The sequence below is a fragment of the Henckelia pumila genome, chromosome 4 (genome assembly GCF_033568475.1).
Source record: "Henckelia pumila isolate YLH828 chromosome 4, ASM3356847v2, whole genome shotgun sequence".
Classification (NCBI taxonomy): domain Eukaryota; kingdom Viridiplantae; phylum Streptophyta; class Magnoliopsida; order Lamiales; family Gesneriaceae; genus Henckelia; species Henckelia pumila.
Genome location: NC_133123.1, coordinates 644201 through 713548, shown reverse-complemented (window position 1 = coordinate 713548; position 69348 = coordinate 644201). Strand labels below are relative to the sequence as shown.

The 69348-nt window shown below is 34.8% G+C and overlaps 13 protein-coding genes, 1 non-coding gene and 2 pseudogenes across 18 annotated transcripts in view; 6 read left to right on the top strand and 10 right to left on the bottom strand.

Annotated features, from left to right (window-relative positions):
- Positions 1-416, bottom strand: part of LOC140867604 (senescence-specific cysteine protease SAG39-like) — a 1120-nt gene extending 704 nt beyond the window's left edge. The window contains exon 1 of the mRNA XM_073272666.1: positions 1-416. This exon is cut by the window's left edge and continues 20 nt beyond it. Coding sequence (XP_073128767.1) covers positions 1-416 — 416 coding nt within the window.
- Positions 417-6195: 5779 nt separating this feature from the next.
- On the bottom strand, positions 6196-6959 carry LOC140867600 (vignain-like). Its single transcript, XM_073272665.1, has 2 exons — positions 6884-6959; positions 6196-6785 (listed from the first exon to the last, which is right to left on the bottom strand). The coding sequence occupies exons 1-2, from the start codon at positions 6957-6959 to the stop codon at positions 6196-6198; spliced, it is 666 nt and encodes a 221-aa protein (XP_073128766.1).
- A 10713-nt stretch (positions 6960-17672) lies between these two features.
- Positions 17673-20279, bottom strand: LOC140866767 (uncharacterized). Its single transcript, XM_073271812.1, has 6 exons — positions 20153-20279; positions 19681-19806; positions 19103-19397; positions 18887-19006; positions 18108-18217; positions 17673-18006 (listed from the first exon to the last, which is right to left on the bottom strand). Exons 2-6 carry the CDS (start codon positions 19771-19773, stop codon positions 17824-17826), a joined length of 801 nt encoding a protein of 266 aa, XP_073127913.1. The 5' UTR covers positions 19774-19806; positions 20153-20279; the 3' UTR covers positions 17673-17823.
- A 2145-nt stretch (positions 20280-22424) lies between these two features.
- Positions 22425-26338, bottom strand: LOC140860258 (UBP1-associated protein 2C-like). 2 transcript variants are annotated; one of them, XM_073263194.1, is made up of 2 exons: positions 25071-26338; positions 22425-22856 (listed from the first exon to the last, which is right to left on the bottom strand). In XM_073263194.1, the coding sequence occupies exon 1, from the start codon at positions 26275-26277 to the stop codon at positions 25072-25074; it is 1206 nt and encodes a 401-aa protein (XP_073119295.1). In that variant the 5' UTR covers positions 26278-26338; the 3' UTR covers positions 22425-22856; position 25071. The 2 variants fall into 2 exon arrangements, with proteins under 2 accessions (XP_073119295.1, XP_073119294.1); XM_073263193.1 differs by lacking the exon at positions 22425-22856 and adding an exon at positions 22863-24146.
- Positions 26339-26726: 388 nt separating this feature from the next.
- Positions 26727-28267, bottom strand: LOC140867163 (U-box domain-containing protein 45-like). The gene is made up of 2 exons (XM_073272239.1): positions 27800-28267; positions 26727-27700 (listed from the first exon to the last, which is right to left on the bottom strand). Exons 1-2 carry the CDS (start codon positions 28111-28113, stop codon positions 26842-26844), a joined length of 1173 nt encoding a protein of 390 aa, XP_073128340.1. The 5' UTR covers positions 28114-28267; the 3' UTR covers positions 26727-26841.
- Positions 28268-29109: 842 nt separating this feature from the next.
- On the bottom strand, positions 29110-29180 carry TRNAG-GCC (transfer RNA glycine (anticodon GCC)). The gene has a single exon. It is a non-coding gene; the product is annotated as a tRNA-Gly (tRNA).
- A 90-nt stretch (positions 29181-29270) lies between these two features.
- LOC140866251 (transcription factor bHLH30-like) lies at positions 29271-32016 on the bottom strand. The gene is made up of 2 exons (XM_073271198.1): positions 31457-32016; positions 29271-29913 (listed from the first exon to the last, which is right to left on the bottom strand). The coding sequence occupies exons 1-2, from the start codon at positions 31658-31660 to the stop codon at positions 29464-29466; spliced, it is 654 nt and encodes a 217-aa protein (XP_073127299.1). The 5' UTR covers positions 31661-32016; the 3' UTR covers positions 29271-29463.
- Positions 32017-34345: 2329 nt separating this feature from the next.
- On the top strand, positions 34346-35881 carry LOC140866750 (probable inactive dual specificity protein phosphatase-like At4g18593). 2 transcript variants are annotated; one of them, XM_073271785.1, is made up of 3 exons: positions 34346-34468; positions 35269-35506; positions 35604-35881. In XM_073271785.1, exons 2-3 carry the CDS (start codon positions 35278-35280, stop codon positions 35756-35758), a joined length of 384 nt encoding a protein of 127 aa, XP_073127886.1. In that variant the 5' UTR covers positions 34346-34468; positions 35269-35277; the 3' UTR covers positions 35759-35881. The 2 variants fall into 2 exon arrangements, with proteins under 2 accessions (XP_073127886.1, XP_073127887.1); XM_073271786.1 differs by having other exon boundaries at positions 34358-34468; positions 35264-35506.
- Positions 35882-36165: 284 nt separating this feature from the next.
- LOC140867588 (uncharacterized) lies at positions 36166-36576 on the bottom strand. The gene has a single exon (XM_073272655.1). The coding sequence runs from the start codon at positions 36574-36576 to the stop codon at positions 36166-36168; it is 411 nt and encodes a 136-aa protein (XP_073128756.1).
- A 2238-nt stretch (positions 36577-38814) lies between these two features.
- On the top strand, positions 38815-40742 carry LOC140867225 (heavy metal-associated isoprenylated plant protein 29-like). Its single transcript, XM_073272302.1, has 3 exons — positions 38815-38971; positions 39906-39981; positions 40250-40742. Exons 1-3 carry the CDS (start codon positions 38963-38965, stop codon positions 40603-40605), a joined length of 441 nt encoding a protein of 146 aa, XP_073128403.1. The 5' UTR covers positions 38815-38962; the 3' UTR covers positions 40606-40742.
- A 316-nt stretch (positions 40743-41058) lies between these two features.
- LOC140864622 (olee1-like protein) lies at positions 41059-42303 on the top strand. Its single transcript, XM_073268906.1, has 2 exons — positions 41059-41343; positions 41717-42303. The coding sequence occupies exons 1-2, from the start codon at positions 41178-41180 to the stop codon at positions 42055-42057; spliced, it is 507 nt and encodes a 168-aa protein (XP_073125007.1). The 5' UTR covers positions 41059-41177; the 3' UTR covers positions 42058-42303.
- LOC140859903 (protein SCAR3-like) lies at positions 41345-48556 on the bottom strand. 3 transcript variants are annotated; one of them, XM_073262517.1, is made up of 10 exons: positions 48013-48556; positions 47129-47292; positions 46826-46949; positions 46626-46758; positions 46043-46110; positions 43525-45895; positions 43334-43429; positions 42691-42798; positions 42520-42614; positions 41345-41363 (listed from the first exon to the last, which is right to left on the bottom strand). In XM_073262517.1, exons 1-9 carry the CDS (start codon positions 48165-48167, stop codon positions 42564-42566), a joined length of 3270 nt encoding a protein of 1089 aa, XP_073118618.1. In that variant the 5' UTR covers positions 48168-48556; the 3' UTR covers positions 41345-41363; positions 42520-42563. The 3 variants fall into 3 exon arrangements, with proteins under 3 accessions (XP_073118618.1, XP_073118617.1, XP_073118619.1); XM_073262516.1 differs by lacking the exon at positions 41345-41363 and having other exon boundaries at positions 42349-42614; XM_073262518.1 differs by lacking the exon at positions 41345-41363 and having other exon boundaries at positions 42349-42614; positions 47129-47318; positions 48013-48118.
- Positions 48557-51159: 2603 nt separating this feature from the next.
- Positions 51160-52555, top strand: LOC140867265 (epidermis-specific secreted glycoprotein EP1-like; annotated as a pseudogene).
- Positions 52556-53936: 1381 nt separating this feature from the next.
- Positions 53937-55988, top strand: LOC140867552 (uncharacterized). Its single transcript, XM_073272624.1, has 2 exons — positions 53937-54346; positions 54724-55988. The coding sequence occupies exons 1-2, from the start codon at positions 53971-53973 to the stop codon at positions 54822-54824; spliced, it is 477 nt and encodes a 158-aa protein (XP_073128725.1). The 5' UTR covers positions 53937-53970; the 3' UTR covers positions 54825-55988.
- On the top strand, positions 55014-55795 carry LOC140867585 (heat shock 70 kDa protein 18-like). The gene is made up of 3 exons (XM_073272648.1): positions 55014-55034; positions 55145-55552; positions 55637-55795. Exons 1-3 carry the CDS (start codon positions 55014-55016, stop codon positions 55793-55795), a joined length of 588 nt encoding a protein of 195 aa, XP_073128749.1.
- A 657-nt stretch (positions 55989-56645) lies between the features above and the next one.
- On the bottom strand, positions 56646-59183 carry LOC140865274 (heat shock cognate 70 kDa protein-like; annotated as a pseudogene).
- Between the last annotated feature and the right edge of the window lie 10165 nt (positions 59184-69348).

Here is a 69348-nt window from a genome sequence, read left to right as displayed (position 1 = left end):
ACTGCAGTAACAGCTCTTTTTTTCCTCCAGTCAAGGCTTGCGGGAATTGCAGTCACATTTTCATGTCTAAAGTTGGTGGAAAATGTTTTGTCATGGGGAGATGATCTCCTGTATCCACCGCGGGAAGCACGAAACTCTTCGTTTGAGAGATCTGCGAATTCATTGACGGCAAGTTTGTAAGACTTGGTTTCGTTAAGGTTAAAAGATTCGATGAACTGCGCATTGTGCTTGAATATTTTGAATCTCTTGGCCTTCTCGACTTCGTCGTTGTATACACGACCATATTGCTTCATCCATTGCTCGTGTCTCTCCACCATGTTTCCGCCTGGAACGCTTCTACATGTTGCTAGAGATGAATACATCCCAAGAACATAGACAAATGCAAGAAAAATGATTTTGCTGAATGGGAAAGCCATAATTATATATATTCAATTATCTTAATTGTAAGATGGAGATCATGAACAGGCAAGAATTGGGGCATTTATAGGTTGTGAATTCCTTGCATGTATTCATTTTGATCATGCATGCATGATTTATATATATGGAACGAGTCTCCAGGGGATAGATTTGAATGAAGAAGATCTCGCTGCAGTTCTGACGTGCCATTGAATACAATTTTTTATGATTTTAAAATAAAAATTATTCAAAAGTGATTCGTTCACAATAATAAAGATTAATCACACTTGCCACCGAAGATTTGACTAAGACAACATGCCTTAGTACTTTTACAAGATTTACGAGTAAATCAATCTTCATATCTAATCTAATCTATTATCTATTATTTATTATCTATCTATTTCTATTATTATTATTATTATTATTATTATTATTACATTACATATATAAATATAAGTTGAATTGTGAATTTACTCATATGTCTTTCTCTCATTAATACATTCAATTTAATGTGTTCTTTGTTTTATTATTATTATAATTATAATGATAATGTATTACATATATCTATTTTATCTATTATATATCTATCTATTTTTATTGTGAAATCATTTGTAAATTTACTTGACTACATTTTTCTCATTATTAAATAATTAATTTATTTTTCTCTTTCAATAATTTATTTATGTGACTATTAAATTTTTTTTATCATATTTTCTAATTTATTTTATTTGATTCTATAATTCACAGATGAACAAGTACATGAATTACTAATAATACTCTTGTTTGGTTTGAGTGATGGTATAAGTAATACATAGATAAATAATATATTGTAATAAAAAATAAATAAGAAATGATATTTAAAATAGTATTGGATTTGATTGATAGATTATAGTTTATTTGATTTGATTGATTAAATTTTATATAAAAATATTAAATGACTATTTTGTTCTTTTTAGCAATAACTAAAATAAAAATTATATTATTTATAAGGGATAATATAGTAATTTAAATTCAATGATTTGATTGATGTCATATAAATAATTAATGATTTGATTGATATAAAATAAATAGTTAATATATGGATAAATAATATAATGAAAAGAACGTGAGATGAGATGAGATGAGTTATACATATATTAGTAATATATTGAACAGAACGGTGCCTTATAAGATAGTATATGAATACTTGAAATAAAAAAGTTGCATTGTTTACTTTAATTTTTCTAATCTATCTAATATCTACTTTATTTCAATTTTTTAATCTATCTAATATCTATTTTATTTCTATTATTAACATATGAGTAACAATTTTGAATTAACTTAAATTTTTTTATTTTTTATACACTATTTTTCTATTGTACACTTTCATATTTTTGCAATAACTATTTATTATTTGCTCTTTTTCTTATTTGATATTTATTATTTGCTCTTTTTTTATTTTATTTAATTTTTCTTGCAAAATATATTTAATCATTTATTACACACTATTTTTCTGTTAATATTACAAGATAATCGTAAAACCGAATGCATGTCTCTTTATGTGGTAATGGTGCAACTCAAATATTTTATATCGCAAAACAAGGAATCTTTTTATTCTATTCGTGGCAATCAACTACAAATTATATGTTTAAATAAAATTATATGTCTTTTTTCAGATCTTCTAATTTTTTAAATTATTTATTCTTCTTGTAGTCATTAACCATAAATTATATGTTTAAATTATATATTTGAATAAAAATATAACTATATCATATTCATGTATTTTGGTTTCCAAATATCTAAATTGATAGGCACAGACGATATACAAATGTACTACAAAAATCTTATCTTTAACTTTGCTGAAGCTCCTAGCAAGCAACACACTATGATAATGAAATATTAAAAATTTTGGAAAAGATTATTTCCTCATACAACTTATTCACAACTTACAAAAGATACAATAATTGTTTATGAAAAAAAGTAGCACAAGCAATATTATGAATTTGATCAAACATTTTTTGAATTATGGGTCCAAGACTTGAGATACACTATAAATGTTTGAGTCTTTTGAATATGATTTATTCCAAAAATGGTGACGACGATAAATGTTTCTGTACTAGGAACATTATATAACAAATAGTACAAATGAGATATGCAAAACAGTTTACTAAATATATTCTTTATCTTTTGTAACCGGTGAATATTTGTTAATGACTATTACTTCTTTTTTAACGGTCATCTGACATATTCTGTTGGAAAAAATATTATGTTGCATTTACTACTGTCTACTGATAATCGTGAAAATATCAAATCATCAGACCTATATATATTGTCTAACAGGAGAGCTACAATATAAATCAATATATTTTTAGTGAATTTTTCGATATTAAGATTCATAATAATAATATTTTGACATTATAAATATTTAAAAATATCACACAGCAGCCCAACCGTTATGCGGTACAATCACTCTACCAAACAAAGACAATTATTGCACTCCAAAAATTTTTTACACATTATTTTTTATTGATCTATTATTTATTATCGATTATATATATATATTAGTATTATAAATATGAGCTTCAATTATCATTAATTTAAATATCATTATTTTGTTTGCAGTACTATTTGAGTTGTAATTATGAATTTAATTAAATATTCTTGTTTTTATACATTGTTTTTCAATAAATTTTACAAAATAGTATATGAATAGTTAAATAAATTTTTTTGCATCATGTACTACTTAAATGTCTATGTTTTTTTATACACTATTTTCTACTACTGTTAAGGATGATACTTGATCCAAATGCAATCGAAATTTTTTTTTCTCCACACAAATAGTGATTTTGAGATTCATATTTTTATAACTTAAATTTATGCATTTATTCTAAGTTTATATATTATTTAATCTATTAATTACTTGATATAATTAGATTAGAATTATAATAAAAGAAAAAAAAAATCCATGCTCAATTCTTAAGAAGTTCGCTTACTTTTCTAATACTTGAAGATTTCGTGATGTTTCATCACAATTCACGTTTTTTAGAACCTTGTTTTAAGTCATTTGTATCAGTATAGTGATAGGTTAACACATTTATTATAATTTATAAATATTATTATCTCTTTAAATTAATATATTATTTATATTTTGTGTGGTATAAGTTTTGACAAAAGGAAGAACGATAAATTCAATTAAGCAAATTCACAAAGTATGGGGCAAAAAAAACTATTAAAAAAAAAAGACTGCGTCAAATAACAAGAAACTCGATGCTGCTTGAAAAATCAGACAGAAGAAACGTTAACAAATATCTTGTTTATAAATAAAGACTCATATCATTTTCATTCTATTATTTCTGATCATTTCTCATTTTTTCCCCTAAATTCAACTCTTATCCTTTTCAGATGAATTCAACATAGAATTGACCGATTTATTTTTTTTAACATATAATATAATTATTAATATAAAATATTGGTTTCATTGTTTTACCACGTACAACGCACGTGCAATTATGCATAGTATATATATATATATATATATATATATATATATATATATATATATATATATATATATATATGTGTGTGTATGAGAAAAACAAAACATAATATATATTATTATGTTTTGATTATTCTCTTGGAGTAAAAATTATTTTGGTATATAAACTATTGATAAAATGTCAAATTGGTACATGAACTATTGAAAATGGTTTAATTGGTATATGGCTAAACTCAAAAGTCAATTTTGCCCTTTACTTAAATTACTTTTAAGTTGAATATTATTATTAAATTGATTAATTGAACTACATACATATTTTTATCTTTTAAATTATTGTATTAATTATAATTTTAAATATAAATTCATATTTACTTATTAATATGCTATAAAAAGAAGATTATATATCATGTATACGAAAAAATATTCAACGCAAAATTTGTAGATCATAAATAAAAAAGCGCACATGCATATATATATCATTTTTAATTTGATTAATATAAATAATTATATTATAACATAGATAAACAGAAAAATATATTTTATTATATATTTTAGGAATTCGGACATAACCATTTTCAGTTCCCATATGCTTGTAGTACAATCCAACCATGATTCTAATAAAAGATCAAACATTCAAACTAGTACTATTATAAAAATATGAGTTTGAATTCTAATTTTACATTAGTATCCCTCAATTTGATATAGTAAAAGTTTTTATCCAAATTTATATATAAAAGTTATATAAATGAAATATCCATACAAAATTAATTATTAATTTTTGTATATATAATAATTATTATGACTTTGAATTGCGATTTTACTTTATTATCCCTTAATTTGGTACATGCAAAGTTTTTATCCAAATTTATATATTAAAGTTATTATAAATGAAAAATCCATACAAAATTAATTAATTTATGTATATATAATAATTATTAGTAAAACTAATAACTCCATATATACAACATTAAATAATAATAAGTATTATTAATACTTATAATAATAATAATAATAATAATAATAAAAATAAAATTTCATTGCATGAAAACCCATACAACATTAATTAATTGATGATGACGATGTTAATAATAATAATAAATACATATAATAATTATTAGTGATACTAATAATAAAAATAAATAAATAAATGTGATTACGTGTAGATATATCTCATAAAAAAACAAAGTAAGTGTAAATTAGTTTTATTGTATATTTTTCGTCTAATAATATAAATATATGTATTATTAATATTATAAAAGTGTAATAATTTTTAGTAATAATAATTATAATAATAATAAATACATAAATTAAGAAATATCATTGCACGAAAACCCATACAATATTAACTAATATATGATGCTAATAATAATAATAATAAACACGTAGAAATAAAGATTAATATCTAATAAAATGGTTTGTTCTCATAAAAAATAACTTCATATATACAACATTAATAATAATAATAATAATAATAATAATAATAATAATAATAATAATAATAATAATAATAAATACATATAATAAGTATTAGTGTTAGTAATACTAATATTAATAATAAATAAATTAATTAAGAAATGTCATGCACGAAAACCCATACATTATTAATTGATGGTTATAATATTAATAATAATATTGCACATAGATATATCTCGCATAAAAAAAAACTTTAGTATGTGTCAAAGGAGAGGGTTGAAAATTTATTTAAATATTACGTTTGGTTTATTTACAAGAAAAATGTATGTCTAAACGTGAAAATACTTTAAAGAACCAAACAACAAATCACGCGTGTGTGGTGGGATGGTTGGGGATATTGGGGGGAAAGAAAACCCAAAAGTTAATGACTTAAATAAATAAACAAGTATATTATATTATAATAGCTCAAATAAATAAAGTAATAATATCACAATAAAAAAAAACATGTAAGTGTCAAATAGACTAAATTACATCAAATTCGATAATGACAAAGTTACATGAAAATAAGTGATGATGATAAGATTGATGAATTTAATCGAAAATAAAGTAGAAAAAATAAAAGATAAAAAAATTGAATGATTAGAAAATTGAACAAGAAAATGATTGGAGAAATCACGGTTGTGTTAAAATTATTGAAATAGAGATGAAAAAAATGTTATAACATTCATTTGCAAAAAAAATTGTGACCATTCATAGTGCATTCAAGTTTGATATCTACGTGCAACACACACATCTGTTTTACATAAATAATTAAATATATACACGCATAAATCATAACAATTACAATATAATACACGTAATTAATATTTAAACAGGATACATCTTTTCAGGGGGCTTGTATATCAGCAATATTATAATTTCACACAGTTGGATAAGAAGATTGCATGGCAATTCCACATAGCCCTTCTGCAGCGCGCGCCAATATCCCTTTCCATTCTAATGTATCCATTCTCGCCCCACGAATTTTTAACCAGCCAATACTTAGTTCCGTCGCTAGTTTTTCCGTAACCAACTGCAGTAACGCCATGGTCTAGATCAGTACCACACGCTCCTGTAAAAACCCCACTTGAGTAGAATTGGAAATCGGATCCTCCAGCATCAATGGCCACAGAAACTGGCTGGTTAGCCACGGCTTGCAGCAACGACGACTCGCTGTTGGCCGGGACATCTTCGTAGCCTGTGATCTTGGCAACATGGGAGGACTCTTTATTAGAGTTGCATGTTCCATCCTCTCCATCATATGGGTAGTTAGCTTCTGTGGTTATGCCATTGTTTCCGATTATGTATTCGAATGCATAGTCCATTAGTCCACCATTGCAGCCTTGATCTTCACTTATGTCGCAATCCACTAGTTGTTGTTCGGACAGTGAAATCAATTTTCCTGTACTAAGCTGGTGGATTCCTTCCGTGGCTGTAATAGCTGAAAAAGCCCAGCAACATCCTGTATTTTTCCCCAAGGAACTTGCAAAATCATCCAAAAATATACAGAAACAAGAATTTAGTTAGTATTATTAATATCTAATGGTTTGTTTTACTCACCACATTGTCCTTGGTCTTTAACTCCTGTAACAGCTCCCTTCTTTCTCCAATCAACACTCGGTGGAACTGCGGTCATGTTCGCATATCTAAAGGACGGAATTGTTTTAGATGACTTCTGGTTGAAGCCTATTTTGAATCCATTATGTGATGCTTGGAACTCTTCGTTGGTCAAATCAGCAAACTTGTTTACTGCAAGTGTTGGATCTCGGATCTCTATCGTGCCCAAAACGCAGCGGAAGTTTAAATTTAATTTTCACGTTCAAAATTTTCTTGGACACTCATATGGTTTAAATTAATGTACGTAGGGAGTTAAGAGATTTATACCTATCAATCATAAAAGATTGACGATGGCTCCAACTATTTCGAAAATAGCTCTTGTTGTAAATCCCTACGAACAATCAACTGGATGTTTCCTCCTTTCTTCAAATCAGGTCCACAACCGGATTTCCTGTTCCTCTTCTAATTCGCACTTAAAAGAAGAAAAAATTTAACGAAGAGAAAAATTGAATTTAAGAATTGATCGTATCAATTCTTCAGACCAGAGCGAAACAGAGAGAGCAGAGAGGAAGCCGAATGAAAAACCAAGCAATCAATCTCTCTATTATTGCAATTCACAATTGCAATGTATTTAATGAGTTGTCTCCCGACAACTCATTAAATTATTTTTCTTTTTTTTTTAATAATATAATATATTATTATAAACATAAGGTCTCACATCCATAAATATATATTTATTATATATATCCATATATATATATCGTATATATATATATATATATATCTATATATATGCATTTATATATATATTGAGTGAGTCCTTAAATCCGAGTCCAACTCGAAAAAATTAATTAAACTCTTTTAATTAATTTTTGCTCTCAAAATTTCTATAAGCCTTTATAAACCATTTATAAAGCTTATCTATCGATCCAGTCAAATTTGTTTATCATAAATTCAACTCTTTGAATTTATTATCTCAACGGGAACAAGAAAACCAGTACTTGTGTAACCCTCAATGGTTCAGGGATACAACTAGCTGTGGGTCCAGGCTTACCCTTATTAGCCTCATTCTATGCATCAACTCCTTGATCATAAAATGTCAGAACTCATTTCTGATTTAACCCATCGAATCATGGTAAGAGCGTTAAGTAGCACCGCCCCATGATTCCCTAGGTATCACTGATAGTGCCTGCAAGAACCAATCGATTATGGTTAACGTACAGTACAGTCCCTTCATCTCATATATCCCGATCGAAACTGCAACCATTGGTTCATCGAGGGTTGCATGTGAATTTCGATAACGATGTGATGTCTTTGAGAATACATAGTGGCATCGCATGTGTAACTTGATAAACACTTTACTCTACTACACATCTTACACTCTGGCCAGAGATTCCATGCACTATTATCTCATTTTATCACATAGGATATCTACACCCATAGGTAAGCGGTGAATCCCCGACTACAATGCACTGGCTCCTACATGTGTCACAACTGTACCCAACCTCGCCACCTGATGACCCTCATGGAGTCGGTAAATGAGTCAAAGTAAAGTCCTAGCATGTAGAGCCTCAGTGTTGTTCCGGGTCGTAAGGACTAATGGTGTACAACCAAAACCACGGACTTATCCACTCGATGAATGATAACCACTTGGAAAGTCCGAGGGAGGGTAGTTCAGTGAACTCATCGTATGATCACCAATCTGTATGATTGAACATCTCTATGTTCATACCAATGAAACGTGGTACATATCATCATAGATTCTAGTCTCGAGCTTGAGCGATCCTTATCCTTGTTTTGGACGGCCCAATCGACTAGGAACTTGATTTAAAATATACAGTAATTAATAATATGTGTTTCATGATTGTCATCATATGTACAACCTCATATCTTACTATAGTATATTCAAGGTCTTTATCTATGCAACTTGCATGTGTATACAGATAAAGAAAATGCCAGATAAAAGATTAATTATATTAAAATAAAGATTGTTATTACACTTGAGTCAATAAAATCTCTGACCAACATTTGTCTTGCAGGGCATCTACTCTAACAATCTCCCACTTGCCCTAAAGCCAACTACTCATTAGTTTTAATCCCATTGTTTCGCGATGCTTCTCAAACAATGGTCCTGGCAAGGGCTTTGTTAGTGGATCAGCAACATTATCTGTAGAGGCAACTCTCTCGATTGATATGTCTCCTCTTCCCACAATCTCTCGAATGATGTGGAATTTCCTCAGTATGTGTTTGGATCGCTGATGAAACCTTGGTTCCTTTGCCTGAGCAATGGCACCAGTGTTGTCACAGTACACCGGGACTGGATCAACTTCATTTGGAATAACGCCCAACTCTTGGACAAAATTCCTCATCCAAACTGCCTCTTTGGCTGCAGCAGATGCTGCTATGTATTCGGCCTCAGTGGTGGAATCCGCAACTGTGTCTTGCTTGAAACTCTTCCAAGAGACAGCAGCACCATTAAGCATGAATACAAAACCAGAAGTCGATTTCGAATCATCCACGTCATATTGAAAGCTAGAATCAGTATAGCCTTCCAATTTTAATTCTCCACCCCCATAAACCATGAACAAATTCTTAGTCCTTCTCAAGTACTTAAGAATATCTTTCACGGCTTTCCAATGCAATGGACCAGGGTTAGCCTGATATCTGCTTGCAACACTCAAAGCATATGCTATATCAGGACGCGTTGATATCATACCATACATGATACTACCAATTGCTGATGCATAGGGAACACGTGTCATCATCTCTATCTCTTCATCAGTCTTAGGGCACATTGATTTAGATAGAGTAACACCATGACACATTGGTAAGTATCCTCTCTTGGACTCTTCCATAGAGAATCTTTTAAGTATGGTATCAATATACGTGACTTGGGTGAGCCCCAACATCTTTTCGATCTATCTCTATAGATTTGTATTTCCAATACATAGGATGCTTCACCCATATCTTTCATAGAGAATTTACTTGCTAACCATACTTTAGTTGATTGCAATAATCCTATATCATTCCCAATGAGGAGGATATCATCAACATAAAGTACTAGAAATGTCACTGCATTCCCACTAACTTTCTTGTACACACATGGTTCCTCAGGATTTTTAACAAAACCAAACTCTTTGATAGTGTTATCAAATCTGAGATTCCAACTCCTAGATGCCTGCTTGAGACCGTGGATCGATCTCTGAAGTTTGCATACCTTATGCTCACTTTTCACTGATGTGAAACCCTCAGGTTGAGACATATAGATTTTTTCTTTAATGTCTCCATTGAGGAATGTTGTTTTCACATCCATCTGACATATTTCATAGTCATACCATGCAGCTATGGATAGCAATATTCTAATTGACTTGAACATAGCGACTGGTGAAAAGGTTTCCTCATAGTCAACTCCTTGTCTTTGAGTATAGTCTTTTGCCACTAGTCTTGCTTTGAAGGTCAATACCTTCCCATCCGCCCCAAGTTTTCTCTTGTAAATCCATTTGCATCCTATGGGAACAATTCCCTCAGGTGGATATACTAAAGTCCATATTTGGTTCGAATACATGGAGTCCATTTCGGACTGCATAGCTTCAAGCCATTTAGATGATTCAACATCAGATATTGCTTCTTTGAAGTTTCGTGGATCACATCCATCACTAGGCTCATCATGGCCTTGTTCATGAAGAAGCGTATATCTTGCAGGCGGTCTGATTATTCTTTCAGACCTTCTAGGTATGTGTGATTTAACTACTGGCTGTTGGAGATTGGGTTCAACTTCTACAGTCGTGGGTGTCTTGAATTTCCTCGAGTTCTATCATTTTGCCTTTTCTATCTAATAGAAACTCCTTCTCCAAGAAGGTGACATTTCTAGAAACAAACACATTTACTTCTTTTGGATGATAGAAATAATATCCAACAGAGTTCTTTGGATATCCCACGAAGTAGCACAAAATGGATCTACTATCCAATTTGTTTCCCACTGTCTGCTTCACGTAAGCAGGACATCCCCATATTCTCATATAAGAATATTTGGGAACCTTTCCCATCCATATCTCATATGGTGTTTTATCCACTGCCTTTGTATGGACATTATTCAACAACATTGCCGCAGTTTCAAGCGCAAATCCCCAAAATGATCTAGGCAATTCAGTGAATCCCATCATAGATCGAACCATGTCCATCAAAGTTTGATTTCGACGTTCAGAAATATCATTCAATTGTGGTGTTCCTGGTGGAGTCCACTGTGAGAGAATCCCATTCTCTTTAAGATAGTCCAAAAATTCAGTACTCAAGTATTCTCCACCTCGATCAGATCGGAGCTTTTTAATACTTTTACCCAATTGTTTCTCTACTTAACATCTGAATTCTTTGAACTTTTCAAATGCTTCAGACTTGTATTTCATCAAATACACATACCCGTACCTCGAAAAATCATCAGTAAAGGTAATGAAGTAGGACTGCCCATATTTAGTGCTAACATTTAGCGGGCCACATACGTCTGTGTGGATCAAATCCAAAAGACCATGTGCACGTTCTACATTCCCATTAAAGGGAGTCTTGGTCATTTTTTCTTTCAGACAAGATTCACAAGTAGGTAGAGAGTTTATATCTGACATGTCGAACATGCCCTCTCCCACTAACTTGTGCATCCTTCTTTGAGAAATATGACCTAGTCTAGCATGTCATATATGTGCAAGGTTTTGACTATCTTGTCTTCTTTTGTTTGTTGTTATTGTTTGGACATTGTTTAATGGAATATCTTTTAATTTTAAGTTATAGAGATCGTTTTGTAATTCACCAGTTCCAATCAAACATTCATTTTTATATATAGTGCAAACACCTTTTGCAAAAATACAAGAATAACCATCTCTATCAAGCATAGAAATAGAAATAATGTTTTTAACCAAATCAGGAACATACAAAACATCTCTCAAAAGCAACTTAAAATCATTGTTTAATATTAAAATAATATCTCCTTTGGCCTTGACAGCAACCCTTGCTCCATTTTCAAGTCTTAGAAAGGTCTCACCTTCTCTAAGTTTCTTGCTTCTTGTCATCACCTGCAAATCATTGCATAGATGAGAACCACATCCGGTATCCAATACCCAAGAAGAAGAATTCATTGAGATATTAATTTCAATATAAAACATACCATGGCCAGAACGCTTCTGGGCAAGATATTCAGTGCAATTACGCCTCCAATGTCCAGGCTTGTTGCAGTGGAAACAGACTTGTTCTGATTTATTTTGCCTTTTGGGCCCTTGAGCAGATTTCTTGTATGGCTTCTTATTAGGTTTGTTCTTAACTGCAGGGGCAGAACACTTTTTTCCCTTGTTTTGGGCTCCCTTTTTCATCCCAGACGATGAGCCCAAAAGCAGAACAGTCTTTTTTTTCTTGATTGTGGCCTCATAATTAACAAGCATATTGACCAACTCTTCAAGGGTGGTCTCTATCTTGTTCATATTAAAATTAACCACAAATTCGTCGAACGAGGAAGGTAAAGACAACAAGAGAATATCAGTCGAGAGCTCATGAGGCATAACCATATCGAGTCCCACTAATTTCTCAACTAACCCAATCATCCTAACACCATGCTCATGGACCGAAGCCCCTTCTCGCAAGCGTGTAGTCATGAGTTCTTTCACAGTTGCGTGTCTTTCTAATTGAGTTTGAACACCGTATAACTCTTTCAGATGAAAGTGAATGTCAGCAGCATTCGCAACATCCTCGAACCGCCTTTGCAGTTCATTCGACATAGAAGCCAGGATGTAGCTCTTAGCTTGGAGATCATGGTCCCACCATTTCTCAAGCTTGGCTAACTCAGTCTCACTGATGTTAGGAGCTGCTCCTTCGGTGGCTTCTTTTCAAGCACATACGCAATCCTCTCAGAGTTTAGAACAATCTTTAGATTTTTTAGCCAGTCTTGATAATTAGGTCCGGTTAGCTTGTTTTGTTCGAGAATAGCAGAAAGTGGATTGCGTGTCGACATCTTAAACATACTGAAATTGAAAACAAATAATCGTTACTAATTATTTTAAAATAATTATAAGATATAAAATATGGACTTTAATTTTATAAATTTCCTCCCACTATTTTTACATTTTTACCATCCTCTGATGAAAACGGGAAATCGTATTTCCTTAGTGAGCACGTAGAGTCCAATCTAGACAACTATGATCCCGAATAATATCAGCCAATCATAATTTCTAAAAGGTAGAGCCCAATTGCATCCCCATGCAACCTCTACGTGTTTTGTCTCACTCTTGATAAGGACCCAATAATATGACGTCGTTTATCTTCGAGTGTCAAGCCGACCCATCAATGTTGAATCGTAGTGGACGGTTGCCATGAGTTCCCTCAATAATATGAGCCGAAGTCATGGGAGTTCCACCCAATTCACATCACCTATGTCAGTGGAAGTCACAGCTTTTCGGCGTCCAGGTCTCCCCAATAATATGAGCCAGACATTGACCGCGGGTAGCGTTCATCATGCAACCACCGTTGATGGAAGACAAGAATAAATTAAACTCTTTTAATTTTTACTTTTATGGCTTGATATAAATTTTGAATCATATTCAAAATGAGGGATTTTAATTTTGAAATTGTTTCATCATTTTATTTAAAATCGTGTTCCATGATTTTGTATGTTTGCCGGATTCATGCAACTATATTATCGAATAATATACATACATGCATATTATTATATATCGCATATATCATAATATGACAATTAAATAAGGATGATCGATTGCCAATACTATTTGATCCATGCGAGCCAAGCATGGATCAAGGTCCAAATCCTAGGTAAATGCAGGGATGCAAATGCAATTTATTACATAAGCTTTCAATATTTTACATGTCGTCATCTTGATCATCGGGTCCACCATCTTCCAATCTTGATCTCCCACTATTACAAATATTTACATTTGAATAATCATGGCACATAAGGGATATATATCAAGGGGTGGGAACGAGCCATAAACCAGGCTCACTTTAATTTTAAAAAATTATACAAGTTGAGACATGAAAAATATTCCAGCATACACCTAGCACATTGGTTATGGCTCTCGATCATCCTTCATGCATATAATATCACATATTATATAACTAATCAATTTCATGTATCTTGTAATTTTATCACTAAACGCCACAATTATTAAATGAATTAACAAATTAAATAAACTCCTTTATTTAATTTCTAATTAATTCAATAATAATTGATTTTCTTGTAAAACTCATTTTACTATAAATAATTAAAATCACATTCTAATTATTTATTTCATAAGAAAATATTTTATAAAATCACATCGGATCCAAAACTCTTTTCGAAAAATATGTATATGTGTAAGGCTTTCCGAAACATTTTCAGACTCATCCATACACCTACTGACCGAACACTGCCCGAATTAAATTCGGACAGTCAGCAATTGAGCATTGTTTCGCCAATCATGCTTTGCGCATTTAATGCAAAGCATGATTACTATTATTATATTATTTATATATATATATCTATATATGTTTATATATACATGTCGTAATGCATATATATACACATATTTATATATATAATAATATATATAATAACAATAATGCATATATATATCTATATATGTATATATATATCGTAATAAATATATACATATATCTATACATATATATGATAATAATAATAATATATATCCTTATATATATTATTATAATATATATCTATATACGCATAAGAAATTATTTCAAAATCGGTACACCATAAAATTTATTTCATGTTGAGTATTTTTAATTTTAAACCATACGATATAGAGAACTTGGCTCTGATACCACTGTTGGATCTCGGATTTCTATCGTGCCCAAAATGCAGCGGAAGTTTAAATTTAATTTTCACGTTCAAAATTTTCTTGGACACTCATATGGTTTAAATTAATGTACGTAGGGAGTTAAGAGATTTATACCTATCAATCTTAAAAGATTGACAATGGCTCCAACTATTTCGAAAATAGCTCTTGTTGTAAATCCCTACGAACAATCAACTGGATTTTTCCTCATTTCTTCAAATCAGGTCCACAACCGGATTTTCTGTTCCTCTTCTAATTCGCACTTAGAAGAAGAAAAAATTTAACGAAGAGAAAAATTGAATTTAAGAATTGATCGTATCAATTCTTCAGACCAGAGCGAAACAGGGAGAGCAGAGAGGAAGCCGAATGAAAAACCAAGCAATCAATCTCTCTATTATTGCAATTCACAATTGCAATGTATTTAATGAGTTGTCTCCCGACAACTCATTAAATTATTATTATTTTTTTAATAATATAATATATTATTATAAACATAAGGTCCCACATCCATAAATATATATTTATTATATATATCCATATATATATATATCTATATATATGCATTTATATATATATTGAGTGAGTCCTTAAATCGGAGTCCAACTCGAAATATTAATTAAACTCTTTTAATTAATTTTTGCTCTCAAAATTTCTATAAGCCTTTATAAACCATTTATAAAGCTTATCTATCGATCCAGTCAAATTTGTTTATCATAAATTCAACTCTTTGAATTTATTATCTCAACGGGAACAGGAAAACCAGTACTTGTGTAACCCTCATGGTTCAGGGATACAACTAGCTGTGGGTCCAGGCTTACCCTTATTAGCCTCATTCTATGCATCAACTCCTTGATCATAAAATGTCAGAACTCATTTCTGATTTAACCCATCGAATCATGGTAAGAGCGTTAAGTAGCACCGCCCCATGATTCCCTAGGTATCACTGATAGTGCCTGCAAGAACCAGTCGATTATGGTTAACGTACAGTACAGTCCCTTCATCTCATATATCCCGATCGAAACTGCAACCATTGGTTCATCGAGAGTTGCATGTGAATTTCGATAACGATGTGATGTCTTTGAAAATACATAGTGACATCGCATGTGTAACTTGGTAAACACTTTACTCTACTACACATCTTACACTCTGGCCAGAGATTCTATGCACTATTATCTCATTTTATCACATAGGATATCCACACCCATAGGTAAGCGGTGAATCCCCGACTACAATGCACTGGCTCCTACATGTGTCGCAACTGTACCCAACCTCGCCACCTGATGACTCTCATGGAGTCGGTAAACGAGTCAAAGTAAAGTCCTAGCATGTAGAGCCTCAGTGTTGTTTCGGGTCGTAAGGACTAATGGTGTACAACCATAACCACGAACTTATCCACTCGATGAATGATAACCACTTGGAAAGTCCGAGGGAGGGTAGTTCAGTGAACTCATCGTATGAGCACCAATCTGTATGATTGAACATCTCTATGTCCATACCAATGAAACGTGGTACACATCATCACAGATTCTAGTCTCAAGCTCGAGCGATCCTTATCCTTATTTTGGACGGCCCAATCGACTAGGAACTTGATTTAGAATATACGGTAATTAATAATATGTGTTTCATGATTGTCATCATATGTACAACCTCATATCTTACTATAGTATATTTAAGGTCTTTATCTATGCAACTTGCATGGGTATACAGATTAAGAAAATGCCAGATAAAAGATTAATTATATTAAAATAAAGATTGTTATTACACTTGAGTCAATAAAATCTCTGACCAACATTTGGCTTGCAAGGCATCTACTTTAACAGCAAGTTTGTAAGAACGAGTCCCAGCTGAATCAAAAGACCGGATGTAATCCACATTCTCCTTGAATATCTTGAATCTCTTCGCCTTCTCAGCATCGTCTTTGTAGACTCTTCCATATTGTGTCATCCAAGAATCATGCCTCTCAGCCATAGATACATCAGGAACCGTGCGGGCTGCGGCCCAAGAAGCCCACATCACCAACGCAGCAAAAATCAGCTTGCAAGAAGGTGATAAGGGCATTCTTTATAATTATGTGTTGGTGGAAAAGCAGAGTTTTCTTCTATGTATCCAATTTGTGAAGTGAATGGAAAGTGTTGGGAATCCATTCATCAGGCAACATGAATTTATAGAGTTAATGGAGTTCAGTGTGTTGTTCAAAGGTCCCATCAGATTTTTTGTCACTTTGAACGTAACGGAGGTGCTTTACCAAAAGTCCCTGGAAGTCCCGGCAAGTTGTATAAGGATATTTGAGATTCAGTTCCGTGGATGTTGCTCCGTTTTGCCTTTATAAAATAACGTTATTTTTCATGTGTATAAGTTTTTTTATGGTAATTAATTAATTTTTATGTTTATGATGATATGGTGATTTATAATAAAAAGAATATTTATTAATTTAAAATTTAGATTTAGATATTGTAATTATAAATAAATCATGAATAAATTAGTTAACGATCAAGATACCATTGTAGAATTGTAAACATATAGTATAAATCTTATTATTTGAACAATATACTATAACTAGAGTCATATCTATATATGTTCTTTCAAGTTTCATCCTACTGTTGATTCAGTTATGAGAATTCAGGGCAAACAACAGACACATTAAAAAATATAACACAAAAATCGCAGAGTTGAGCAGTTGACTTGCTCTGTTTTTGGTTCCTTCAAAATTACGATGCATTTATTTCCAAGCCTCAACTATTATTTATTTTTCAATGTGTTCATTCAATCAAGGCTTAAAAATACTTGAGAAAGGGTAATGAAAATTGTCTCATACCTTCATTTCGCAGGACAAAAACAAAAACAAAAACAAAACTCTCCACTTTTTTTGTATAGCAATTTGATTCTTGAAATCCATTAATGCATTATTCTCAATGAATCAACTCAAGCCCGGAAAATTTCACACCCCTCCCCCCCAAGAAAAAAGTAGGAAATCATTAAATAAGAACTCCAAGCAATTCAAATTATAGTTTCATTAGTTCCACTTATTTCTCCTTCAAAAATATCTAAACAATCCAATGTCTCGAGGTATTATTCATCTTCCGTACCAAATGTTTTGGTCTCCGAATATTCCATTCAGATAATCTCCCAATCACAGAAATCTTCATTCACCACCCTTGAATCCGTGGCACATGGAAGTTCTGTGCAGCACTTCTCTGTCATTCGATCTGTTTCTGAATATATAGCTTGAGAAGCACTTCGGAATGAATGTTCACTGCCTATCTTCTTCTTCAATGTACAGAACTTTACCTTAGTATTCTGTGAGCAAATAAGAATGCCATATGATGACTTAATTCCATACTTAAAAGAGTAGAGCTACAACATACTTCGAGACAGAATTAAGAATGAGTTGAAGGAACCTCAAGAGAAAGGTAATTCGTTTCCATGTCCAAATCTGAATAGCATTCATCACTATTCACCATGATGATGCTTTCCTCGAGCTTCTGACAGCAACTCGGTTGATCAAACTCTGTAATGGGAGATTGTTAAGTGCAAACTGTACAAGAGTAAACTACGGTCATGTCATATCTTCTCATAAACTGATGTAAATTGTGGAACATGAATGTTTAGATGTATGACAAATGGTTACGACTGATTGATATTTGTGATTTATTTTTCAGTGTTACATCAATGAAATTGGCTAGTATATGAGGAAAGCTTTATACAGAGGGCAGGCAAAGGCAAGCCAATTCTTAATTTCCATAGCAAAGAAGCATCGTGGTCCACATGCAAGGAACATGCAGACCAAAAAAAATGTAGTTCAGAATAACATAAAATGCATAGATGGTAACTACAGGAACAAAAAAGGCTAACACAGAAATCTCAACTCGTCGGGATCACAGAAGGTTTCAAGCTCAAGTTCTGACATAACAAAATATGCCATAGCCACAAATATGTCGAAGTCAGAAGGTCTTTGTCCGGCCTTCATACTAGACATTAAAAAAATTGTCCCATGGGTGTTTCCAAATGAAAAATAACTAATGTATCGGGCCCAAGGGTATCAGATGAACAAAGGGAAAAGGTTTAATCAAGATTTAGTGTTCAAAGAAATTTCAATATCCTTGGCTTACTATGCAAACACACTTATTTGTTTATTAAGAATAAAGAGAAAAAAATGCATGGAGTAATGGACCATCACCATTAGACTGAATTGTTTTTGTAGACCCAGAACTAGAGCAGGTAACTTCATCATCTGGTAGTTCATGAGCGTTGTTATGTTCATCTAGACTCTGTTTGCCGAAATGGTTGCTCACCTCATCTGTTTCAAGAAGGGCGGTTAAAACTGAAATTTGAGAGAAATCTATCCACAACAGCAGTATCCTCACAAATCTTAATCTAATGAATACATGATTACCTTTTCCATCGTATTGGATATCAGTACATCTCTCCCCCAAAGGTTTGATTGACAATAAAGTGGATGACGAATTCATCTCACATGATTTCCCATCCTGTTCTGTATCAATATGGATGCTCAACATTTTCTGAGCAGGAAAATTCCCGTCTTGTTCCTGTGTAGGGGAAGCTGGGCCATTTTCCCCTGCAGAATCCACTGAAAAGTCGGTGATAACATCTTCTACTATCTCAGAACAAAAGTTCATGAGATTTTCACCCACAGTGATCAATTTAGTTCGAACATATTTGACAGAATCCTGTCCAAGTGAGGGATCACGTCAGAGCATGTCAAGACATCGTTTTTTATAGTCCAAAGTTTGACGAAGTACGGAAGCAACTACTATATGCATCAAATTCCCTACTATCGGTGCAAATTTTGAATTAAAATCAGGTTTGATTCACTTGTTACCATCTCTATGTGGACTTTATGAAAGAATTTATGAATGTATGTGCACTAGTGCTTTAAAATAGAGCAAAATATATGCAAGCGAAGTAAAGAGGTAATATTACTGTGAAAAATTGCATTACTTAATGTGATACCTGGCATATGATTTCATCAGCCTCTGAACAGAAAGTACTGAAACGGTGACGTAGGTTATCAACCCAAGCTTGACCTTTACACCCAGAATCCATGACACGCAGAAAACCTTCCGTAGATAGTACCGTCTAATATATATAAAATAAATAAATAAAACATACTCAGAGAATTGGCATAGATGAAGATCAAAATAATACTCCATATGCAAACAAGACAACACAAACACAGTGAAAATTCAACATTTCCACGTTTAAGCCATAAAGTAATAAACCAATATTTTCAGTATTCCACCCAACGAAAAACAAGGGAGTATCGAAAAAACAAGATCAAACTACAACAAGAAGTCAAAAATACAATACAAGATCAAAACTTTAGAGGAAAATTCAAATGAAAACTAAAACACGAAATTAACGAAGATGAGAAAATTGTTATCTGGAAAAGAATTTGAGCATATTCGACCGAGAAAGAGATCACCTTAAAACTTCGATCAATCGCGTAAAAATATAAAGTGTTTCAACGGAAAAAGGCTTCGCAATCGCAAATGTAGGAGATAATGAAATACGAATATATTGGCAGCAGGTCGACAAACACAAGGAGTTTGGTGAGTGTAGGCAACTGATGTAACCCCAAATCCAAATAATAAATTTTCTCAAACAAAAAAAAAAAATCCAAATAATAAATAAATAAGGGCAAAAACTACTATGAGACGGTCTCAAGGGTCATTTTTATGAGACGGGTCTTTTATATGGGTTATCCATTAAAAAGTATTACAATTTATGCTAAAAGTATTACTTATTATTATAAATATGGGTAGGATTGATCCGTCTCACGAATGAGACCGTCTCACGAATGAGACCGTCTCACAAAGTAAAATGAACAATAAAACAAAGGTAGTGTTTGGGAATACTTCTAAGGTAGTGTTTGGGAGAGCTTCTAAGAAACACTTCTTAGCTTTTCATTAGCAAAATTTTGAAATTTTATAAAATTTTGTTAATGAGAAGCTGAGAAGTGCTTTCTAGAATCTCTCCCAAACACTACCTAAGAACCACTTTTCAACTTTTATTTCACAAAATTTTGAAATTGTATAAAGAAAAAGCTGAGAAGTGCTTCCTAGAAGTTCTCCTAAACACTACCTAAGACTTAAAACAATTCTATGTTCGAGATGAGATTTATTGTTTCCTAATTAAGGCTTATAATTTATCGGAAAAAATAGCAAATTAGTCTTGTATATTGGTCTGTTTTTTATTTTGGTCTTATATGTTGTCATGTTTGGGAAAATGTACAATAATTGTTTTTTTTTAAATTTTGGTCATATATGTTGTCATGTTTGGAAAAATGTATAATAACTTCACTTTTTGTTTATTTTATTTTGCGTCGCCAAAACTCGAGGTAGCTATCAGGTTTTGCTTAATTAACATAAAATTTCACTTACTTGACAACTATTAATTATCATATGACATAATTTAGGTTCCACATAAGCAAAATTAACTACAAAAAATATGAAGAAAAAAAACAAAACAAAAAACCTAAACCAATTAACCAATATATAAACAAAAAATACGTGAATCATTTACCTCAAACAAATATTTGCACAAACAAAAATCTAATTGAAGCGATTGAGTCCAAATCGCTACCCCTCTTAAATAATAAAATCCAAGAAATTGTTATATTTTGGTTTTAATTAATACAATTGTCGTTGAAGTAAATGAAAGACAACATATCTATATGTCAAGCCATATAATAGAAAATTTAGCCACTTAAATTCTTTTTGTTGAGATAAATAGGATTGATCGACTCAATTAAATTTTTGTTTATGTGAAAATTTGTTTGAGTTAAATCATTTATGTATTTTATTTTATATTTATTATTATTTATGGTTAAATTTTCTCGTGCAAAACTCAACTTACTTCACATAATAGTTAAAATGTACGTAGGCAAAATCTTATATAGCAAAATCCAACAGCTCTCTCGACAACATACAAGACCAAACCAAAAAAAGTTATTGTGTATTTTCTCAAACATGACAACATAAAGGACAAAAAAAATCAAGTTATTGTACATTTTTCTCAAACAGGACAACATACAAAACTATAATTAAAAACAAAGCCAAATTATTATACAATTTCCCAAAAATAATAACACACATGACCAAAACAAAAAAAAAAAAACAATATAACTAATTTGCTAATTTTCCCTAATTTATCTGACACGAAAATTTGAAATTCAAGATAAGATTTATTGCCTAATTTATCTGACACGAAAATTTGAAATTCCATATAAGATTTATTGAAATTCCGTTATTTTTCCAATCTCATTTATTTGTTTCCAACAGAAGATTTTGAAATACGTAGATTCGGACGAATCAACATGTTAAGAAAATTTTCAGTTTCCTAATCAAATTAGTTTCTTGTGAGAAAATTTCGAGGATAAAACGATTCAATTCAATCTATATTTACAATAAAATATTTTTATAATAAATTAGTTCAAATTATTATATATGCATATATATATTTTTTTTCAAATATAATGTCAACATAATTTAACTAGAAATATATATAACATCCGCATGCCATTTCCGTATTCCACAATCTTAAGCTTTTTTACATCAATTCTTATAAAGAACTCCAGCCAATGCTAAGAAAACTATTTCTCCAAAGATTACATGAATCATTTTGCACAACAGATCACTATAAAAACCAATATAATCATAAATCTCAGGCTACTAACAAATTGCTAGATTAAGATAGTGTTTAAAAGAGCTTATAAGAATTACTTCTCGGCTTTTCTTTAACAAAATTTTGAAATATTATTAAATTTTGTTTAAAAAAAAAACTGAAGCTTCGATGATTCACTCCGTGTTGCTACATGCTAGCCCTAATGATAAGCAAGAACCGAGGGGGCCGCTTATCATCTGTGTCCAGACATACTTTGCACTCTAACGTAGGACTTGAAATTGAATTAAATTCAAGCCCCCAGAAGTTGGAATGCTATAAACTTTCGAAATTGCTGATCTGTGCACATGGCTTGCGTTGATGCTTGAAAGCATATCTGCAAAGACTACAACTCAACAGGACATGGCACAAGCAGGTGGCAAAGGGTACAAAGTCCAAACTGTGGCTTCATTCGGCATGTGTCCTTGAGGCTTCTTCTCAATACTTACACTACCACACACCAGCCCCTGAATTAACAATTCAACCATGGAATTCATAATAAATATAAGATCAAAATTTTGCCAGTCTTATCCTGCACCTTAAGGCAATACATCACAATATCGAAAAGAAATACGATTACAAATATGTAAGATCATTAAGCAATGAATAACCAACACCATCTCAAACTTTAGTTGGCAGGCCATAAAATACCATGTCAACGACTAACCATAGAACCTATAAACATAAATGCTTCCAACCATTTCTAGCCAAAATAAAAAGGTACAAATCCATTCACAACTCTAACACCACATTCTCACTTAGAAAACAAGATTGTTAAAAGTCCAACACATACCCACATTTTTGCAAATTAAACTAGAAATAACCTTCCATCGAAGTAAATATTGTTTGGTTTAAAGCTTGATATCAAAAGCTGGTATCAAGCTGGCTCATTATCATCTGAATGAACAAAGGAAAAGAATTCATTTTCAAAGGACTTTATGCAGCATGCGTCGTCTATCAATAAAATTCACAACTGCAGAACATTTCTTGAAAACTCATAATAATATAGCAAAATTCAGAATTTCGGGACTTCAGCTACAGGGATAGGATGAGACTGAAAGGAAACCAATATCCTAAGAAGAAAATTATGCAACAGATATCCAACAGAAACACAAGGAAAAGAGAATATACTGTCGCCTATTTCCTATAACTGACAACATATAAACCTTCAACTTCTCATTGTCACAAAGCGGGTCATGGAGTGTCTTGGTGCGGAGAAGCAAAAATATATCATCACTGAAAAGCTAATAGCTAATCAGATAAAAAGATATAAAGAAAAATAACACAATTTTTTGGTCACCTAATAAACCCTGCAAGTGCAGGGGATAAGAAGATGTCTCATCTGAGAAATAAACACGTGTATAACATGAAGGCAATGGCTCTGAGGTCCCACAGAAAACACTTCAACTGCAATTGCTATTGAACATAAAGACACAGAATTGAACAACCACAGGTAGGGCAATATCAATAGCAATGTAGAAACAAATATATCAAAATGACAACATAATAAACTTTAAAATATCATCAAAGACAGAAATAAGGTCAGAAAACTTTTCTGAAAATTATCACATAATGTAACAATGTCCCACGTAACAACTTTGAGTGCATTCTAGCAAATACGTATTTGACCACACAGCTTAAAGGTCACAGATAAGAGTAGAGTGAGGCAGCCAAAGATCTACAGCAGAGTTCAAAGATTTCACAGTCTGCAATCAATCACCACATTTAAAGCTTGCGTCCATGAAGCTGTCAAATACCTGAACACAATATTCATGCACAACTCAATCCATTATTCAAATTCCAAAACACAACATGAGCCCTAAATCTGCAACAATTATATTATATTACTCAAAACAAATCATATACATACAAAATTAAAGAGAGAATCTCATTGTTTTTTGTTATCGCTTGGACTAAAGGAACAATTCTCAGGGAAAAGAAGTAATTTAATATCATGAATTGAAGTTCAGTGGATATCTTTTGTTTTTCAAATGTATAATTAAATCAGGAGAAAAAGAGGTCTTGATGAGAAACAACAAAGGATTACAGTCACTAGCAAGGTAGATATTAAACGCAAGAATAAATACGAAGGATAAAAAATGAAAACAAAAGGTTCAGAAGCTATGTACCAACAAGCATGGCTTCCAGTTAGCAGCTGGTACAGGTCAATGCAGGTGGAATAGCTTATAGATTAAGTGGCAAAAAGTTAATACTTCACAGCAATGGGTTACATAAAACCCTACAGACTAGAGTTTTAGCCTTTCTTATAATTCTAAGGTAGTGTTGGGGAGTTCTTCTGAAAAGTGCTTTTAAGCTTTTCTTTCACAAAATTATGGGGGGTTACTACAACCCTACAGACTAGAGTTTTAGCCTTTCATATAATTCTAAGGTAGTGTTTGAGAAGTGTTTTTGAGCTTTTCTTTCACGAAATTTTGACAGAAAAGCTCAAAAAGCACTTTTTTTAAGCAATCCCAAATACTACCTACGCATCAATTATGAAATTCAGGATAGCTGTTTACCACAGAAGTATCATTTAAACATGCGCCAAACTAATGAAAATTATTAAATACAGGAAGTAAATTACTGTGCAAATTTCTCACAACCTATGCAACTACGGTTGATTAAGTGTAAATGCAAAGCAACTACAAACTCGACTTGGAACAAAGTTGCCAATTGATTACCTCAATGATATGGTGGCGCACCCTGGTATGCTGGAACCCTGGGCCCTGGAACACTTCCAGGCTGGTTCGGCTGCAATGGATATGTCGCCTGAAGCCCATAGTTCCCACCATCTGAATAGCCCCCTGAACTATGCATTCCAATTGCACTGGGCATTCTATAACCTCCTGCGTTACCTAATCCTCCACCAAACTCCCCTGATCCAGCACCGCCTACACCACCACCATAACCTTGCCCACCTGATCCACCCAATGCGGTATTATAGCTTGCATTATGATGCATCATTCCAGTTTGCTGTGAATGCTGGGGCACGTTTTGCCCCTGCCCATATCCAGTGTAACCTCCCATTCCGTAGTTGGGTGTTGGTATCCCACCACCATGCATTCCCATGACTCCAGAGTTAGGCATTCCGGGAGTCATTCCACCTGTCGGGCCTAAATTTGGAATTTGTTTCTTGTTATCCGTAGCCAGCTTACAAACCAGCTGGTGGCCATCAATAGTTTTCATGGGATCAACCAAAGATGCATTTGCCCCCTCCTCCGTCTTATAAACGAAAAATGCAAAACCCTTGGCCTTTCCGCTCTGCTTGTCGAACCCTAGAGGCCCCTCCTCAATCTCACCATACATCGAAAAGTGGCTCAACAACCTCTCCGAAGAAATTTCAAAAGGGATGTTACCGACATAAACCTTCCTTAAGGCCAGGTCAACCGGATTGGAATTACCAGCAGCGGCGAGTTGAGTCACTGTAATACGCCCGTCAATCTTTTTGTTCGGCTCTTTCAGTGCCAGTATTGCAGCATCAACGTGCTGAAATGTCACAAATCCATAACCCTTGGATTTTCCAGTGTTCTTATCAGTGATGACGATGGTGTTCGCCTCATCGAGTTCACCGTACGCGGAGAACACGACGCGAAGTTTCTCGGTGGTGGTCTCCCAACCGAGGCCACGAACAAATAGCTTCCGCCGAACTGGGTCCGCGTCGGCGACGGCGCGCACCTCCTCCAAGATTTCGGGGTGGCGTAGGATGGCTGCGCGTAGGATGGGAAGCAACTGGTCCTTGGAGAGGGGGTCGAGAATTTTCTGAGCATCTTCGGGCAATAAGTTTCCGAGTACGGATGCTACCGTGTTGTTGAGGTCGGATTGTAGAGCGTACGCGCCTCCGTTCTCGTCGGCTTTGCGTTTCTTGTTGAAATCCATGGCTGAGTACATAGTCGCTCGGTCGGAGAAACCCTAGAAGATAGAAAGCTCAGCGAAAAACCCCAGGCCACAATCAAATCAAATCATACAAATACAAATCTTATAAATAACCAAGTTTTTTTTACCAAAATATGTAAAAGAAAGTTGAAAATTAGTACTGATTCGTGGGCCCGGTCTCCTTCTGTATGTTTTGGGCCTTATTTGTGTAAATATAAATCCTTTTGGGCCATTAATTTGGACCCAAATTATGTCTTCTATATTTTAGAATCCGGAGATTTCATAGGCCTTAGTTTGATTTAAATCCCTCATTGTTTCAAGTTTCCAACTCCATAGTCCATAGCATACACGTCAATACGCAAGAAAAAAGTTTTGCTTCAACGATTTTTTGTTGCACAATTAGATTATTGATCAATCAAAAGGAAAAAAAAAAAACGGAGGAAATTTAATTTACAACAAAGAAATCAAACAAAATTGACAAAGTATGCACTGATTTGAGAATGCATAATATATGCACCCCAATATATAATTTTTAGCATATGCATATTGAATCACCGAGGCCACTTCAAAACATTTCCTCTAATAAGGCAAACTTTTAGAACTCGAACTAATCACTAAAGCTTTAAACTTTGAAGAATCCTCGGCCCCATTAGCCCGACGAATGATGACCTCCATATTTTTATGCAAGCTTTGCCTCACAATCTTCTTCATAGTTCTTTTCCCTTCATCTTGAAGATCCCGCCTATTCACCGGCGAACCGATCATCACAGTCCCCACCTGCGGCCCCGAATGCGGCCCCATTCTCATCTGCCTTTCGTTTTTGAACCATTGAAGTATCTTCAAAGCTCTGTTCTGGGCCAATGGACTCCCCAGCAATGCTACTTCAAGAAGAACTTGAACAATGCCAGACGTAGCCATTTTCTGCCTTTGGGACGAGCTCGAATGAGCTAAAATCATCAATATGTGAGCTGATAACTCTTGACATCTGGGCTTCTCTTCCCATGTCATGATCTCTATTAGTCCTTCTGGGACCAATGGATTAAGCTCGAGCGCCTTTCGTCCGGCCAGCGTTACAGCCAAGTTTCCTAAAATTGCTAAGGCTTTTTCGGATGAATATTTTACAAGGGACAATTTTAGTAGAATTTCGAGGGCGCCGGAAGAGATGAAAGCTGCTGCATTATCCAAGACTGAAGACAGATTGTATAGCGTGCTTAAACATGATTCTCTGGTCCTAAGATTACTTGAACTTGACGTGAGAATTGGGACTACAATATCGATGATTCTTGTGGATGTGAGGGAAATTTGGTTGTTGGCCAGGGTTGATATAGGCAAGAGAAGTTGTGCAAATTCTTGTTTCTGTGCTTCCTCCAAGTCCAACACACCAATATTGTCGGGTAATTTTGATAAGAGTCCTGCCTCTACAATTAGAGCCTTGTTCCTGAAACAAGAGCAAAAATGAGAAGATATATATAAAGTTGACCATTCGAGATCTTCCAAAGCAACCAACCAGCAGAAGTACTTGGATTAATTAACGTACGTGAAAGAGCCATTGGCGAGCTCAGTCAATGCTTGAACGGCCAAAACCTGACGCGCCACCACTCCGGAACCAACCATGGCAACCAGGGGCGGAATAACACCCAGCCCCACCATGATCTTCCGCCTCTTCAAGCCAGCTTTCTCCGCCAGTTTCCTTATTTCTTCCGCCGCAGCCTCTTTCTCTTCCCAACTCCCAAAATGAAGGCTCTTCACAGACTTCCGCAAAGTCACCGCCCATTCACTGCCCTCTGGTTTCCTGGCCATGTCCTCTTCGATCATCTTTGCTTCTGAATACATACTTACACAATTTTCCATTGTTTTCTCCGACGTCAGTCTGTGCCGTTACGTTCTTTAGCCAAGGTTTAATGAGAGGAATCGTCGCATGCAAAGCGAGTAAAGAACCTAGCTACGATTTGTACAGGTTAAAGCCCATTAATTGGTAGAAGAAATTTGGCCGTTTTGGTGCTTGTGGAACTGAATTAAGGTTGACTCCCAACTATATTAGGCTAATATTCTTTTAATGTATTCTTTTCGAGTCCGACTTTGTTGAATGAAGACTTAAACATCAAAATTCAGACACAAAGGATAGATAGATGTTTACATCAATCAATTACTAAAAAGAAAGGAAATGCTTTGTGTGTGTCTATGTGTGTAGCTCGCAAATATTATAAATTATATATGATAGATATATCCAAATGTTATTAAATTCCATACGCACTGCCAACCGGTCTTTGTATGCATTTTGTGGAACCTAATTAGTGAGCTATCACCAAATCATTCATTACTGCGAGTCAAATCAAGTTTAACAATTGAAAGGAATTTTTTGAGACGGAAACTTGATCTCGAGTTCATTTCAAAATTCAAATAAAGAAGCCAAAACTTGGAAAATTTGTATATTTACTTCTCAATATTTGATATATTTAACTTTCACATTGGTAACCAAATGCTTACGCACCTAATTTATAAAAAAAAGAGTAAAGCTTACGGTAGATTATATTCCTGATAAAGCAAAGTTTAATCAATTTTCCAATCCTGCTGGGTCGTTGCAACAATATTATTTGTTGGAATTTCATGAACGCAGATGGAAGAAAACAAGTGGCTGATGAAAAACACAACACTTTTTGGATATTGGGATTAATAAAGAGCGTGGTGCTCCTGTGAGGTGTACCACCCACCCACAATTTTTGACACGCACGTACACAGATCAGCCTCAAGTGATTCAAAAAAAAAAATAAAATAGGGCCCAAATGTTCCCTAAAAAAAAATGTAGGGCCCAAATGTTCAAAAAATTAAAAATAGAACCCAAGACATTGCACCAGCCGGGAATCGAACCCGGGTCTGTACCGTGGCAGGGTACTATTCTACCACTAGACCACTGGTGCCTAATTGATAAATCAAAAGAATTAACTATATTTAACTGCAGATGAAAATCCTTAGTTCCATTTTCCAATAATTCGATTTTTTTTAAATTTTTTAATCACTAGAGAATCAGGGTTATGTGAATGTTTGTTGAAAGAAATATTCTCAAATATTTATATTTCTTGAATTTGAATGCCACAGTGTTTTAACTTTTACTCCAGCTTTCATTATGAATGAACTTGAATTGACCACCAGCCATGATCAATGTCATAAGAATACTAGTGTGCGATGAATACACTATGAATCTTAGTATGAAACCCTTGGCCTCTTCCGAGGGAAAAATGATTGAGCATACTCAGCCGATGCAGAGACCTTATCAAGAATATTACTCAAAGCCGAGTGAACAGAGCTTATTACCACATCCCTAGCTTCAGGCCCTTCTTCACTAGCAGCTAGGAAGAAAACGCTTTTAACACGACCTCCCAACGTAGATATCTCGGCCCTCAGCAATTTCACTGGAAGGTCATCGATAGATTGTCTTAAATTGGACAAGAGATCCGGCCTGTAATCACTGCAAAGAGAGGCCTTCAAAGAGAATATTGTCTCAGTGCCATTGCCTTGGTTCTCCTCAAATTCCTCGACTTGCACTTCATCATGGTCCATGGGAATGTGGAGACCTTCACTCGCACATGCTGCGGTTTTCTTCATTTGCTTCACTTGGCTGATGACTTCAGCTAGTAATGTGGCTTTATCCATCTGTTGAGCAACAAATCAGAGAGAACATATTGAGAATGAAATTAGTAATGTAAACTTTATTGTTATCGTCCTGCACATATATTACATGAAAGATGAGACACAATTCTCCGGTAGTAAACATGTTATTAAAAAGTAAGGTATTGTTTGTGATTCGTTTTAGGAAGTATTTGCGAAATAAATGCTCTAAAATACTTCTATATAGGAATCCAGACAAGTAGACAAATAGAGATTCTGGCGACAATTTCCGAGTTTTGACATTAATATCATTGGTAGAAGTACTCAGCATGGAATTTAAAGCCGCTGACTTTTCTTTCCTAATACAATAATAAAAGTCAAATTATAAAAGTCAAAAAGATTAACAAGAATCAATATTTTATTCGGGTTAGTCAAATAATCATCTCGTGCGTGGAAAGGGACTAATTCTGGCCTAATTTGCAGTTTGAGGCAGACAAGTTAAATTTCGCGACAATGAAAGGACATACCACCTAACTAAATATTTGCATATTATTTGTCTATAAACATCTCTTTCAACGTTTGTTCAACGCTGACTTAATTAACACAACAAATAATACTTGTACATAAAAGAAAAATTGAAATGATCAATCACAATAATGTATGTTGACCTTATGACAGTGCAAGCAACATCAGAACATTTAATAGAACACAATAACGCCGTTATCCTTGTGGTTGGAGTAACTATAATCATCTCTATGTTGTCGAAGATATCTGAGTTTAAACTCTAATGACAACAAAATCTCTTCGCGTGTTGTGATAAAAAGTACAAGAATACCTTCACTAGAATATGTTGACATATTAAGAATTACTTTAAGGACAAAGATAGCAGAACAAACGCATCGAGAAGAGATGGCGCACACACCTCGATCACTGGCATCAATCTAATGCCAATTAAGAAACATCTTGTTCGTAGATGCACCGAAGTCACATGTCAATGACCCTAAGTCTAAATTAACAATTCATGATATGTGAACTGAGCAGTAGAACAAATTCTGATGCATACAATTAGCTAGCTTGCAGAGGAGCGAGCTGAGCTGAAACCCGAATTGGAATTGCATCATAAATCTCCATTTTCACGAACACGGGTATTATGTTAAACACATCAGCTCAAAACTCCTAGGCCAGCAAAAATGCTAACTTTTTTTAGTTGACTTGAATAGAGCATTTAAAAAGTAGCAGTTAAAACTGATCTAGAGATTCTTGATCTTATCTTTAAAAAGCACAAACAAACATCATTATCAATTAGGACAACTTCACAAATTAAGCTCATTTAATTGAGGAAAAAGAAACACAAACAAGAAATATATCAAGTCCCATGGTCTTCTACAATTCATTGATATGAACAGTCGCACAAAAAGGGGGATTAAAAATATCATGAGACAACTAAGGCATGACAAATATCAAATCCAAGGGGTAAACTAGATCATCTTTTCTTGGTTACTTAGGAGTGATCTATTGCATGAATTAATATCAAACAAAAATGCTACAGATTTATCAGTACAAGCCAACAAGCTAGGAAATTACGAACCTTTTCATTGCTGGGTACAAGGCCTCGAAGTGTTGCAAAATGTGCATTGATTCTTTCTCTCCTCCTCCTCTCTGCCTCACTATGGCTCTTCAAAGCAGCCAATGTTTTCGCGTCCGAAACCTCATTTCCTTTTCCTAATCTCCCTGAGGTTTTCACCAACTCTCCCTTCTCGCCATCCAAAACCAATAATTGTTTAACGGACATCGACCCCGCCTCAAAATTTCAGTTAAACCACAAAAAAGTTTCAAAGGTTCGATATTTTTGGATTTAATTTGTAAATCCAAATCTCGAATCTTTTGACAGAAAGTTATGTAGTTATGTGATCCATTCAAATTGAGAACAAATATATATACCTATGTTTTTAATTATATGTGTCCGAGGAATATTAGAGTGGGGATATTGATAGGATCATGAAAGAATATGTGGGCAAAGTAGAAAGGAAACCAGAAAGAAAGCGTTATATACAGAACAAATATTGAGAATGGCAACAGAAGAACACGAGTCGGAACTTAGCACATCATTCACATAGCATAGAAAGAGACAGAAGCAAGTGGTTCATAAAAAACTTTACATGAATTCAACATAAAATTATGAGAAAGTGATGATATATAATAAGTAATTAGTAGACAAAACAGAAGAAAAGTCAATTGGGTGTGCATGTAGTTTTTTATTTTTTTTAATTTTTTATTAGGGGAGCATATTTAACCTCCGTAGTCCGGCACCAATATAATTCTTAAATGCATCAAATTAGAAATTTTGAAATTCTTCTCTTTATTTTAATGAATATATTAATATAAATACAGAAATTAAGTTGAAAATAATATATATTTTCATTTGTATATTGTGATCAATAAAATATATAATCACTATCATAGATGCATTCCATGCCAAATAACAATATATTAAGCTTTATATTGTTTTCAATTAATTATGTGATATAGTTATATTTTAAAATATATAATCACTCGATAACAATATATTAAGCTTTATTTTTTAAAATTATATATAATTAACATATTTTAAAATATAACTATATCACACAATTAATTGAAAACAATAGCTGTATAAGAGAAGGTTAACATTGGTAGAAATATGTTTTTGAAAAATTCAAATATTAGGTGCAAAACATTAATTTTAGAAAATGGAAATATATTTTTAAATAAAGAAGAAAAATAACCTTAATTTTTCTTAGCTCGGGTAATATCGTTCATTTCATTATCATTAATAACTGAGAATTTACATTGATTACAACAAAACCTGGATACAAAAATAAAAATTAGCAAAAACAAAATGAATATTAAAAACTGAAAAACAATAAGTTGGTTTCTGACCTAAAATAGTAGAAGCCTCAAATGCCTACCAATCAAATTATTTTATTGGGCCGACATGAAACTAATAGCTTATTTACATGTCATACATTATTCCCTTTGAACTCTGAATTCTGACTTTGGGCAACTTCCAAGTCCGTATTCATTTCACCTACACCTAACGATCATCGCCATAAACAAAATATACAAACGTAAGTGATTCGGATTTTAATTTTATCAACAATTTTTTCGATAAGTTTATCACATAATATAGTTTATATCTAACTAGTGTGATTTATAACTATTATATTGAGTATTTGGTCGTACACACAAAAAAAAACTATCCTAAATAATAATAATAAAATCAACCACGTGTGTACGCCGAATATTTAAAGTCAAAATATAGGAAAATAACTTAACTTCAAGTCTTCAACGAATTAGTTGCGGCTTCTGTTTTAAGACCCAGCCGGCACAATAGTATGAATTAGTATGCGGCTTCTGTATTCGAATTAGTTGCGGCTTCTGTTTTATACCTATATATAATAATCTTATGGGACAACATATGATTACATTATAGCATGTGATTTTTGTATTCCATGTGAATTCAATATACAATTCACATGTATTTTCAATACATACAATTCAAAATAAATACATACATACATAAATGTGTGTATCTATATAAATGCATACACACACAATTATGTATCTTTAATATATTTGATTTGACGATGCATTATTGTTAATCGAGAAAAGTTTTCTAATTTCACATCGATCAAAAATATAAAAATCTAGCTATTTATTTTTCTCTAATGGAAAGAAAAATATTTACAAGATTTGAGCAGTTTATTAAACTAATTAAGCTCGTTATAACAAATATATGCATGATTTGTCCAAAATTTTGAAATCTTATTCGATAAAACTCAATCGATAGATGGTGTACACTTTTTTTTATTCTGACAACTGGTTGTAGACTCGTATCAAACTACCTACCTAATAATGAAATTTTTTACGCTAAAAAAATAAATGAAATTTTTACTTATAAAATCTTCTAGTTTTAACTTTTAAGTATATCTTGAATTATTTTACTATAAATTTTTCAAATAATAAAAACTATATCAAAACTGTGTTATATTTTTAAATGCGGTTTCACTATTCTTATTATTGTTAATATTATTTATTACTAACCGAAAAAACCAAAACCAAAACAGAAAAGAGGGAATATTTAATAAAAAAAATCTTTGTTTGATCGTGAATTTGAAATATATATAGCATTCTCAATTTTTAATTGATATTTTTTTTCTCTGTATGTTTGAATTCAATTTTTTTTAAACAAATGATTATAATTTATCTAAAGAAAAAGGTTATAATTTGAAGAAAAAAAAATATTTGACTAGAGTCATTTTTCAAACCTTGACAAACAATTCCGCTGCCTACTACATAAATTATCACTGCTAATAATATGATAATGTTTAGTCCTCGAAGTCAATGTTTATAAATAAAATTTCTCTCTTTTTTTATAAATAAATATATATATATATATATATATATATGTTTTTACTAGGCCCATGGTCTAGTTGGGGTTTTCTGGCCCAAGCCCATTATGAAACGTCATCGTCTCATCACTCCCGATCTTATACCTTTGGGTTTGGGAGAAGCGGGGATGAACAGTTGGATTTGCTGACAGAAGAACCCTACACAGCAGGTTCTTATTCCTTCTTACTATTTTTGAACCGCTTTTTTCAGTTTATTTCTTATAGTTCTTTATTGAATTCAATTTCTGTTGGGTTTCGCGTATTTCTCGAATTTTCTTATGAAATCCTTGAAAAGCAAGTTTTTTTTGTTCTCACTTGAACGATATGTTTTTTCGGGAATGCCAATTAATCCATCTTCATGCTGTCTAATCGCCGATTCCTTTTGATGGACTGCTGTGATTTCTTTGGCTGATGAACATGAACTAGCCTGAAGAGGGCGTCTTTGTCTTTGTCTTTCTCTTTCTCTTCCTGGTTAGCTTATTCCACTGAAGGCTGCATAAATTTCTTGAGAGTTCTATTTATGGATTTGAATCACCCTCCCAAGCCTAGCCAAGTCCATATATAGAACTCTCAAAGATCACTAACACATCCTCTCGCACCCTGGAACGAACAGGGGAGCGTGCGGACATTATCGGGTGGCTTTATTTTGGCAGTACAACACATATAACGGTGGACGTTGACATGTTAAAAATTGTCTTGTCCAAGTTCATATATGCAATCCCGGATTATTAATTCTACTTGAGATGGAAGACTACTTGCTAGCTGTAATCTCTCTAATAAATCCTTCAAGAAAAGATATGGTATCCCTTTACAAAGAACTTGAAATCAAATACTTAAATCAAAATATTTCCTTTCCTCTGCATCTCCTTTTTCGTTTTCTTCTAGTCCTATTTTTTTATTTTTGGTACACCTGCACCTCTTCGTTGAGTTGCTTTGTATCTTAATATCTCGTGTTTTTGTTTTAGCTTAGACTATTGCAATGGAAGCAACCGTGGGTGACACTACTACGAGTTCTGATCCAAAACCCCAAGTCATATACCGCTGCAAAAAATGCCGTCGAATTGTTGCATCGGAAGAATATATCATTTCCCATGAGCGTGGAATGGGACAAAAGAGATTCAAATGGAACAAGAGGAGTGATGAATTAGATATGCAACCACTGGAATGCTCCTCTATTTTCGTGGAGCCCTTGAAATGGATGCAATCAGGTTATTTAAAGCATGGCATCTCAGTAAATTCATAGCTACTTAGCGTGATTTCCCTCTCATAAAAATTCTTATGTAGCTATTATTTTGACATTGACAGTTGACGAAGGTTGTGTAGGAGACAAACTTCTATGCTTAGGTTGCAAAGCTCGATTGGGTTCTTTCAACTGGGCTGGCATGCAATGCAATTGCGGAACGTGGATTAATCCTGCATTTCAGCTCCACAAAAGTCGCATAGATGAGTGCCACATTTAAATTAGTATTTTCAAATTGACAATATCGAGTGATAAATTTGCAGTATTTTTACTAGTAATAAAGACCGATGATCTTTTTCTTAGAGCCAAGCTATATATATCTCTGTTTATGAGTTGATATAAAGGTACCATTGCATACTTCAATTGGGTTATTTCGTCAATGTAGAATATGTCTTAATTGTAATGTTAAAGTTGTTAAATACCCTCCCAGATTAAACTTTAGCCTGGCAGAGAACATTTTCTTGCATCAAGCATATGAAAATAGACTTTACCATTAATTAAACATGCCTCAGAGTATTATTGCCCACAAGTAGGATAAGTAGCATGAAAATAGAACGTAACTGAGGCATCAACCATTACACAACATCATTCATTCATGGCAAATATCCTGCAGGAGAGTTATCGTTATTACTGGCCAGCAGCAAATGCCTCAACGGGGAACGTTTTCGTGATACCAGCAAGACTCTTGAAATGAATCTTGCCTGTAGGTGGATCATCTGACTTGATCTCACTTACTGGCGGCCATAGAACCAGCTCCTTGGCTTTAACTCCTTTTAACTTCTTGATTCGTTTCTTTTCGACGTAGCCTGTTATGTCTGTATCATAGCTAACAAGTTTGGTGATCATCTTGAAATTGTGTTCAACTTTCTTGGCTTGCTGAATCCACATGTATCCAGTGCTTCTAACAAATCCTACCTCGATTACTTCTGCTAAGGGGAGTAGCCCACGTGGGAGTTCAAATTCTTCGAGGATGGCTACGGCCATTTTAAGACCTTCTTCGTGGCCCTTCTTTACTATTGCTCCTTCACGTTCTGCCATTGTTGATTTGCTGAACTCGATTTTCTGCTTTGATACCCAAGGCGGGAGTTTTGTGGGTTCTGAAAGTTTTGGTATCGTTGGAATTTATATTGACTGATTGCTACGAAAGAAACAAAGCATGTAATGGAGAAACCAACGTTAGAACTTTGCATTCCCCGCTGAACTTTCGATTTTTCACGACATCATCGTCATCGGTTTCAACGAAGTACATTTATTTCCTCGGCCTGAATTTTTTTATTCAATTTTATATATCACCTATAGTATTTTATTTTATTTTCTATAGTATATTACATATATTATAGCAAAGCCCGATTAATCTTTACATTTTTTCATTATATATAAAAACACCTACTTTCTTTCAGAAAAGGAAAAAAAAACATCTATTCATTTATTAAATGATGAATTATGAAAAGAATCTGTAATATTATATTATTTGAACTTAATCTATTTGTATAAAGGAAGTCGCATAATCAGTCACTAATGTTTCCTCATATTTAATCTTATTCATAATTTATTTAAAATTTTGACATAGTCACATAAATTTTCGTGTGTTTTCATTGTTTGGAAATCTAGATTAATATATTACAAATTTTGTTTTGCAATAAAAATATTTTTCAAAAAATATAACGAATCATACGTGCAACGTGTACACATAGTAAACATAACATTAACAAAATTTTAATTTGCAAGAGAGGAGGGATGGGTGGGTGGTTTAATACATTTGAGAATTGAGACGATGAACATGAAATATAGGAGGTGAGCCTTAGAAATTGGGAATAAATTTCATCGTACCATCGTCCAATTTTTTCCATCGGCTCCAAAATTTGAATAAACATTCACTACTTTGAGTTGTTATATATACAATTTTGCTATCCTGCCCACTCACCGTGCCCACCTAATGTGCCCACCATGAGGTGGCACTCAACTATTGAATGTGATGAATTGTGCGTCCAATAGTTGAGTGACACCTCATGATGGACACATTATGTGAGTACGGTGGGTGATCAGGATAGCAAAACTAGTTATATATATATATATATTTATGGCAACGTGGAGTGAGAATTGAGAAGTGAAAGATTAAAAAATTAATCAAAATATTAATTAAAAATAATTAAACAATTAAACGTGAGCAGTTGATTTAATGAGTCACTCGAAATGTGATAAATATAAAGATTATTGTGTCATATTGCTTTCTTCTTTAGGTTTCTACGGCTCGTGCACATCTCTTGATTTAACCTCCGTATGAGCCAATGAACTTTGACTCATATGAAATGAGGTCCCTTTCGGGGTCAACCCTTTTTTTAATATAAAGGTTATTGTGTAGAAAAAGGGCTAAAAAAGGAAAAATAAAATTGGTGTTTTCAAAATAATTTTTATAACCACCTCAACCATTTATAAAATAGTAGAGATATATATGCGTGTGAAAAATTCATAAATAATGCAACGAAAACACTTGAATTTTATACACGGGAACTATTTTTTCCTTTTTTTTAATAAAAAAATGAAATTAAAAATGTGTAATTGATCTTTCATAGACAACTGACTTTGATTTACGACAGAAATGCAGCTTCGGTTATCGCACAATTTGTATGATGTCATTTACAGATGTCAAATTACAAGAAAATTGACATTATTGCATTTCGAATACTCTTCTTTATTTTTATTTTTCGTATTTTCTTTCCACTAAAGTCTTTCTTTATTTGCAAGGTTTACATTGCCATTCAATGTCGAACACGAACATAATTTATCAATTGTTTTCCGATAATTCACTGGCTCGACTATAATTACAACCTTTGATAATCGAATTGACAAATCGATATTTTCTCTCCTTAAATTTTAATTTTTCCCGGCAGGCTTCATGCCATTTAAAGCGGAAAAAATCTTTTTTTTTTTTTTTTTTATAATAACAACTCATTAATTTCATACATAAAACATTAATTAGACTTGTACGCAGTACGCCATCAACCGATGAAAGCAACTTCAGTGTAATTTCTTCGATAAGGAAGCGAAGGGACCATTTCAAATATTGTGCTTCCGTATGTTTCGTTGCATGCTTCCTTATTCCTTAATCCTTAATATACAAAACCAGCTATGCAGTTGACCTTTGTGATAATTTGTTTCTTATTTCTTAGGAGAAATCAATAAATAAAATCTTACCATGTTGTACGCGTATCAAAAATTGTTTTGATATATAATATCATCAAACTTAGCCTTTAAATACAGGCCCTCCAACAATTATTGAAACTCAATATTCAAGTACAGGAACCCTCTTGCCTATATATAAATTGAAAGTTACGTTCTCATAAGTATATATTTGGCCTACAAATTGCAGGAAACAAATTTAAGATCGGCTCCGATTCTGTAAATTCTACTCTCAAATCTCAATATGACGACAGTAAGTTCGGTTCTTTCTACAAAGATACACATTCATGAACTCGCACTGTGTTCATGAATCTGCATGCATGCTTTCCGATTCATCGAAATGGTTATCAATGCAAACCATTGATTAAAATTTTTCATGCTGTATTTTCTTTCTTTCTCTCTTTTATAATGGGGGGTTTGCATCCCTTATGTTCTTAGCTCTCTTCTATTTTATAATGGGGGGTTTGCATCCCTTATGTTCTTAGATCTCTTCTAACATTGAGATAGGCATATTTTCGAGATTTTATATTGGGTGTGTCAAGCCGAATTCTATAGCATGCAGCTCCTCCCATTAATTGAGAAATGGTAAGAGTCGATAAAGAACCATGCATCTCTTACATTCTCAGGATTGAATTGAAGGTGGAAAATATTATTGAAAAGAAGACATCAAACTAGCTGTAAGAACCTAAAAGAAAACATTCTCTTTTCTTGCCTGGGTTACGTACGTTAAATTAAACGTTACCAACTTACCGCCTGTCCAACAAAAACCAGCGATGAACGTACTATTTTGAGTATTTAATTACTCAACTTACAAAATAAGAGAAATGCATTCTTTAAGTCCAGTATTTACAAGTTGCCGAGGACCGTTAAGGTTATAAATATTAAATTATTAGCTAAGCTAGGGTCAGAATATATATTGCACATTTTTTAAATAATCATTTTCATTTATAAGTTGTTTATAGCATGCATGCATGCACAAACCACTCGATATGAAGCTTAAAGTAAGCTTCAAATTCGAAAAATCCTTTTCTAAAAAAAAAAAGGGGGAAAATCTTTCATGTCAAAATTTCAATATTTGACATAATCTAATAATTAAATTTCCGATCAATCAAAGCAGTGGGTCTACATTCAATTATCAATAAGGCCGATCAAGTAATGGGAATTAAGGCGACATTTTTCTGTTTCAGATTGTCGAGATGCGAGTGAACATGGACTGCCCTGGATGCGAACGCAAAGTAAAGAAAGCTCTTTCCAAAGTAGATGGTACGTTTAATTTGTTCTAGGATTTTCGTGAAACGTTCCATTTTTATTACCATAAATTGAATAATATAATGATATATATCATGAGTGCTCATCTAAAGGAAACCAATTTTATATTATTTGTTGTTCCAAGTGTTTTCCAAGATTTGCACCACGCCATAAAAATTATCCAACCTCAATTACACGTTTTGGGGTCCTTGTTAGATGTGTTTTGAGCACTCTTCGCTAGAAAAATATTACTGATTGAGGAATCGATGAATATATTTGGCAGGAGTGGACAATATCGACATAGATATGGAAATGCAAAAGGTGACAGTCACTGGCTGGACGGATGTGAAGAAGGTTCTTAAAGCAGTGAGGCGGGCGGGTCGAAATGCAGAGCTATGGCCATTTCCCTACAACCCAGAATACCATGAATACAGTCACCACTACGAAAACTACTCTGGAAACAGTCCAGTTACCGGTGATTTCTTGGCTGAGCCACATTCTATGTACAACTATTACGAGCACGGGTACAATGGCCACAACCATGGATACTATCGGCAGCCACCTTCCTCGACTATCCTCGGTGAAGGGACTAGCACCATGTTTAGCGATGACAATGCTACTGGTTGCTCTATAATGTGATGACGGGGTTTGATGAAATTATTAGTACGTTGAAAAAGGAACATTACGAGTGTACTCATTTATCCTTTGTATATATATATATAGAATATTATATTTTTTAATTCATGTAGATGCATATAAATTATTGTTTGGGTTCTTGTTTGATTGCTGAAATTTCTGGTTTTACATTCATCGTCATTGGTCATTTCACCTGTCAAAATTGGCGATGAATCACATTCATCGTCATTGGTCATTTCACCTGTCAAAATTGGCGATGAATCTGACATACGACCACTGTTATGATTGTGACGGAGTGCGTGTATTTGGGAGAGGGATTTCAGATTTCTTATGGTTTTCCTAAAAGGATGGGTTATTTAAGGGGAGAGATTGCATATATGTTTTGGTTTCCCACAAAATATGGGTGTCCAAATAAAGTTATCAACCAGTACTGGAGACCAAACTTTGAACCATAACCTCACGTATATAACTACCAAATAGAAATATATATAAACCCACCTCCCCACAAAACACAAAGCAGAACCATCTGTAGAGCTAGAGTCGAGAAAACTCGAGAAAGATACGACAACTTAAAAATGGCAAGGCTAACACAAGTTGCACTCCTCTTCGCTGGGGCTCTATGCTTGATGTGTCTCCCTGGCATCGCCCACTCTGCAACCCCTCGATTCTTTGTTGAAGGAAAGGTCTATTGTGAAGTCTGTCGAGCCAATTTCATCAATAAACTCAGCGAGCCTATGGGAGGTATAATGAATTATGTGATTCTAGGAAATATAATATCGGGCAGATCCGCGAAATTAACCAACTGGATTTCACTTGTTGCAATTGACATTAACCAACCATCTCTAGCTAGGACGACACTGTATTCATTTCCATATGCTTCTTGATGTTCTTACTAATCACATGGATCTAGGAATAATGTTTGATGTTCTTACTAATCACATGGATCTAGGAATAATGTTGTTCTAGGTACCATGCATGCATCTCAAGAGGAGATCCAAAAACCACCAACTCAGGAACATCTAAAAAAACATTTGGATTACCCCAGTTTATCTTTTTGCAAAGACAACACATATATATGAGCAAGATTAATTATCATGTTGTTTCATCGCTTCAGGGGCAAAGGTTCGATTGGAATGCAGAGGAGAAGCAGCAGGTAATATAACATACAGCGTGGAGGGAGAAACCAATGACAAGGGAGACTATCGACTGCCAGTCGAGGGTAATCACGATGAAGAACTATGCGAAATAACGTTGGTGAAGAGCAGCAGGCCTGATTGTGATGATCTCCCAGATGAAGGATGGGCACATAAACCAGCATCAAGAATCACACTCACCACTCACAATGGTATTCAAGGCAACACCCGCAATGCTAACCCCCTTGGCTTCGCCAAGAAAGTGGCACTGCCAGAATGTTCTGAGCTCTTCAAGGAGTTGGATATTGATCAAGACTTTTAGATCAAGGCACACAAATTTGCATCCTATCCTACATAAATTTTTGTATTTTGATTCTGAATAAATTTTGCTGTTTCTTGGGTTAATGTTTATTCGAATTTTATGGGTTCAATAAAAGTACCCATTTTTAAATCTTTTATGTTTTCGGACATTGATGGTTTAGTCATCGTGACGGATCATGCCATTGTTTTAGACTGAGAGAGACATGTAAGTGTAGCGTTCAATGAATAAAGTTCACTATTTCCAGTACTTATTTGTAATTGAAGAATGTGGGGTGATTTTTTACTTCTTACAAGTTTCAAAAGTCTGGAAAAAATTGTTTTCGACTTCTTTCAGCTACAGCATTTTAATTTTGAAAAAAAAAAAAAAGAAGAAGAAGAAGTTGTGATGCACATAAGAGCTCAATCAATTATTTACATACAAGGAATGAGTTAATCTTGAATAGATACAACGGCTTCGCCTAACCTGAAAATTCAGAGGGCATTGGCACCATCATGAAATGAGAAAATTTAAGGGTCGCTCCAAGTACCATTGTCTTCCTCATCATCACTACCAACAGCCTGAACCAGAGACAAGATTGAACATATAGAAAAACATGACAGGTAAATGCATTCATGGATTGGGCGAGAGAGATACCTGACGAACTGCATTTGCCTTTTCAAGAATTGCAGTAACTTGGACATGAGCTTGGGTACCCGTAGATGCAGCTGGTTTTGATGTCACAATTGGTCGCAGATTAAATGACTGACATCATAAAACAGGTTAGCATTGGAACATAGTAAACAATAAGAATGTTGATCTTCAAGCAATCACGGATCAAGTTGCGTCTCATCATTTGATGAGATATAAAGGATGAGAATCATTTTTTTTATGAAGAGCCCACACTACAAAATAGTGAGCAAAGAAGTTCAGTTCATCAACAACTACACACATATATGACTGGATAACATGAGAGGACCATGAACACATTCATTTTTCAGGACAAGTAACACTAATTAGTAAGGACTGAAGTATTCTACCAAACTGCAAAAATCATACGGTGAACAACTCATGTTCTAAACGTCACATTCAATGCAATATCAAATAACAATCACAGAAAACTTTTGAGTATAATTTAGGCAGATTACAGGGTGGGTAAGCTGCTGGAGCTGACCAGCAAGGTATAAAAGGAAATGGCTACCAAAGTCATACCCATCTCCCTGGTACATGTATATGCAATGTACTGAAACTTAATAAGTAATCAAAATTTAAATAATAGCTCCAGTTTATGGAAACTCACTCTAGTTCTTATTTGCTGCAGGAAGTCCCCCATTTCATCTTTACAGTTACTTTGACCTGCATCCCTTCGTCCATTGGAATTATGCAAGCATGATGACTGTATGCAAAAATAGAATCACTAGACCAGCTTTTTTCAACTTAATTTTTTTTACGGAAGGGCAGGAATTTTTAAGGAGATTCTAATCACCAGACCTGGCTATTCTGTATATCTTGGGTCTCCGTGATTTGATCTTGATTCAATGGGGCTGGCTTAGGTTGCTGAGAAACTGTAGACGCTGAAAGCTTAAGACTAAATACATATTTAGATGCTTCAGGCATTGACTTATTTTCATCTTCCATGGCATTCTGATGAGAATTCATACTGCAACACTGTACAGGAGGTAGACGTGTAGTAGTAGAAGCAAGCGCGCATTCTGGCCACAAAAGATCATGTGAACTGGCATTTTTTCCTAGATCCTCCTTGAATGAGGGATTTTCAGTGTCCAAACGCTGAAGATCAGAAGAATGACAATATTTAGAATTTCGCAGACCATTTTCAACAAAAGGACCTGGAACTGTTAGAACAGAATCCGTCAAAGAGATTCGATGAAAGGTATCGTATAAGTCAGGGTCCTTGCTGCAGGGAGATTCTCCAGACTCCCAGTTCTCAGAATTTGATTCAGATTGATGACTTGGAAATTCATCTATTAAAGATGGCGATGATTGATAGAAAATGTCATCATCAGAGTCTGAAACATCATTGTGCTGAATGCTGGAAACCTCAGGGACCAACTGAAATGAAGGAAAGACAATCCTTCTGCTTTCACTGTTATAGTTCCCATCAGGGAATTTTAATTTGAGCTTGGGGGCCTGAAAACCATCAATTGGTTGAAATGATATTTTCATGTGCTCAAGTGGAGGTGATGCAGAAGGTGATAGTGTTGGGGATCCAAACCCAACCAGATCTTTATTTCGCCCGGAAATTATTCGACATGCTACATCTTCGCCATTTTTCTGCTCGAAGTCACCAGCATTCTGATAGCTGACAGGGTTGTCATTTTCATTTCCACCACGCAATAGTTTTCTATAAAACACACCTGTAGTTCCAAATTCAAACTTTTGAGACGAATTTCTGCCATTTTCTTGATGGCTCTCAGCTTTGAACACTGAATTGACTAATGGATCATTTCTAGAGGCCAATGAACTGGGTCGAGTGCTGTTATTATTTGGATATACAGAATTATTTTTAACTTCTAAAGCAACAGGTGGAATTTTCCGAGATATCTTCCTGAATGGTGAACCGCACTCTTGGTACTCTGGGCGTATAGAACCACCTCTATCTAGACAGTCTTCAGAATTTTCTGTTGGGGACAAGGGATATGGTGGAAGAGCATTTGCTGAACCACAATCTGGTGGCTTTGATGGCTGAAGTCCTAGTAAGCCACCATTTGTCCAGAACATAACAGGAGAAACATTAGAAGTTTCTGGTGCTGGTTTATGAGACTCAGGACTGCTCCTTGGTCTATCAATACTCGCAACCCCTGAGTTATTTTCAATGAAATTGGAAGATACTATATATGGAACAGTTTCTGTACTAGTGCCTACATCAATGTTGTCATCCATGCAGTTAGATGATACTGTACATGAAACAGATTCTACATTGGTTCCCTCATCAATATCAGCGTTCTCGATATAATTCACTTTCTGGGGGCTGCTAGAAGTCATCGAATCTCCAGTTCTTAGATCTAATTGTACATCCTTGTCCACCGCCACCACCGAGGGCAATTCACTGTTGGATGTTACTCCATTAATAGAACAATAAGCTGTAGCAGGGAATTCTAGAGAAAACAATGTGGGATCATGTTCGATACTATTGTTTACCATATTATTGCGGGCTAAAACACTAGATTCAGAATGTGGAGATTGGCATTCGGAACTATGTCTTTTGATCTCATTTTGTCCATCATCAGGCTCTAACCCAATGGTATTAAGTGCATCCACAAATTGATCTGTTTCACTTTCAATTTCATCAAGATTAATATCACAAGACTCCAAATTCTGCATAGCTTCATTAGTAGGCTTGGCATCCACTGCGTGTGCAGTTTCCAAATTAACTACTTTACCACCTTTAGTTTCAATGCCGAAACTTAGGGAAAATGACTCTGTATTTCTATCTTGATCATCTTCTTGAGTTATGCCACTTGTAACATGGTCCTCTGCTATAGGCTCAAGCATTTTTGTCTTCTCATCGCAAGTCAAAGAAGATGAACTGCTGTGAGCTTGCTCTTGTGATAGACTGACCTGAATATCATCATGGACATCTGTACCTTTCTGCTCACAAAGATTGTAATTGAAAAAATCAGCGTCTTGGCTCTTAATGGGAGAAGAAATTGACGCTCTAGACTCTAGCTCTTCAGATTGCATTGAGTAACTAAAAGAGAAATCACCATCAACAAAACTAGACCCATTTCTCAACTCTAAATTGGACTGTTCACACAAATCAGATCTGAGTGTAGCATCATATGAGGAAGCTGTTAGAGAAGGGGAAGAGGGTCCACCAACATTAACCTGAGTGAACTGCACTCTGCGAAGTTCAAAAATCACAAAACTTAGTTCCTATCGCATAAAACAACAGTAGATTTCAAAGTAAACAAATAATCAGCATCCCTCTTCACTTTATTCATTTTTCCAGCTCAACTTCAAGAGAAGAACATAAATAAACAGCCTTTACCTGCCACTATGGTTGGAAAATGATGCTCTTTGTGACACTTTGCCACCACTGAGCCATGACCTTCTTCTCTGCTCAAATTTCAGAACATCTTAGCATGTTTCAGATAGGCAACATCATGAAAAGTCAAACAAAATCTTTTAACTTCTATCACCTTTACATAAAAAGAAGTAACAAAGTGTTATGTTCCTTCTGGGTTCTTCCATTTATTTGTTTCTCTTGCAAGTAAATAACAAATTCACTAAATCTAAGATTGTTTACATGTTATCTTCACAAACCCAATTCGTTGAGAAGAATAGCGATCCTTGTAAGAAGGGTTAGTGTAAGATATGAACCACCATTCAAGGCTCAAGCCGAGTACAATTTGGTGGATGGTATTATAATTTCATGCAAAGATAATCCAATCTAACAGCCCCAAATACAAGACAAGACCATCAATGGATTGGTCATGTATCAACATTAAAAGCTTTTGCCACTGAAAAGTGCAATTGAAAAATGCGGCTCAAATATGAAATACAAATACATTGAATTCAAGTAACAGTTTAAGCTTTTAAGTCAAGTCGATGTATGTTTTCAAAAGTAATACCTTAATTTTTCGGCCATTTTCTTCTTTCAAAATTTTCTCAATACTTGCTTCACCAGAAGCCACTGATGCTCGTTTAAACAAAGTTGGATCTGAATATCTTTTCAAGCAAGATCCAGGGCCCCCGTGGTCAAACCTAAAAGAAAGCGCATGCTTCATTCACGAGGCCAGGATGGAATTAAAACTTTATAGAGTTCTCATACCTATCAAGCAGGTGCAAGCATGGAGGGCCACGACATCCTTCATAAGAATCCATGATGAATTGAGGCACATCACTGTAAATAAAGTGATTTTGTTCACTCCGAACATGAGGATGCCAATTATAACCTGTGGTCAAATTTTCCCATTGGAAATGAATGGAAAGAGTAAAAATTTATGAAGCTCATATTATAAAATTCGGTAAAATGGAAGCTTGTTACATATGCTTGGAGGGACAAAGGGTGGTTGCCAAGATAAATTTAAGGGATTGCAGAGTGAATAATCCCAAAGTGAGGAATAAACTATACCGGCCGTATAAGCCAAGTGCAGGTGGCTTCTTTGTGCCAGAACAGCCTTTTCAAGTGGAGATAGTGCAGCTTCAATTTGTTGAACACGAGCCATCAATTTATGGCTTCTCGAAGATGTTATCCCCACCTCTTCCTGCAACCCGTGAAAAACTTCGGCTGCAAATCTTCCATATGCAGAATGCAATTTCAGCTGAAATTTTTGTAGTGTCTAGAATTCTTAATAGTGTTCATAACGAACATTGTGGTGTCAAACACATTTATTTATTTGGCTCAGAAAACGAAACAAATTCTGAAAGCAAGTCTCAGTTAAAAGGCACTAATATGCAAGCCCGGAAAGGCAAAAGTCAGTTGACTTCAGGACCACCTCTCAATTGTAAAAGAAAAATAAACAACCAGATGTGAGATATTTTTTTTCCAATTATTTTCGCTTGAATTCACTCCAAAACGGTCGCACACTACATCCCTTAATGTTCTTCATATAGCCAACTTGCCACTTGGCTAAAACCATCCTAAAATGCCTGTACAATCTTTAACTGCTAGCAAAATCAAATCTAAACCGAATATAGCCTACTCAATGAATTTGCAATAAATCAAATTAAATTCGAAAGGATGTGAGTCCATGCATTCAGATTCAAAACCAGAATCAAATTTCTCATCCCAACACGCGACCACAAAATCCCTAATTAGCACTCGTACTTCTCATGCTAACCAAACACAGAAAAATACCCGTATTATACAGATATTTCCAAACCAAACCAAAATCGTGAGCCAAAAAAAAAAAAACAAGAGTTTCCAAATCAAGCTATGAATACTAAATACAGCTAAAAACTATCAAAAAGCTGAAAAAGAAGCAACGAAAAAAGAGAAGGAAAAATAAAGCTTACTCAGCTAGATCGCCAAGCTGGCGCAAAACACCGACGAGGCCAGTGACAGCGACTCCTTGGAGAATCAGCTTTGGATCCTCCCTGTTCGCCTCTCTGTACAACTCGGGCGCTCCGAGTTTGTACTCATTCCTCACCTCCACTCTCACCAACGGCATCGTTTCAACACACAAGCACAGAAATACAGGAACTGAAACAGCTGATTATTTTCTCATCTCAATCATAATGTGGCACAGAAAGGCAAGCAAATGCAAAATGATTGCCGATGAATTAAAAGCAGGAATGATGAAGAGAGAGAGAAATTAGGTAGGGAATTGCAGCAAATTAACTGCAGAGAGATAGAGAGAGAGAGTCAATAAATATACTCAGTGCAGTGGCCAGTGTGCCTTTGTGTGTGTGTGTGTGTGGGGAGGTAGAGGAAGACATTGCCAACTCTGCAAGGTATTCCAGATGGATGAATTGGTTAATTTGGTTATGCCATAAAAGTGAAAAGACGATTTTGGGCTTCAAGTTTCTATCAAATTGACCTTTGGTCGAAAGTGGAGGTGACGATAATGGTCATGGTGAGAGGGGAGAGGAGTAATTCTATCATGATAGTATCAAAATTGTGTAGCTTTCTATATTTCTTGTCAATGCCCTATGTTCTTTTCTAAGCCTAAAATGATCTTATTTCTTCGTTCCTTAAGACATGGGGTTCTCCCACTTTCATTTGTCGCATATGCACATAAATTTTCTTGATCCATCTCGACAAAATCTATTTTTGACTAAAAATGAATAAATTACATTAATTCAAACATATCAGCGAATGAAACACAAGAGATGTATATGTAGAAACATTTTGAATTTTTTGATAATTCGATATAACCAAGTCGGACCAAAATGTTTTTTTTAATAACAAATTAAATTTAATTAATAGTATATAAAGGGGAAATCAACGAGATTGTAATAGATCATAACTTTTGCCAACCATCCTCTTGTTACATTACGTACAACTATATTTGAGTCCCAGCTAGTATGGAAATAATTTCACAACCAAAGCCTCACATGGTGGATCACCAGCTATTGATGGGGCCCGTGAGACCTTTGTTTTTTTCCTTTGAGTGGGCAGACATTTTAACTCTCATCAAAGTCCACAAAATTGTCCACTTATAGACTCAAATCTTTGACTCTTTGCTGTTAGATATCATTAACCGACTAGTAAAATACCTCTCGCCAAATCTTAATTTTATTTTAATTTAAAGAGAAAAGGCCGGAAGGGACTCCACTTTTTTCTATGCTTGTATAGTACTATGCTAGCGTTCAACTATAGTGGGCAGCCCACAGCTTTTGGGCACGATCCTGCAACTAGGCCCATGGTCCCTTTCTTAATCCCAAACCCACGTATCCACTTGTCATTTTTAATCCCAATATAATGATATGTATACAATTTATATATATAATCAATAAATGTTCGAAAATAAATAAATTAAAAAAGATAAAGTGTTATTGCAATGAGTTCATTATACTTTTGGATAAACTATTTAGAAAAAAGCTATCCAAAACCTTTATCCTTTTTTTTCTAAAAAACGCACCGTCATTTTTATATTAAAAAAACTAATTTCTTATATTTTAGTATAGAATGAAAGATTTATCGCTTAACAAAAAAATGATTATAACTAACATTAATAATGCGATTCAAATTTTTTAAATTGTATATCAACATGTACAATCATATACTATTCCACAACTAATTTTCTCCGAATAAAGTGCACAAACTTGCAATTCAAGCAAATCCAAAATCGTGAAAAATGTTAGTTTTATTGTCAACTGTAGAACCAAACAGTTACCAACACAAGCATTTTTAAGTGATGACCGATGGGTACAATAGAACTCAACCGGACGGCCTCTTTTCAATTAAAATTATCAAGATATATAAATTTCTTGATAAAATGAAATTACATAAGAACATCTTGTAATAATTATTTTATGAAATTTACATTAATGTATCATTTATCCAATAGTAATATGAAAAAATAATTTTATCTTCAACAATCACAATAAAGTCTACAAACAAATATATATACACTTAATAGTATTACACGATAAAATCAAATATTTATAGTTGACTGCGGAAACTTGCATTGCTTGGATCGATCTTTCTAAAGACTGTACACGCTATAGCTAACACCACGGACGCCTTCTTATCCGCTAACTTACCTCGACAATTGATATATTATAAAATTAAAACTTCACGCGTTTATGAACTGGCTTTCTTTATATATATATATAAATAAATAATAGTCAAATCACAGCCCAAATTATAATAGAACCGTAATTTATAATTCAGTTTCCAAATCGAAACTTAAATTGGTAATCAGTCTCTGTCAGAAAAAAACTTTGTTTAAACTCTCTGGGCCCACATGTTTAGTTTCGGATGAAATCTGGTACAAAACATGAAAAATATGGTACAAATACATGATATTTGAGTATCAAATGTGTTAGATCTAGTATAAATATATGATTTTCGAGTACTAAAAAATATTGATATTAATAACACATTTATCTTATTTGGATGAAAATCGGTACAAAACATTTAAAATATGGTACGCATATGTGATTTTTGAGTACCCAATATGTTAGATCTGGTACAAATATATGATTTTTGAGTACTCAAACACATGTTGCAAGTTCACATTAATAAAGATGTTTAGATTTTATACTCAAAATTGTATTTTTTGTAATCGATCTTGAATAATTAGTGCTCAAATATCTTGTATTTGTACCATATTTTCAATGTTTTGTACTTAATTTTATCCGAGAAAAATAATGTGGGTCCAGGGAGTGCAAACAAATTTTTTCTGACAAGGGACTGATTCTTAATTTGCTTTTGGATTTAGGAACTGAACACCAATTCACCCATAGATTAACTGATGAATTAAGTTGAAAACAAGCTAGCTAGCTCTAGCATGCACCATGCGGCCACCACATCCAGACCCAGGTTTTGAATGGGTAAGATTTCTTATTTCGAATAACGTAGCAGCATATTAAATAAAAAGACACTATTTGGATTTGAATTCCAATGCAGCAAGTTAAATACATGGAAGCCAGCTACATCTATATATAGCTAGCGATCAGTGTATCCTTTCTATAGAAATATAGAATCACCATCGATCCATTCATTGCATATCCAAAACAAAAATGTCAACCCCACTCTGCCTTTCATTTCTCATCGTACTAATCACCTCATTCGTCTTTGCTAAAGCCATTGTTCCTCCTTCGGGAACATTCAAGTATGTCAACCAAGGCGATTTCGGCGAGTACAGCGTCGAGTACTTGGCCGACTATCGTGTGTTAGACATTGTTACTTTCCCATTTACGCTATGCTTCTACAACTCAACCCCTAATGCTTTCATCCTAGGACTTCGGATGGGGCATCGTCGATCCAAATCCATCATGAGATGGGTTTGGGATGCCAACAGGGGAAATCCGGTCAAAGAGAACGCCACCCTCACCTTCGGTAGGGATGGAAATTTGGTATTAGCCGACGTGGATGGCTCCGTGGCGTGGCAAACAAATACAGCGAACAAAGATGTGGTGGGCTTAAATTTGCTTCCAAATGGGAACTTGGTGTTATATGATAGCAAAGGGAAGTATGTTTGGCAAAGTTTTGATCACCCAACCGACACTCTCTTAGTGGGCCAGTCTTTAAGGGCTGCAGGCGGCCCAACAAGACTCGTCAGCCGGTTGTCGGAAGCACAACCCTCTAATGGGCCTTACTCCTTCGTCATGGAGAAAAGGTATTGGGCTATGTACTATCAATCCAAGAATGCACAAAAGCCCTGGATTTATTACAAGTCGGATGAGTTTGGAAATGGCAAGGGTGCTTTGGCTTTCTTTGTCTTCTATTGTGAACCTAAGAACGATGCAAACTATGGGTTCGAGCTCGGGTTCTCATTCAATCTAAGCAACTTGGACAGCTCCGGAACGGACATATTTTCCCGCCCCAAGTACAATAGCACATACACGATGCTAAAGAGTCGATATTGATGGTAACTTAAGAACGTATACACATGATGAAAACGTGGATTGGGGGGCGTTGGAAGTGACATATGTGCTGTTTGATAGAGATGAAGGGCGAGCAAGTGAGTGCCAGTTGCCGAAGAGATGTGGATCATTGGGAGTTTGTGATGCAGATCAATGTGTCGCGTGTCCCAAGCCCCAAAGGCTTGTTAGGGTGGAGCAATGCATGTGCGCCTCCTTCGTTGCCGCCTTGCAAGGGCGGAGCGAATGTGAACTTTTATAAGGTGGTAGGTGTTGAATATTACACCGACGATTACAACAATGTAGAGATAAATGCATAAAGGACTGCAAATGCATGAGATTAATCTTCTATAGGGCCGAGTCTTCTAAGTGTTTGTCAGTGCCGGAGCTTGGAACTTTGGTGAAGGTCGCCAACCCTGCGCATGTTGGATTCATCAAGATTTCTAAGTAAATCTTGACAACTCTGTTCTTTGTTATTTATTGATTTGAAGAAAATGTAATCTATCGTTTTATAATACATGCCTTCTTGTTGGGCCGAGTAAAATGCAGTGTTGTTAAGAAATGAAGTTGCTAAATTCATACATTAATTAATTGCAAAAATATTGGCGACAACTTACAAATTGAATTATACCGTACAATAGATTCACAATTTCTTCCGCCAAAATTCTTTAATTACCGCAAAAATCAGCAACAAGTGCAAGTATGTCACAAATTTTTTTTTTTTAACCAAACAGTTTTGAAAAAGATTGATGCACCTTTAGTAGGGAATTGAAGTGGTGTTTGAACTGTAAATAATCGAAAAGCCACCATTGAAGCTATATATCTCAATGTACTTGACAAAATAGTTTTTTTTTTAATTAAAATATATTTGAGATAATTTTGTGATTTAAAAATAATGTATAAGCTAAAGTGCATAGCTCTCAAATTACAATCTACCATTTTAAATTAGATTTTTACTTATCAACCACCACCATTAATTTATCATATAATTATTCTAAGATAATCTAATTAGTAATTTTTTTAGACGAGTCTACTACTTAAAAAAATATTATTATTATTTTTATAATTGTGTTACCTTTTATAGAAATCATAGATTCTTCATCTCATACATATAAATCTTTGAAACCATCGAACACAGTATCTACTCATTATTTGTTCTGGTGACAACAAATCTTCTTATTGTTCAGACACCCAAAGGGGGGTAATCTATTTTCTCCACATGTTTTTTTATCTTGTTTCGCTCATGAATATAAAGTGTATCATGTTATTTGTGGAAAGTATGTCTAATTAGGTTACAGATGAGGCATTCATATTGTGGGTGAGAAAATCTGCAGTTCATAATTTTCTAAAAGTATTAGTATAAATATTTTTTAAAAAAAGTATTATGATAAATCATTATTAAAAATGTATTATTGATATAAATAAAGGTCTTACAAATCGAATAAAGATATTATTTAGAAAAATCAGTATTCCACTAATTGCAATCCAAAATAATAAATTCGTAAAAGTCATATCGTCCAAATCTTTTTATGAAAGTAAGATTTATAATAAATTTCTAGAAAAGGATTGCATATCTAACCAAAAAATGAATAATGACTGTGTGTATGTCACTGAGTTATATTATATAGTAGAACTATAGAAAATTGTTTTTTTTTTTTAAAAAAAAAACAATTATTTTAAGATTTTAATTTATTTAAATATATAAATTGCCAACTATTAAAAAAAAACAATTATTTTAAGATTTTAATTTATTTAAATATATAAATTGCCAACTATTTGAGATATTATGAGATTCAAATTCTATTCACCCTTCCGTCCATTTTTAAACCCTCTTTAAAGAAAGCAGTTTCCCTCTCTAACGATCAACGAGAGTTCATCAAGAAAGGGTTTTTGATTAAGCTCTTTTCTAACGATTTCACTCCATAATTCGATTTGTGAATCATGAATGAAGAAAGTGTAGCTGCAATTGGAATCGCCTCGGCCAATCCAGAGATTATAATCGATTCAGCCAAGGATACAGAGATCAGAATCGCCTTGAATAAAAAAAGTGGAATCTTGAATGACTTTCCAGAGATTGAAATCGATTCATCCACCATGAAGGACGATGCAGAGTTTCGAATCGACACGGCGATTTTAATCGATTTGGGCTGCTCTTATTCTCGTGTTTCTGTTTGTCTGCCCGATGGAGGAAAGTTGGAAATAGTGCCAAATGTTCTAGGGAGCACATCGACGCCTTGTTATGTTACCTTTGGAGAGAATGAGTATTGGGTTGGTGAATTTGATGCTGCGTTAACCAATCCTAAAAATACAATTTTTGGTAAGTTTTCTGTTATTCTAGTGTTCCGAAACTGTTTTAGGTACATTTTTAAAATTCTGTGTTTTGAGCACATCTGAGATGGGGTTATCGACAGCTATTATGTTTGGATTCATTTGGGATTTCCAAAGGTTTAGAGTAATTTTCAGTGTGATTACCTGTCTTCACTCGTGTTTTTATTTTTTTGTGGTTTGCGGAGATCATGTATGAATCTCGAGTGAACAGCATTGATCGACTTCGAATTCTTGTTGGTAGTTTTTCGAAAGGCTTCTGGGTAGCAAATAGTCAAATGATCTGTTTCCATTAATATACTTGTGTTTTTGTTAATCTGGTCAAGTGATAAATTATCATTGTGTAACATGCTTCATCCAATTTTTCAGATTCCAAAAGACTCATGGCAGAAAGTTTAATGACGTTGTTGTACAAGATGATCGGCCTTTTGAGGTGGTTCCAAAATCAGATTATGATAATAAGGCGATGATTGAACTCACTGATCATAGAAGAATCTCCCCGGAACGAATCTCTGCCGCCATTCTCAGTAAGATGAAGAAGATAGCCGAAGAACTCTGGGCCACCAGGTGACTAATGCCGTTATTTCGGTACCAACAGTAGGAAGCCGTTGCCCTCGTCTATGAGCTGCCCCGTGAAGCAAAGAATGTGTTGATGATTGATGTTGGAGGCTGCTCGACTGGTATTTCTATCATAGAGGATAAGACAAAGACTAATGCACATTGGAGCATTGAATTAGGGGGAAGACGTTTTGACAAAAATATGTTGGAGTATTTGGTGGGAGTTTTTTAGCAAAAACATGGAAAAGACATACGAGGAAGCCACAGGGCCTTGTCAAAGTTACCAACAGCCTGTGAGAGGGCAAAGAGGGTCCTCTCTGTTGCAGCTTTCGCCACTGTCAGAGTCGATTCCTTCGTGGAAGGAATCGACTTTGAATCAAAAGTTACACATTCGACATTTGAAGAATTGAATTCAGAGCTGTTCAAGGAATTCGTTTCACATGTTGAAAGCTGTTTGAACTATAAAAACATGACCAAGACGATGATCGACGATATCATTCTGATCGGTGGTTCAAGCCGGATACCCAAGTTGAAGCAGCTGATTCAAGAATTTTTTGAGGGAAGAAAATTGCACGGAGTACGTGCACCAGAGGATGCTATTGCTCATGGGGCTGCACTCCATGCTGCAAAGTTAAGCAAGGTTTTCAAGACAAAAACGATGCTTGAGAAATATACCTGCGAGGCAAGATCTTTTCTTTTGGATAAAAAATCCTTTTCGTTGTAGTCGTCCTTGGTGCAAGAGATTGATATTGTTATGGAAGAGATAGGAGATGCAACAAGATGGCTGGAAGAACATAAATACGATGATGACGCAAACACATTCATGAATAAAAGAAGGCGCTTGCAGACTATATGGAGCCCAGTCATGCTGAAGAGTGATTGAGGCAGTAGTTCGGGGAACTTTATACCTATCTCTTAGTTAGAATAAGACATTTCATACTATTTCTTTTCAAGTAGTTGCAATTGAGACAACCTTAATCAGATTTTCTGTCTTCTATTTCTTTTCAAGTAGTTGCATATTCACTGCCTTGTTAATGCCTATAGGTGAGCTGATTCTTCATCTTTTTTTTGCTTGTGTAGTTCCATTTCTTTTTTTTTTTTTTTTTTCTTTTGAGAAGATGTATAGTTCCATTTCTTTCAGATATTGTTCCTTACTTTTTGATGCCATCTAAAAAATTAGAAGCCGAAAAAACAACTTTAGAAATCAAATTCCAGAAAAAACTTAAATTGATTTCTAGCAACAAAGGAGGGGATTTTATCAACAAATTTTTTTACCTCTTTAACTAAAATTCCCAGATGACATGACAAAAATTTGAACTTTACATAATTGTTATTAACCAACTCCACTCACCTTTGCAAAACAGGTTGAATAAGACTTCATGAGAGTAAAAAACGAACTCCCAAATTCAAGTTGCACCAGAAAGTTTCTGCACCATGAAGGTATATATGCATGCGAACCTTAACCAAATCAACTGGGTGGGTAGTGCTGGTGAAGCCTCCAACATGGGAGTTACCCCGCCCCAACCCCATACACCCAAGGTTAAAATTTATCTTCTTCTCTCAAACAGAAATAGTAGAGAATTACTGGTCTATAAGTTCTCACTTATATAATTTTTAATGTATTTAAAGATTCTTGTCTAAATTAAACATCAGTAGAAGCGTGTGAAACAATCTGTCATTTAGTTTTTTGGCTGTAAATTTGCGGACACTCTGATCTACGAAGCTCACACAAGTAAAAGATTAACTAAAATATCATTGTGTACAAAGCCAAACACTTGAATGTTTGGGTCAATAACATCCAATCATATAGTCTCAAAAAAAAAAATGGTCTAATTATGTAAACTAATTCTAACACGAAACATAAACCAAATTAATCTCCATCAATTAGTAATCAACATTAAGCTATAGCTAATCTAATGATAGGATCCCAGGTGATAGTCGACCTCTTTCTTTTATTCTCAAACAAATCTGCCCCTCTACAGCTTGGTGCTCATCCAACCGCTTGATGGAGGATACAATCTCATTTTTTTAATTTTTCTACAATATGCAAGTGGTGAGTTGCCAGCACGTTTCTTGTTCATTCCAAGACTTCTGATGCCATAAATACAAATTTCCAGCTCACTCTCTGCCAAGGATTTCTTTTGCTGCTCCTTATCGTCAAGCTCAAATTTCTTGGCTTCCTCCAACATTCTTTCAATCTCATTCTTGGACAAGACGCCTTTAACACCGCTGATCGTGATGCTGCCAGTCTCACCAGTTGTTCCATCTTCAGCTGACACAGTAAAGATGCCATTGGTATCAACTTCGAAACACACCTTTATCCTAGCGGCACCCCTCGGAGCAGGAGAAATGCCAGATACAACAAATTCACCAAACAGAATGTTGCCGCTTGCTGTAGGCCTCTCACATTCATACACAGGGAATACTATTTGAGTTTGGTCATCCTCGGTAGTGGTTACTAATATTTCCTTCTTGGTAGGAATTGTGGTATTTCTGGGAACTACAACACAAATATTATCCTCTGACATTGCGATACCAAGGGAGAGAGGGGTGACATCCGTCCATACTACTTCTTGAATCTCTTGATTATGTTCACCATTCAAATTCGCAGCTTGAATTGCAGCACCGCGAGCTACTGCCTCTTGAATGCCTTTTGACAACTTCTTGCCATTGAAGAACTCCTGCAGCAGTTGTTGCACCTTTGGAATTCTGGTTGACCCACCAACAAGCACCACATCGTGGATGCTTCTTTTGTCCACCTCGGCATCCTTCAAACAAGTCTCCACATGGTCGATGCATTTCTTAAACAATTCCATGTTGAGCTCCTCAAATTTTTCACGGGTTAGTTGATATTCGAAATCAATTCCGTCATCCAAACTATCAATCATAATAGTTGTACTCCGCGAATTAGACAAAAACCTTTTTGCCTTCTCACAAGCTGTCCTCAACCTTCTCAATGCACGAGGGTCTATAATGTCTTTTCTGTGCTTGCTCTTGAACTCTTCAGCACAATGATCCACCATTCTGTTGTCAAAATCAACTCCTCCAAGGTGGGTGTCACCAGCTATTGCCTTTACAGCAAAGGTACCCTTCACCACTGTGACAAGTGAGACATCAAAAGTACCGCCACCAAGGTCGAAAATTAGAACATTCTTTACATCTGAGCTAGAAGATTTGCGAAGACTATAGGCAATAGCCGCAGCAGTTGGCTCAGCAGTGATACGCAAGACATTGAAGCCAGCAATTATTCCAGCGGTTTTGGTTGCTTGCCTCTGGGCATCGTTAAAGTATGCAGGCACAGTAATGACTGCATTTTTAATGCTAAATCCAAGAAAAGCTTCAGCGCTGCACTTCATCTTGGTGAGAAGAATGGAATAAATCTGCTCCGCAGCAAATTGTTTCTCTTCATCTTTATAGGTGACCACAATCATGGGCTTATCATTTGCACCACGAATGACCTTGAAAGGCCAGCGTTTCAGATCACTCTGGATCAAAGGGTCACTAAATCTCCTACCAATCAATCTCTTAATATCTGCAAAGTAAGTTAGAACGCATAATCATTATTTACTGAGATATTATGAGTAATAATATCATCCAAATGCATCACATGACAGCAGTTTTCTTGTTCAATAAAAAACCATACAGTCCGTAAAGAACAGCATCCTTAGCATGATATGCAGAAGAATTATCGACACAAGAAAAAAAATGCCTAGACTGATTGTGCGCAACGAAGAGTCCAAGCAATTGCCATAGTATTAAATATTTCATTCTAAACTCATATATTCTTAGTTCTCACAATCGCGCAGAAAATTAGAACAGTCTAATACAAAAGATTTCACACGTTATGACAGAAAATTAGATGTAAATAGCATTGATAATCCAGATGAAACCCATCAAGACGGGGGAATGAATGAAGAAACTGGAAGGGGTAATATCTCACCAAAAACAGTATTAGTGGGCTTCAATGCCGCAAAATCCACAACACTATCGCCAATTTCACATCGGGCCACCACACCGCAGCGCATGAATAAGCGGTGCCCAAAACAATTCCAATCGCCGGTGTATCGCTTATTCCAGCCATGCTTATCCAACGGCGCTGTGCTAAATCAATGGAATCTCTCGATATTTTGTATTTAACGGATTATGGATGAGGGGATACGAATCTCAACTAATTGAGGAGGAAATTGGAAAAACACGAGCCTCGATAATTATTTTCTATTCGATTTAGAAACTGGTAGATCGGACATGAATCTCCAAACCCTAATAGGTTTTGTCTCGGCAGGTCCAACACGTGAGCTTATATATATATATATATATATATATATATATATATATATACACACACTAATTTTTTTTTTAGGGAAATATATACACACACTAATACTTGGGAAAATTATTTTAAAATCCCCAAACCCAAACATTTCTTTCTCTTAACTCCCTACACTCCAATTTCTTTGTTTCAACTCCCTAGTGGTCCACAAATTTGTCTTAATAAAGTGTTTAGCATTTAATCCTTTGTACGTGGCATTGTTTTACCTATCAAACCAGTTCAGGCTAAGCCGAACTATTGGTTACGCAAGGTTTCCAGCCGATATACTCTGGATTAGGGTCCAACATGCTTCCGTAAGATGAATTAAATTCAAAAACCTCTTTGACCATAGTGTCGTCGGGTCATACCTGCCGAGTTTTATGAAGTGCTCCTCACACTCCAACCACGCAGTCGCAACAGATGGTTTCTGCACAAGCTCCTTCAACGACACCCAGCACAGCCTTAATTCGTTTTCTACCTTAAGGCGTATGGTATATGAATTTAAGTATAAAATATGAGCATGAAAGAACAAGAGACTTTAGAAAAATTATTCAGACATAATATTATTACATAAATCAACTCCTTTGAAGAGGAGAAGACAACTTGTTTAGCTACTCATAGTAGCCTTGTTCTTGAAATACATAAAAGAAAATTTATACAATAGAAAGAGAAATTTTACAACAATTTATTTGTAAGAAAACTGAAGGGAATGATCGATGTCTTCAGCTTCCTTGAACGCTTGTATTTATAGCTGAGGTTCCACTCGTTTCACCGAGAAACTTCAGGGAATCTTACAGCTGTTTGTCCTGTCCTTCTATGCCATTATTAATGGCATCTTTAGCTAGTGGATGAATCACCCGTTATCCACCTTGTCCTGTTATGCCATTATTGATGGCATCGTTTGTTGGTGGAGGAGTCACATGTCGTCCTTTTTCTTTTGGCTCTATACTCCTCACATGTCTTCTTTATTCTTGTCGGGGCATCTTCTGCTTTTGCAGTGGTCCCCTGAAAAAATGCATCTTTGGTGGTCCCTGTCCACCTTTGCTTGTCTCGGAAAAATCTTTTCGATCCGTTCGGGGTCTGAATGTTTTTCCGAACTCTGGCTCCTTCTGATCAGGACATTCTGGGCAGATAACCTCTGACCATCTTCCTATGTGAGCCATGTTACAAATTTTTCGACGAGTTTCTTTACTCCCCGGCAGCTTGTTGTTCCACAAAAAGTTTCTCTTCTTTTCGAAGAGTTCTTCTGCGAAAGCCGTAGTTTTTCCTGTCATTGTGTTTAACAGGAACGATCCATTCACAGAATTTTGGTAGAATTTGAACGGAAATTTGACTTTGTCCATCTCGGTGAGACAGACCCAAATACCACATGCCCTTCTGGTTGAGATTTCATTTTCTCCAAAAGTGGACACCAAGGGTATTTCTTCAGCTTTAGGATCCTTGATAAATTTATGGCTCGTCAAATCAGGTCTCCTTAGCTTGATGAAATGAAATTGTTCGTGTGATCCTTTTCCTGTTGGCTCTGGAGCTGCACTGAAGAAATATAATTCTAGCACATCTCTTCTGGACAAATGATCATTATTTGCCCATGTTTCTTGAACTGCTTCCTGGATCCATTTTGATAACTGTGATATCTCCGGGAAGCTTGGCGACGTTGTATAAACTGAGGTCAAAGCCCCAAATTCATACCAGAGCTTTACATCCTTAGGATTGACATTGTTTTTTAGCCAAACCCTTGGATATATTCCTGCAACATCAACCCTGCAAGTGTTCGAATTTATTTCACTCCTTGTCTTTAATTTCTCCCACCTTTGTTGATAAACCTGGAATGGAGAAATAATAGCTGGATTAGTATCAATCTTAGATTTACCCTTGTCAGTGTTGGGCCTAAGATTGATCTCTTCCTCTTTTATCCCAGAGGCGGAGGGTTGACTTGATGAGTTTTTCTCATCAATTGTTGCTTCATCCAATTCATCAAAAGTTGATGATAGATTAGCACTTGTTTCTTGGGTTTTGGAATCCTCAACCTTTTGTTCTACAACCAGTGGCTGTAATTTTTCTTCTTGTAAAACCAATGGTTTTAACATATCATGTTTATGAGAAACCAATGGTTTCTCTATAGCTTTAACAATTGGCCCTTGAATAGCCGCCCATAGTTGAGTTTGAGCTTGCATACATCCAGTAATACGATTAGATACTTTGATCCGATCGGCTTGTTGTAACCTGCCAGCCATTTCAGCATTAATGACTAACTGGTTGAACTCGGTTTGAAGCAACCCAAGTTGTTCCCTGAGATGCCTCTGCATTTTCATGATGGAATCCACGTCACTGCATTCCATCTCTTGTTAAGAAATCTGCAAGAATATTTTCATGAGATTTAATAATAACAATATCAAAAATATAATTTTGACATAATGCTTGCCATCTTAATAACCTAGCTTTCTCAGGTTTGGATTCAATCTTATTTCTTAAGAAAGCTTTTATCTGGGTGTTATCAACCTTCAGCGTGAATTTTTTAGCAAGTAAAAATAATGGCCATTTTTCAAAAGCCCTTTTAACTGCATAAAATTCCTTCTCGTTGATATGCCATCTGATGGCCTCAGATTCTGAAAAAAGACCGCTACAGTATCTGCATGGTATTTCTCCATCCGGGGTGATCTTGGTAAGGACTGCAGCCCACCATTCGTCACTGGCATCCGTGAATAATACCAGATCATCTTCATCTACGGGTATAGCTATTTTTGGGAGATTCTTACATATCTCCTTTAATTGGTTTACCCCTTTAGTATGGTCATCAGTCCATATAAATCTGGCATCCTTTTTTAACAAAGGACTGAACACCTTTCTGTACATTGCTAGGTTGTTTATGAACATCCCTGCAAAATTAACTACTCCTAGAAAACTCTGGAGTTGTTTTACATCTTTGAGTTTATCTGGAAAATTCTTTACCTTTTTCACAATATGAGGTTGTAGAATTATTTCAGTTTCATCAATCTCAATACCAATGAATTCAATTTTCCTTATTGCTATGACTGCTTTCTTTTCAGATAAAACCAGTCCTTCTTGTTTACAAATTTTAGAGAAAATCTCTAAGTGTTTAACATGTTCGTCTATGTTTTTTGATGCTATAAGAATTCATCAAACATAAAGTTGAAGTAATTTTTAAAAAGATTATCCATCTTTCTTTGAAATATTTGGGGTGCATTGGCCAATCCCATAGGCATAACTTCCCAAATATAGTGTCCTTGTGGAGTAGAGAAGGCTGTGAATTTCTTACTACCTTCTTCCATTCTTATCTAGTAGAATCCAGACTTACAATCAAATTTTAAGAACACTCTAGCATTTCGTACACAGCTAATTAGATGTTCTCTACTAGGTATGAAGTACCCGTCAAACTCTAGGATTTTATTAATACCTTGGAGTTAATAACTAACCTGGGTTTCCCTCTTTTTATTTCACCATGATTTTTGACCAGAAAACCTAGGCTACTATATGGTGAAACTCCTTCTTTGATTAGACCAAGGTCCAAATGTTCCTTGATAATCATTCTCATATCCCTTTGATCTGTTATGTTCATCGGGATAGGCTTATATCTGACGAATTCATACTCTTTGCCTTTCTTTAGAGTAAGACTGACTTTGAGTTGATTTCTATCCCACCATGCCAAAGGATGCTCATTATAACTTTCTTTGAGCCTCTTTTTGACATCTTCAAGGGATACCTTATTTTCTAACTCTATATCTCTATGATTTAGAGTTACCTTGAGAAGCTCCATATTCTCAGTTTGGAGTTCTTGTTCTGTTGTTATTTTCAACATGGTTTCTCCAAACCTTCTTGGATCTTTCATTTTTGGGTGAAAAAGTTGTCCCTTATCACCACGCTGGCTGCGAAATATTATCGGCAATTGTCGATAAAAAGCAACTTTGAGTCTTTGAACGATAATTTTATGATCACAAATTATAGTGAACATAAGTCTTCTTGACTCATTGTCTTGTGTGTACTTCTTAAACATTTGTAAGAAGTTATTTCCTAACAGGATATCAGCTCATGTATCATGGAAATAGATTGGTGGTGTCTTTACCTTGTACCAAGGTGTCTGACCTGCTCCTCCTATAAGGATCTCTGCTTGTTTTATTCCTTTGCAAAGAATTAAAATTCTTCGAGAGAAATCTCGTCCAGCAATTTTTGGCAAATCTTCTTCACATTTTTCAGGGAAGACTCCTCTTTTTGCTGTACAAATTCCTGCTCCCGAATCAATATAAGCTGCAAAGTATTCAGCCTTATATTGTTCATACAACATTCTTATCGGAATGTATATGGAGAAAGGACTTGTTGTCATTTTTTAAAGGGATTACTAAATGGCCCTGCCATTTTTAACAGACTGTGTTGTAACTCAGTAATCCGATTAAGACTATTCACCTTTAGTCTTCCTAAGGCTTCAGAAGGTAGAGTATGGTTACTCCTTTCTACCTTTTCAATGCGATCTAGTAAATCATGTTCATGACTTACTAATTTCAATAGCTGCTTCTTCCTCTGTTTGTAAACAGAGTTCTCGAATCTGATTAAGGGATTGTCCGTTATCTAATTCTCTTGGTTTTCCATTTCGTAGAATTCTTATTGAATCTTCCAAGTCTTTTCTTTTGCCATGAACTCTATTCTTTTTTCAAGGCGTTTCCATGGTTTATGGTCCTCCAGAAACTCTAGGCCAAGAATGAGCTGATCCACTTCTTTTCCTGGAATTCCACATATTTGAACTTCCAATTCTCCAATATTTATCAATCCTTGGTAAGTTTCTTTTTCATATTGTTCCAAATAGTAAATCGAGTTACAAGGAAACTGGTTCCGATGACTTATAATATCGAATACTATTTTCACTTCTTTCCATCCTTCTGGAGATCTAAGTTTTCCTATTATAGAAAACTCTTTTTCTTCTGGTGAAATTTCTTGAATAGGAGATTTGTCCCATCTCCTACTTGTCATTCGGTTTCCTTGAAAAGATAACCTTCGAGGTTCTATTTTAAGGTCTCTGTATAGAATCGGTCTGTCTTGAATTTGAATGTCTGTTTCCTGAATTAAAGGAAACTCGATTCTTTCTGGGAAACTCGATTCTTTCTGGGTATATTGCATGAGCAACTTTCCCAAAGATCTCTGGAATTTTAATGAACTCATTTCTAATAAATAATTCAGAATGATGAGTATTAGAAAGAGCATATGAAATTTGATATGTAATAGAATATGGTCTATTACCTTCCTTCATTAGTCTCTTTTCCTTGAAGTTTTGATGCAACGTCAAGGCTTGACTAAAGTCCCTGTCAGCTAAATTGTAGGCTATTCTTGGATAGATAACTCCTACAATTTTTCCTGCACAAAGATTTCTTGAGATAGTACCCAGGACAACATCTTGAATATTCCCCATTTTTTTATCGCATACTACGATATCTATGGGTGAATCTATTCCTTCTTTAAAAGTTGCCTTGATCATTATTTGGATTGCTCCAATATGAATCCAAGACATCTTCCTTTCTACCTCACCTTTCAACTTTTGCAATTCCTCTCTTATTTCTTCAAAAGGAATTAACTGTATCTCTATTTGATTACTTGTTAACTCCATGGGGATTGCCATTTCCCTTCTGGATACTTTGTAAATCAAATTATGTCTTATTTGTCTAAACCCTAGGTTGCCTAAGACTCTTTCTACTTGTCCTGCCGAAAATCCCTGGTACTTTTGTAATGTTGGATTTTTTCTCATAATCCTTTGGACCATATTATGAGATATCGTGGTTTGGCTAAAGAATCCAGCCAAACTTTCATGTGTTTCATGCCGAAATACTTCTTCTTTATTTTGATTCTGATTCTGATCCATCCTCAGAATCTTCTTGACTAAACAATATCTCTTCTTCGTATATGCTTTCATCTGAGGGGATATCCTCAAATTGATATACTTGGACTAGATCTTGAAAGAAGACCGCATCATCCATATCTGGTGTTGCTTCAAAGAGTTTAACTCCTTTTTTCTCATTTTCTGGACAATTTGTAGATATATGTCCTCTTGCTCCACATGTCCAGCAGTTGCAATCCTTGAAACTTTCACTTGCTCTTGTATGAGTTCTTCTGAAAGTTCTTCTTGATGGTGTTCTTCCCCTGCTTTGTGATGAGCTTGTTACTGGGGATGTTCTTGTAGGTCCACTTCTTCTTCCTGACCTATAAGATTTGGCCTTTTGTTTGGACCAAAATGTTCTTGGTTTCCAAGAACTTCTCATTCTTTTATTGTAGGGATTACTTCTGAATTTCTTCATTTTAAATCCCTGTGATCTGTTTCCAATGATCGTTGGAAGATCATTATCTTTACAACATAAAGGTGTACGTTTATTTATACCCCTTATTTTCTTGTAGTTCTTCTGTAATGCTGCCATATGACACCATTCTGCCAATTTTCCTTTCAAAAAGGACGCGCGTCTTGCCAAAGTGTCAAGATGACCTGGAACGTATTCTTTAATCAGCATTTCTCTCTAGGGACTTGGCATTTTTGCGAAAAATAGCTGAATAGCTACATTTTCCTCGACTCCTGAATTCCATCTGTATTTAGTGAATAACATAATGTATTCATCAACTAAACAGATATCATGTAACTCGAGGCTATACAGAGCTTGAGTATATCTTCTCTTTTTCTCTGTATCTTGATTGTTGAAATAGTCTACCCCTATGAATTGTGCTTTAAATAGGGTGGCCATTCTTTCTCCAATTTCGCTGAGGTATTCTCCTGCTAAGATTGATTCCTTCGTATCTGACATAGTCATCTCCCAAGCAATCTTGACAGATCCCATTAGACTCATTTCTAGAAGTTTAATGAATCATTCTTTATTGAGATTTAATGTCCCTGCTGCAATTCTCATAGCTGACGTCCAATCATCTATAAGATCTTCTCTGTTTTTGAAGTCCAAAACATCAAGGTTTAACATAACTCCGTAAGGATGTATTGGATCTAAAACAGTTTTTCCGTAAGGAGTTTGATGGAGTGGGATTTTACTCCTTCTTGATCTGGTTCCTGCTGGATGTGAATTTTCTCCAACCTGAAACTCACTATGTGGTTCTTCTGTTTCAACCGCATATCTTGGGGGATTTCCTATGGGTTGTTCACCTTCAGGGGAGTTCATTTTTAGATCTACTACTTTGAGATTCGGTTTTCTTTTGTTGAAACTAAGTTTGATATTTATGATATATGTGTTGTCACTTAAATTTTTTTTTTGTAGTAACTTATTGATTTTAAGTTAGAATGATTTTATTGATAAATTATTGGGTTGTGATGGTAAGATGTAGCGGGCCTATCTAGGAAAAAAATTTTATTCTTTTTTTTAGGGTATAGCAAAGATAGAACAATAAAGGTAAATTCCGATAAGAGATATTAAGTTTATGTGATAGAAATAGAATTATTGCTTGAGGCGAGAGTAGGATTCCTCGCAAGAATGATTAATCGAGGGTTGTATTGTTTTCTTCTTTGGTGAATTTAAAATGTTACTTTATAGAGGCTAGTATATATATTTTTGGGAATTAAGTCCGCATGTTTCAAATTATGCTAGTTGGGTTCACAAATATCATATTGTCATTCATTTATATTAAGGTTTTTCCTTTGACGAAGAAGTCATGATTTTCTCGGAGACGACACTTGTACCATAAGGTTATAGTTTGATGGTTTGGGTTTTAAGTTTGTACTCTTAATTATATGAGGTATAAATTGATGATAAGTATGTTTTGTATCAGGTTCTTGAATCTTTGAGAATAAGAATAATCGTGGAGTTTGTTTGATAAAGAATTGGATAATCTTTGATAAGACTTAAGGGTTCGCATGGTTGGTGTTACCAAGTAAGTTTGTATTGAGTTTGACGTTCAAGTCACTATGTTTAAATAAATAGATTTGGGAACTTGTCAGACTGAGTTATAGATATTGTGATGACCGAATGATGAAGGTGTAAATCACGCGTCAGGGTAATGACTTGATATTATAATTGTTATCTCGATACGTTCGTTTTACGTTGGGGTTAATTGTATATAAGTATTTGTATTGATGTTCTTTCAATATCCTTGGGTTGTATAAATTTGAATTACGAGGTCATATTATAGGAGTGTCTCCACCAAGATTTTTGGGGTGCATTAGCGAAAAGGTACTAGTTGTGTTTTGACTGTACATGGAACCAACACGTATTACTTGTGAGCGGATTATTCAGTTTATTAGGTAATTGACTTAGTATTTTGATTTTGAGGAGTTTAGATTCCATGGACTGTAAGTAGAGGCAACTAGGAAATGATATGGAATTAACCACTGAATGTTATATGATTACGCTATTTAGAGACGATGACATGTAAATACTGTTTGGGGATTTCACTCCTCCAATAGGAAAATATGAGTGCCTTAAGCCTAAACTAACCACATAATTAGAATTCATATATTTTAAGCATATTCCTAACGTTAGGAGAATTTATGTTGTGCATGACGTTTGACACTAAATTCACTTTTTGGGTTTCATGGATTTATAGCACTCGAGATTTAAGACTTTCAAGTGTTCAATAGTTGGAAGCGTAGTGTTAAATGGATAAGTTGAAGAAAATTGCGATGAATGACAGATGTTCGACTCAAAGATGTTTAACTTGTTATAGAAGGCTAGTGTGTGGATAAGCTTTACAAGTTGAATTTATTGGAGTTGATATTGTAATCTTATGCTTTAATAAGTAAATTTGGGAACAAAAGTTCGGCTCACGAATGTTGGAGGATTGATGAGTAGAGTGTATAAGCATATGAAATCAGTCAAGTTTTGGCATAGTGCGATTGTTGTGTTTAGGAAGATGAATAATAGAGTTAATATTTGAGTTTTACATATAAGTTGAGATAAGTATGTGGTTGTACTTTCATTATAGTACTAAGATTTGTATAAAATATCAGATTTTGTTTACAGTGGTGTAACATCTAGAATTTCTTTACATTAACCGTAATGCATAAATAGGGGATTTAAATATTTTAAATAGAATTAAATAATTATTTTAAGGTTTATTTCATTGAAAAATTTAGGTTTTTATATATATAAATATTTTAAACTTTATTTTTCATCTAATCGGGTCATTTTAAGGGATTTTAGCATGTTTTTGAATTTGGGCCCGATTTAAATTCGAAAATTAGCATTTAAAATTATCCAAAATAATTGAGTTGGGCTAAATTCTTATTTTTTTTTATATAAGCCCATCAACAATTAACGATATTGGGCCCATGACCTATTCTCTTTTAAGGCCCGTTTGAAAGCCTAATCCACTCCTTGTTATCCCTTTCCTCACGACATTTCTGATTTCTGGGAATTCTAGGGCGCCATTAGCCGTTCCTCTCCACCTGCACACACCACACGAAAATCCTGATTAAATTTCAAGATAGCTGCGGAATCACGATCGCCTCGTCGCAGCCTTCGTTTTCATACTTTTATTTTACAGATTGAGGCATGTTCATTTTTCTTCCTATGCGCCATTTAGATCGATATAATGTTCCATTGTTGATAAATTTGTGTTCACGCATTTCTTGTGGTTTAGAGTTCTAGATTTTTTTTAAATTTCATGCTCTATCATCCTGATTTTTTTTGCATTTCTGCTCGCTTTCCCATTTTGTTTTTGAGCCCGGTTGGTCTTTATGTTGCTGGCCGTGTGGGTGTTATCGGGGTGTGTGTTGAGGGCTGGATGGAAGGCCGGTCATGGCGCAGAGGTGGCTAGAGATGTAGGGTGAGGGGATGGAGTGTTGTTGCGCATAGGATTCTGCGCGGGACTCCTGTTCGTGAGCCCGGGCCGTGGCTGGGTAGGATGGTCCGGCAGGACCATGGGGTGGTCCTGCCGGTTGGGCTCCGGCCATGGTGGTCAGAGCAGAGGGAACGATACAAGGGAAGGAGTCGGGAGTTTGGAGATGCCGAAGAGAAGGGAGTGGGGCTGGGTTGTGACTTGGGCTCGGCCCAGGTGGGCTGGTCCGAGTCGGGCCGGGTTTGAGTTAGTGGATCGGGTCATAACTTAAGTGGGTCTGGGTCTGGGTCAATTAATTAATGGGCCATGAGTTGGGTATGGGTTACTTATTTGGGCTTGTGTAATTTGGGTTGGTGTTGGGC

Bases quoted from the DNA above. Each gene is read 5' to 3' on its own strand.
- LOC140867600 (XM_073272665.1), bottom strand. From the start codon at position 6,959: ATGACCGCAGTTCCACCGAGTGTTGATTGGAGAAAGAAGGGAGCTGTT. The intron at 6,786-6,883 runs GTGAGTAAAACA...GGAAAAATACAG, and splicing joins TAAAGACCAAGGACAATGTG to GATGTTGCTGGGCTTTTTCA.
- LOC140866767 (XM_073271812.1), bottom strand. From the start codon at position 19,773: ATGGATTCTGGGTGTAAAGGTCAAGCTTGGGTTGATAACCTACGTCAC. The intron at 19,398-19,680 runs GTATCACATTAA...TCACTTGGACAG, and splicing joins CTGATGAAATCATATGCCAG to GATTCTGTCAAATATGTTCG. The intron at 18,218-18,886 runs GTGATGGTCCAT...CTCCCATTACAG, and splicing joins AAAAACAATTCAGTCTAATG to AGTTTGATCAACCGAGTTGC.
- LOC140860258 (XM_073263194.1), bottom strand. From the start codon at position 26,277: ATGTACTCAGCCATGGATTTCAACAAGAAACGCAAAGCCGACGAGAAC.
- LOC140867163 (XM_073272239.1), bottom strand. From the start codon at position 28,113: ATGGAAAATTGTGTAAGTATGTATTCAGAAGCAAAGATGATCGAAGAG. The intron at 27,701-27,799 runs GTACGTTAATTA...CTCTTGTTTCAG, and splicing joins CTCGCCAATGGCTCTTTCAC to GAACAAGGCTCTAATTGTAG.
- LOC140866251 (XM_073271198.1), bottom strand. From the start codon at position 31,660: ATGTCCGTTAAACAATTATTGGTTTTGGATGGCGAGAAGGGAGAGTTG. The intron at 29,914-31,456 runs GTTCGTAATTTC...GTTGCTCAACAG, and splicing joins TTGTACCCAGCAATGAAAAG to ATGGATAAAGCCACATTACT.
- LOC140866750 (XM_073271785.1), top strand. From the start codon at position 35,278: ATGGAAGCAACCGTGGGTGACACTACTACGAGTTCTGATCCAAAACCC. The intron at 35,507-35,603 runs GTTATTTAAAGC...TGACATTGACAG, and splicing joins CTTGAAATGGATGCAATCAG to TTGACGAAGGTTGTGTAGGA.
- LOC140867588 (XM_073272655.1), bottom strand. From the start codon at position 36,576: ATGGCAGAACGTGAAGGAGCAATAGTAAAGAAGGGCCACGAAGAAGGT.
- LOC140867225 (XM_073272302.1), top strand. The intron at 39,982-40,249 runs GTACGTTTAATT...TATATTTGGCAG, and splicing joins AGCTCTTTCCAAAGTAGATG to GAGTGGACAATATCGACATA.
- LOC140864622 (XM_073268906.1), top strand. From the start codon at position 41,178: ATGGCAAGGCTAACACAAGTTGCACTCCTCTTCGCTGGGGCTCTATGC. The intron at 41,344-41,716 runs GTATAATGAATT...TCATCGCTTCAG, and splicing joins ACTCAGCGAGCCTATGGGAG to GGGCAAAGGTTCGATTGGAA.
- LOC140859903 (XM_073262517.1), bottom strand. From the start codon at position 48,167: ATGCCGTTGGTGAGAGTGGAGGTGAGGAATGAGTACAAACTCGGAGCG. The intron at 46,759-46,825 runs GTATGAGAACTC...GCTTTCTTTTAG, and splicing joins TGCTTGCACCTGCTTGATAG to GTTTGACCACGGGGGCCCTG. The intron at 42,615-42,690 runs GTATCTCTCTCG...TCTCTGGTTCAG, and splicing joins AGGCAAATGCAGTTCGTCAG to GCTGTTGGTAGTGATGATGA.
- LOC140867552 (XM_073272624.1), top strand. From the start codon at position 53,971: ATGAATGAAGAAAGTGTAGCTGCAATTGGAATCGCCTCGGCCAATCCA. The intron at 54,347-54,723 runs GTAAGTTTTCTG...CCAATTTTTCAG, and splicing joins TCCTAAAAATACAATTTTTG to ATTCCAAAAGACTCATGGCA.
- LOC140867585 (XM_073272648.1), top strand. From the start codon at position 55,014: ATGTTGGAGGCTGCTCGACTG. The intron at 55,035-55,144 runs GTATTTCTATCA...GGAGTTTTTTAG, and splicing joins TGTTGGAGGCTGCTCGACTG to CAAAAACATGGAAAAGACAT. The intron at 55,553-55,636 runs GTTTTCAAGACA...TTTTCGTTGTAG, and splicing joins ATGCTGCAAAGTTAAGCAAG to TCGTCCTTGGTGCAAGAGAT.